This window comes from Peromyscus leucopus, chromosome 20 (assembly GCF_004664715.2).
Source record: "Peromyscus leucopus breed LL Stock chromosome 20, UCI_PerLeu_2.1, whole genome shotgun sequence".
NCBI classification, from domain to species: Eukaryota; Metazoa; Chordata; class Mammalia; order Rodentia; family Cricetidae; genus Peromyscus; species Peromyscus leucopus.
The window spans coordinates 37,048,782-37,120,113 of record NC_051080.1 but is presented as its reverse complement, the minus strand read 5'-3'; the positions used below and the strand labels follow the sequence as shown (position 1 = coordinate 37,120,113).

Here is a 71,332-nt window from a genome sequence, read left to right as displayed (position 1 = left end):
AGACACCCTCAAGTTCAGTGGCTGACAAAACAGCCTTTCCTTCCCAGGGGGCTCTGAAGTCTAGAAAACAAGAGGAACTTTCTTCAAATACAAACATTTCTGCCATGGGACAGCAGTTCTTTCAGCCTGCTTGTTCCAGAGGAAAAAGAGTAGCTAACAGGAAGCAAACCATTATTGTTCTCTGTCCCTCTACTGTGCCACTGTGCATGGTGAGCACAGGAGCGTGTACTCACACATGCACATGCCTCTCCTCTCTTTCTCTCTCTCCTTAAGTAACCTGGACTGTCCTTTGCCCTATTGGCCTCAAGCTCTCAGGGATCCTCCTACGTCAGGAGAGTGTCTACCTTAGGCTTGCCTGAGAGCAGGGCTCTTCGAGCCTCTTTAGGGAGAAGCCCAGAGGAAAGGTAGATGTCAACATGCAAGGTTACTAACCATTCAACTTCCAGACCCTGGGAACAGGTCCTCCAAGGGAGAATGACTAGCCCTGGGCAGTCCCGCCACCAGAGCTCAGTCCCACCAAGGAGAACACACCTGAATGGATGGATCTCCTCCATTACTGAATTTGTTCAAAGATTGGCCATCTCCTAGAAAGTTCTAGAACTTTCTTATCTATGAAAGAAGACGACAAATCCTTTCTTCCTGCCTCTTCATTCTGCATTATTTCCTAGGTTTGTTTGGTTTTATTGATCTTCCTAGGGATCTGTGATCCAAATGTTTGTATATTCTCTACCTATTTAGAGTTTTGGTGAAGAAGGAATGGCATAGTTTTTTTGTTTGTTTGTTTGTTTTTTTAATAGCCTTTTTTTCTTTTCTTTTTTTTTTTCTGTTTGGAGAATGATTTAATTTGTTCAATATTATTTCCAGTTGCACTCATTTTCCTGCAAATAACTTTATTCTTCTTTATTGATGAAAAACATTCCATTGTGTATATGTACCTTTTTTTTTTTTTCTTGATTTAATTTTTTTTTTCCATCACAGGCAATTTATTTTGTTCTATTCATTCACAGTTAAACAGAAAATATCTTGGAAACATTTCCATATAATGTTTGACACAGAAATCATCAAATAGAAGTATACAATGTTGACAGGAGGTAGTACATTTATAATTTATAACCCCAAATGTATTTATAAATTAGAAATGGAAAGATCTACAAATGAAATTATGAAGGTTCACCAAAATCATTTAATCTGTCAGTTTCTCATTCATTTTTATGTCTTAATAATATTCTATTGTATGAATAAGCCATATTTTATTTCTCTCCAGTATTTGATAGCTATTTGAGTTGTTTTAACTTTTTTACTATTAGCAACACACTGCTGTAAACCTTCATGTACATGTTTCATAGGTGCACATTTTCAGTAGTTTGAGGATATATTCCTAAGGGTAGAATTGTTGAGTAACAGAGTAACAATGTTTTGCATTTTGACCAACCACCAAACTGTTTTGCCAAAGTGGCACACCATTTTACAATCTCACCAAATCCTTGTTTTTAAGGCTCTGATTTTTGTACAAAAGCATTCAATCATTCTGTCAGACCAAACCAGGAAAAGTAAGCTATAGTTCAGAGCTGTTCTATTCAATTTACTATGCAAAGCCATTCTTGGTGTTTGCAACTCTCAGCCCTTTTGAGTATTCTTGCAGTGTTCACCTTTTTCTCCACTACTTTTTTTTTCTTCTTTTTTTCTGGTTTATTTCTATCTATTACGAATGTATAAAAAATCCTCCATCAACGCTGCTGATAGCAGCAGAACCTCGAGAAATATACCTTTGGTTTGCCTCAGAAAAGGAACACATATTGCACTGTAAAGTTTATAAAATTGGCACAAAACATTGTGATAATGTTACAATACCAGTTTTAAGAGTTCAGTGACTAATGGGGAGCCGATGGGATACATGCAGAACTGTGAAAGCGATCTCACTTAGCCAGCTGTACACATAGACTGTAAATCTACATTCAGATCATTTCTGAACTAAGACTATCAGCTCAGTTTATCTGTTGAGGTCAACCAGGAAACCCTATAATATACCTTGATTTTTGCAAAAAACAAAATAGGGGAGGGGTTTCTTCAGCATTTCAGTCCACGAATAACAGTATCCTAACAGGCAAAGTGTTCTCTCACTGTCAACATAGAATGAACTGCTGCTGGAGGTCAACTTGGGCTTTAATTTGCATTAGCACTTGCATGCATAGTAGTCCAAGTTGTTGACCTCATGACTTTAAAAAGTAACTCTAAAAAAGTAAAATGGCCCTTCTTGGAAGACTAAAGAAAGACATCCAGCCACAGTTGTAAAAAGTCTCATCAAAACAATATACCCTTTTATGAATTACGCCTCAATTAAAAAAAAAAAAGTAGCCCCAAATAAGAAGCAGCTCTGAAAAAGAAAATATAACTTAAGATATTTGAAGAAAAAAAAACAAGATGAATACAGGTTCAAAAATAATTAAGATACATTTTCTTAAGGCTACCTAGAATTAGGCTTTAAAGAATTCTACCATTTCAAGTTTACCACTAGTTACTAGATACCTATTTACAAACAAGATGTTCACTTTTTTTGTTCCTTTATCAAGAGAAAAATCTACCTTCAGACTATGAGGGTAGTGATGGGGTGGGACTAGAAAACAAGATTCAAACAATCCCATGCAAATATCACATTTTCAAATGGAAGAACTCCAAACTGCACTAGAAGTTCCAATCACTAAGACACTTTCCATTGAAATGACTTAAGTACAACTACATGGCACCAAGGTTTAGGCCTAATATAGGCCTGACAACCAAGTCCTTGTTTTCTGGAAGAAAGGCCTCAAAAGTCCCACTCAATTCCACATAACAATACTTCAAAGATCAATTAGGTTTTCATTTCCTTAATATTTTTGTTTTTGACTTCTAATCTTAAAGACTAGATTAAAACTTAGCTCATTTCCCAGAAGGCATTGCTTCCCTTTGCTCTATGAAAGAGTCCACCAAGACCTCTTCCTCAAAACCATCTAGCCCCCAGCCTTCAGCCTGTGCTTGTGATGCATCTTTCTCAACATCCTGAAAAGGTAATGTAGGTAAATAATTTACAAATTCTCATTCACACACACAAAACACACTATTATCTCACAACTTGTGTCTTGAGAGAATCTTCTGCTTTTTAAATCTTTGGCCTCCCAGTCAATCCCAAGTTCAACCATCTTTAACTAAAACTTCACTCAGAATTTCTATTGCTTGATTTTTCATGGATGTGTTTAGCTTCTTTGGGTTGAATTTTCCCTTCTAGTGCTTTCTGTAGGGCTGGGTTTGTGGACAGGTATTGATTAAATCTGGTTTTATCCTGGAATATTTTGTTTACTCCGCCTATGGTGATTGAGAGTTTTGCTGGGTATAATAGTCTGGGTTGGCATCCGTGGTCTCTTAGTGTCTGCATGAGATTTGTCCATGATCTTCTAGCTTTCATAGTCTCTATTGAGTAGTCTGGTGTTATTCTGATGGGTTTACCTTTATATGTTACTTGGTCTTTTTCCTTTGCGGCTCTTAATATTTTTTCTTTGTTCTGTGTGTTTAGTGTTTTGATTATTATGTGGCGAGGGGACTTTTTTTTTGGATCCAGCCTATTCGGTGTTCTGTAAGCTTCTTGTATCTTCATAGATATTTCTTTCTTTATGTTAGGAAAGTTTTCTTCTATGATTTTGTTGAATATATTTTCTGTGCCTTTAAGTTGGTATTCTTCTCCTTCTTCTATCCCTATTATTCTTAGGTTTGGTCTTTTCATGGTGTCCCAAATTTCCTGGACGTTTTGTGTTACAACTTTTTTGTCTTTAGTGTTTTCTTTGACTGACGAATCTATTTTCTCTATCGTGTCTTCAGTGTCAGAGATTCTCTGTTCCATCTCTTGCAATCGGTTGGTTATGCTTGTTTCTGTTCCTGTTCGTTTAGTCAGGATTTCAATTTCCAGCATTCCCTCAGCATGTGTTTTCTTTATTGTCTTAAATTCATTTTTCAGATCTTGGAATGTTTCTTTCATCTGTTTAATTGCTTTTTCTTGGCTTGATTTGATTTCTTCCCATTTTTTGTTCGTTTTTTCTTCCATTTCTTTAAGGGAGTTTTTTATTTCCTCTTTAATGGAGTTTTTCATTTCCTCTTTAAGGGAAGTTTTTATTTCCTCTTTAAGAGAGTTTTTCATTTCCTCTTTAAGGAAAGTTTTTATTTCCTCTTTAAGGTAGATTTTCATTTCCTCTTTAAGGAAAGTTTTTATTTCCTCATTGAGGGAATGTTTTATTTCTTCTTTAAGGTCCTCTATCATCTTCTTAAAGCCATTTTTAGGGTTGATTTCTTCTGTTTCTTCTGTCATGGTATGTTTAGGTCTTGCAGGTGTAGGATCACTAGGTTCTGATGTTGCCATATAGGTCTTTATGTTGTTGCCTGTATTTTTGCACTGGCGTCTACTCATCTTTTCGTCTGTGCGGTGCAGGTGGTGTCTGTGTCTGAGAGTGCCTCTCTTGTTCTAATTTTTAGTCTTGGTTTAGTAGGGGTTCTTGGTTAAATTGGTGCTATTGGGCTGTTTCTTCAGGGACAGCTGATTTCAGTCAGTGAATTATATACTTATGATTCTGGTGATCTGGTTTAGTGGCTGGGTAGCGCCTTCTTCTGTGTTCCCAGGTCACGTTTTGTTCATTTGTCAACTCCTCAGCAGATCTTGTTTCTTCAGACTTCAAACTGTAGGCATCTGAATCCTCTCCCAGATGGGTTTCAGCTGAGCAGGGTAGTCTCACCAACACCTCCAAATTGTTGGGTTTCACAGTATCAGCAGCTGGGCCCTGGGTTGTCCCCAGACAGAGTGCCCAGACTCGCCCTGGTTCCGACCCACGGAGATAGCCTCTTCCCCAGGTATTGGGGCTAGGGGTGTCCCCGTTCCAAGCTGCGTCCGCCCCTCTCTGTCCCCGGGCTTGTCCACTCCTGTGGCCCACCGCCACAGGCCCACCTGCGTCCACTTGTCTCCGCCGCTGGGCCTGAATGTCCCTGTCAGCTGCCGCTGGGTCTGTCTGCCTCTGCGGGCGGCCAACGGGCCTGTATGTCTCTGCCGGCTGCCACCGTGGGCCTACCTACCTCTGCTTGTTACCGCCGCCGGGCCCATCCACCTCTATGGGCCGCCACCGGGCCTGTATGTCTCTGCCAGCTACCGCTGGGCCTGTATGTCCCTGTCAGCCGCTGCCACCAGGCCGGTCCACCTCCGCGGGTCGCCGCTGCGGACCCACCTGCGTCCGCCTGTCTCCGCCGCGTGGCCTGTCTACTTCTGTGGGCTGCCGCCGCCGCCGGGCCTGAATGTCTCTGTCAGTCGCCGCTGCCCAGGCCCGTCCACCTCCGTCTGCTTATCTCCACCGCCGGGCCTGTCCACCTCTGTGGGCCACCGCTGGGCCTGAATGTCTCTGCCGGCTGCTGCCGGGCCTGAATGTCCCTGTGGGCCACGGGCCGCTGCCACAGGCCTACCTGCGTCTGCTTGTCTCCGCCATCTTGAATCGGCACTAGCCTTTTTTTCTTTTTCTTTTCTTTTCTTTTCTTTTTTTCTTTTGGTTTTTCAAGACAGGGTTTCCCTGTGTAGCTTTGCGCCTTTCCTGGAACTCACTAGGTAGACCAGGCTGGCCTCGAACTCACAGAGATCCACCTGCCTCTGCCTCCCGAGTGCTGGGATTAAAGGTGTGTGCCACCACTGTCCAGCTCCCACTGTTATTTATAAATTAAATTTCACATCAACTTTAATTCTTCATCAAATATAAACACCAATGAGCAAAAAGTTTGGAAGTACTAACAGTGATAGTTAGCAAATTATAAAAAATAAATTATATCTTAATTTCATTTACTTACATTCTTTTTTTCTGTTTTTTTTTCCATCAGTATCCAATTTGTATTTGAAAACCTAGGCTTAATTCTATTTCAGTTAAAGGAGGTGAAAAAAAATGATACATGTCAAAAAATGAATAATCTGGAGCCAGGCAGTGGTGGCGCCTGCTTTTAGTCCAGGCACTTGGGAGACAGAGTCAGGCGAACCTCTGTAAGTTCGAGGCCAACCTGGTCTACGGAGTGAGATCCAAGACAGGCACCTGAGAAACCCTGTCTCTAAAACAAACAAACAAACAAAAAACAATAAAATACACTTAAAAGGAGCTGGAGAGATGGCTCAGAGGTTAAGAGCACTGACTGTTCTTCCAGAGGACCTGTGTTCAATTCCCAGCATCCACATGGCAGCTAACTGTCTGTAACTCCAGTTCCAGAGCTTCTGACACCTCACACAGACAGACATGTAGGCAAAACACTAATGAACATAAAGATAAATTATATATAGCAGGGCATGGTGGTGGTGGTGGTGGTGGCGGCGGCGGCGGCGGCGGCGGCGGCGGCGGCAGCCATGGCTCAACCCCTTAATCCCAGCACTCGGGAGACGGAGGCAGAGGCAGGCAGATCTCTATGAGCTCGAGGCCAACCTGGGCTGCAGAGTGAGTTCCAGGAAAGGCTCCAAAGCTACACAGAGAAACCTTGTCTCGGAAAAAAAAAAATTGTACACAGACATACACGCAGGCAAAATACACATAAAAGAAAAAGAAAAATCTTTCTTTTAAATACCGCTAAATAGTCATAAGTGCTTCTATAAAGCCGTAAGGTGGTTACAACTGAGATGCTGGTATACCTATACACAATTTTATTTTGTTGCTATTTTATTGTATTGACTTGAGGCAGTTCCGAGTTTCCACTTACAGCCCAACCACAGAGTCACCTCTCTAGCCCTGTTTGTTTTATATTATGTTTATTTGTTTATTTATCGCATGTGGTTAAAGCACAACTTGCAAGAGTCAGTTCTCTCTATCCAGGGATGCAGGGATGCAGGGATGGAAATCAGGCTGTCCAGCTTGGCAGCAAACGTGTTTGCTCACTGAACTAGCTCATTGGCACTCTGGCTACATATATATTTGTATGAACCGCATCAAGTCCTGTCTGGCACAAAGAAGAAAGCAGGGAGACGGAGCTGGCAGAAGCAGATGTGCGGACTGAGGCCTCACTCTCCACCAGGGGGCAGTGCAGCACAGCCGGACGGGACCACAGTCGGGTTAGCGTGTCCTGTGTGTGCAAGGGCAAATGGAAAGAACCAGCTCCACCCTACTCGGTGCCCAGGATCCCTCAGAGTTAAGCTAGTTCATCTGTGCGAAGCACCTGGCAAACCGCTTCCTCTTTCTGGTTTGTTTTTGTTTTTTGGTTTCTTGAGACAGGGTCTCTCTAGGTAGCCCTGGCTGGCCTGGAACTCAACAGAGATTTACCTGTCTCTGCCTTCTGGGTGCTGGGATTGATGGCAGGCACCCACCACCACACCCTGCTGTTTGGTTTGGTTTGAGACAGGGACACACTCTGTAGGCAGCACTGGCCTTGAACTGGACCCTCCTGCCTCAGTTTCCCCCCTGCCTATACTGCTGGTTCCCTCTAGTCCAGTGGTTCTCAACCTTCCTAACGCTGGGACCCTTTAATACAGTTCTTCATGTTGTGCTGACCCCCAGCCATAAAATTATTTTCATTGCTACTTCATAACTGTAATCTTGCTACTATTATGAGTCGTCATGTAAATATCTGTGTCACGTAAATCTCTGATGGTCTTAGGCGACCCCAAGGGGGCACAACCCACAGGTTGAGAACCACTACTCTGGGACTTAATACTCTACCCCCACCCCAGCTCTCAACCGAACGGGATATATTGCAATGTCTCCAGAGAGTTGGTTGTCAGTTTGGGAGAGAATCCTGCATCTAGCAGTCCGAGGCTAGGACGTGGCTAATAACTTGCCGCCCGGGAGACAGCTCCGTGACAGAGTAAGGTCGGCCCATGATGACAGGCTGCCAAGGTGGAGAACCCATGCTCTGGGGTTGAGTCTAACCAGGTAGCTCCGGCTGGCCTCAGACTTGCAGAGGAAGGTCTTGGATTCCTGTCCCTTCAGCTTCCACCTCCTGAGTGCTGGGTTCACATGCATGCACATGCACCCTCATACCTGGTTTATGCATCACTGGGAGATCAAACCCAAAACTTCCTGCATGCTAGGCAAGTGCGCCACCAACTCTGCCTTCGCTCCAGCCCCATTTCCTTTCCTTTCCCTCTTCCTTCCTTCCGTGACAGAATCTCACTAAGTAGTCCAGGCTGGCGCTGTACTCAAGGTGATTCTCCTGCTTCAGACTCTTGGAGGCTGAGATTCCAAGTGTGAGCCACCATGCCCAGCTTTCAGGGCTGGTCTTACACTCAGCAGTCAGAACTCAACACAGGAAAGAGCTGAAAAACAAAAACAAAAAAAACAGGAGTAAAGGGGGTTAAGTGGAACCCATGGGTGTCAGACCAAAAGGACACACTACCTTGAGGTGAGGGTGGTATGCCCAACTGCACTGAGGTGAGGCCTTTCTAAGGGAGGTGCCCCGTGCACAAGAGGCCCTTTAAGAATGTCACAGAGTCCAGTGCCTACTTCGGTACCCACTGCATCAGCCCAGTTAGGAACTGGTCTCCACCAAACGCAGGCCTGGGGCCCTTCCTTCCGCCCTAACCTGCCAAGTGATGGCGAATCTAAAGATCCATTAACAGAAAGGTGCCTTAGTCAGAGTTCCTATTCCTGTGAGGAAATTCTGTGACCAACAGTTGGGGAGTGTGGAGGGCCCCAAAACAACTTGACCACACAGCAGCCATGACAGGCTTAGGGGCCTAGACACAGCTTCTGTGACAGGCTTACAGGCAGGCAACACCCAGATCCAGAAAAAGCCTTAAGCTGATACCACCCAGGGATCCACCCAGGGATGAGGAAGTACCTGACATCCCAAACATTCCAACCATTAGATAAGGTGGCCAGATGTCCTTGAGTCTAGCACACTCTTATTTTTGTTTTACAGATACCCATAGACAATTGTCAACCAATCAGGGTCCTGAACTCTGGAAATCCCCTCACCCCAATCTCTGCTATGATAAAAAAAAAAAAAAAAAAAAAAAAAAAAAAACCCACCCCACCTGAGCTCAGGGCTCCCTGCTCTCACCCCTGTGTCAGACAGACAGAGGGACCAAGCTCAGAGCTTGAAATTAAGGCTCTTTGCTTTTACATGTGGGATTCGGTCTCTGTGGTGGTCTTTTGAGGGTCCCTGTGATCTGGGCACAACAGGGAGGAAAGAGTTTATTTGGCTTACATTTCCTTATCTGATAGTCCATCCTTGAAGACAGTCAGGACAGGAACTCAAAAAAGGACAGGAACCTGGAGACAGGAGGTGATGCAGAGGCCGTGGAAGGGTGCTGATCACTGGCACTTGCTTTCTTTTAGAACCCAAAACCACCAGCCAGCCGCCAAAGGATGGCACTACCCACAATGGGCTGGGTCCTCCACATCAAAGCTACTTAAGAAAATTCCCCACAGGCTTGCCGACAGCCTGATTTATGAAGGTATTTTCTCAGTTAAGGCTTCTTCCTCTCTGACGACTCTAGCTTGTGTTAAGTATAGAAGGACACTTGATGGACTGGTCAAGGGGACCTGGTCCTGGTGGTTCAGCCTGCAATCCCAGACACTCAGGAATCTGAGGCAGGAGTCACAACTCTAGGGTCAGCCTGAGCTATATAAATAAGACCCTGTCTCAAAGAAGTGTGCTAGGCATGGTAGCACACATCTATAGTCCCAGAACTCAGGAGGCAGAGGCAGGTGGATCTCTGTGAGTTCCAGGTCAGTCAGGGATACATCATGAGACCCTGTCCCAAAATAAAATAAAGTAAGATAACCAAGTAATTAAATAATTAAATTAAGAACAAATAGCTGGGCGGTGGTGGTGCACGCCTTTAATCCCAGCACTTGGGAGGCAGAGGTAGGTGGATCTCTGAGTTCAAGGCCAGCTTGGTCTACAGAATAAATTCCAGGACAGCCAGGGCTACATAGAGAAACTCTGTCTCAAAAAAAAAAAAAGGAAAAAAAGTCGAAAAAGTCAAGGATGCGGTTCAGTGGTAGATCACTTGCTTACCATGTATGAGGCCCTGGGCTGGATCTTCAGTACTGAGAGAGAAGGAGAAGAGGGTGTGGGGAAGGTTAACCCAGGATGATGGTGATAATCATTACTGAATGTTTGACTGGTTGATGAACAGTTGTGTGGAGGAGGGTCGGCTGTGTCTCTTGTGACCTTCCAGAAAGCTAGGGTCCTGGGAGCATGCACAAGACATGCATGGTCTTCAGAAAGGCAGGTTACTAGGCAAGCCAGAAGTTACTGATGGGTAATGTTCAACATAAGTGCCAAGTCTAGGCCAGTGAGAACTGGGGACCACTGATGCTGTGGGAAAGACGTGGCCTACAGAAAAAGGACCCATTTCCCTCAGTGGACACATAAGCTATGCACAGCAGAACCTCAACCTCATGGCTGGTGGGTTAGAACATTCTGGAAACAGTATTAGGGAATTTGTCCCTGGACTACATTGGAGACAGATCTGTGTTGAAATCCCAGTCCCTCCCCATTTGCTTGGCAATTCACTCCACAAACAGCCATTGAATGTACCAGGATCTGGTTGTCCTCAAGTGTAGGAGACAAACACAAAAATAGGCAATTACTCGGCCAGTGGATATGATACTAGAGGTATCATGAAAGCCCAGAGCATCAGCCTACCCCATGGTCCCGAGGGTATAGCAAGTAACCTTGCAAAGGCCTGAAGAACCTGCCACTATGTGGAGGGAGCCTCAGGGAGGCAGAAGTACATGTAAAATGGAGACAGAAAGTTCTGGGCCATGAGAAGAGCATGCAGGAATTTACCATGGAAAGTTCTCATTAGATGACTTGAAACGCTCTGGGTGGTATCCAGGGGAAAATGCAATATAAAAGATTATAGCAGGGGCTGGAGAGATGGCTCAGAGGTTAAGAGCACCGACTGCTCTTCCAGAGGTCCTGAGTTCAATTCCCAGCAACCACATGGTGGCTCACAACCATCTGTAATGAGATCTGGTGCCCTCTTCTGACCTGTAGTCATACATGCTGCATACAAAATAAATAAATGAATCTTTAAAAAAAAAAAAAAAAAAAAAAGATTAAAGCAAAAGAATGGAAAGTTCCAGGGGTGCCAAGGTTATGGGGTGTCACATGGACATGTGTGTGTGTGTGTGTGTGTGTGTGTGTGTGTGTGTGTGTGTGTGTGGTGTTCATGCATGTGGAGGTTAGAGGTTCATTTAAGGTAGTTCCAACTGTGTATCTTGAGGCAGGCGCTTTCACTGGTGAGATTCCCCACCTTGTCCGGCTGGCTTGCTCTGGGGTATCCCTGTCCATGCCCCCCTGGCATTTACATGGGTGCTGGGGATCTGAACTCTGGTCCTCCCGCTTGCACAGCAAGGACTCTACCCACCACGTCATCTCCCCAGGTCCACCAGTGAGCTTTGTGCCCCACTCCCACTCCTGTCCCTAGTTAAACGAAGGAACGCTCCATAATTTTTGTAAATTTCATTTAAATATTTTTGAGCCGCTGGGTGGTGGTGGCAAACATCCTTAATACCAGCACTCAACAGGCAGAAGCAGATGGATCTCTGAGTTCTAGGAGAGCCGGGTGGTCTACAGAGCGAGTTCCAGGACTGTGTAGCTAGGGTTACACAGAGAAACCCTGTCTCAAAAAAAAAAAAGTAAAAGTAAATAAATAAAATTTTTTGAGCCAAGCACACAGCGATATGTGTGTGTGTGTGTGTGTGTGTGTGTGTGTGTGTGTGTGTGTGTGTTGTCATCATCGTCTTACTATGTAGCCCTGGTTATTTTGGAACTCCATGTGTAGAACAGACTGGCCTTGAACTCACTGAATTTCTCCCTCTGCCTACTGAGCTCCGGGATTAAAGGAGTGTACCACCATGCCTGGGTGTTTCTCTCTTCTTTGACTACGGGTTTCTGTTTGCTTGCTTTGTTTTGTTTTTGTTTTTTGTTTTTTTCCGACAGGGTCACAGGAAGTCTAAGCTAGCCTCATACTCTTGGGTTTTCAAGTCGTATCTGTCCCAGGCACTAAGCCATTCCAAGAGTAGCTGCTGTTGGGAAGGGGCACCCCAGGACACCGCCCGATTTCCAGCTGATGCCACTGGATGGATACCGGGTCAAGAGCAGGATGGAGAGTCCAGGAAAAGAATCTCAGAAGGAGGAGAAGTTCCGCATTGGCCCTGTGGCATCTGAGGAGACCTTGACGCCTTGGGGCCCTTCCAACAGGCAGCTGGACAGTGAGCTGGTGCTCAGTAAAGAGAACACTCTGGAGAGGTGCAACCAGCTCCACCTTGTTGGGTTTTGAGAGTCACAGGCAGAGCACACAGATTCCTGGGGAGAAAAATGAGGCCAGGAGGACGGTGAGGAAGAAGGAAGAGGCAGGACAGAAGGATGAGACTGATGAGTCACGGAGGTGGAGGGAAGAAGCCACAGGAAGAGATGCATGACCCATGTGTCCTGTATCCCACATCAAAGGAGGAGGAGGGGGCAGACAGGGTCATGGTTAAGGTGTTTACAAACTTCCACCAAGCTCTGACTCTGCTGCAAGCGCCACATACCCGCCCACCACCCCTGGAGGGTTCCGCCCATCACTGCTGGAGGGTTCCGCCCACCACCCCTGGAGGGTTCCGCCCATCACTGCTGGAGGGTTCCGCCCACCACCGCTGGAAGGTTGCAATACAAAAAAACCATTTGACAGATGAGGATCCGGGAGAGGGGTTTGAGCAAGGGCTGGTGAGTGCTGAGAGGCTGGACAAGGACACCTGAGGTGCCAAGGGTGACATCTTGTCCTGATTTCCTTCAGGAAACTAGCCTTTCCTTGCTGGTATAGACTGAACGCTGTCGGACCTAAGTGTCTAAACTGATCTGAGATTCTGCCCAAATCCCCCAGATCTGTTCAAGGATGTTCATCACACCCAGTGGAAGCCAATGAGATCCAGGCTCAAGGCCTTGTTTATTCTTTTTTGTTTTTGTTTTTGTTTTTCAAGACAGGGTTTCTCTGGGTAGCCATGGCTGTCCTGGAACTTGTTCTATAGACCAGGCTGGCCTTGAACTCAGTGATCCACCTTCCTCTGTCTCCTGAATGCTAAGATTAAAGGCATTCACCACCACCCCTGGCTCTATATAACTAAAAAATTTTAAAGATTTTTAAAAATAATCTTATGTGTATCAGTGTTTTGCCTGCATATAAGTGAGGACAAAGCACACTTGTAGTGTGCCCACAGAGGCCAAAGAGCACTAGGTCCCCTGAAATTGGAGTTATAGGCAGCTGTGGTAATTTATGGGTGCTAGGTATCAAACCCAGGTCCTCTGGAAGAGCAGCCAGTGCTCTAATCCCCCCCCCCCAGCCTTTATTTTGAGAAGGATCTAATAAGGTAGTCTTGGCTAGCCTAGAACTCAGTATGTAGATCAAGACAGTCTCGAACTTATGACAGTTTTTCTACCTCTGCCTCCCAAATGCTCGGGATTATGGGAATGCACCACCATGTCCAGCTCAAGCCCAAGACTATGTGTGTGCATGCTAGTATGTGTGCTCACAAGTAAATTCATAACCGAGCTGTAGTGGTGCACGCCTTTAATTCCAGCACTGCAGAGGCAGGCAATCTCTGTGAATTCAAGGCCAGCCTGGTCTACAGAGTGAGTTCCAGAATAAGCAGGACTGTTTCATAGAAAAACTTTGTTTCAAAACAAAACAAGTAATTCATTCACCTGTGTGTATGGGCTAAGGTTGACATCCAGTGTCTTCCTCAGTCACTCTTTTTTTTTTTTTTGAGACAAGGTCTCTCTTTGTAGCTTTATGCCTTTCCTGGAACTCACTCTGTAACCTAGGCTGGCCTCGAACTCACAGAGATCCGCCTGGCTTTGCCTCCCGGTGCTGGGATTAAAGGCGTGGGCCTCCAGGTTCTACCCTATGTTTTGAGACAGGGTCCCTCACTGAACCTGGACCTCACCCATGAGCTAGACTACTTGGCCAGCCAGCTCCAGGGACCTTGCTGTCTCTGCCTTCCCAGTGCTGGGATTCTAAGAATATGCTACTGTGCCCATTTTTTTTTTTTTTAACATGAATGCTGGGGATCTGAACTCGGGTCCCCATCCCTGTGTTTCAAGTACCTTACAACTAAACTGTCTCCAAGTCCCCAGGCTCAGGACTCTAAAGGAAAGGCCTGTTTCTTCTGTGCTAAGTCTGAAGAAAAGAGATTGTGAAGATTGGAGCCACTTGTGACCAACTCAAAAGTCCGAGGACAACCTCTATAGGGACCCAGAAGCTGGAAAGTAGAGTTCAGCCAGCTCTAGAGCGAGAGGACACTGTGACAATGACCTGTGCCTCAAGCCACATGGAAGCAGACATCACCTGGATCTTAACTGTCAACGAGGCAGCAAATTCCTTCTCTGCCTTTGTAGTTTGGGTTGGCTTTTCTGTCGTTTATTAAAAACAAAGTGTATCTGTCACTTACAAGTCTAATTGAACCTAGTCTAATTAAGGTACCTCATAGCTCAGTGGCTTAATGTAAGTGAGCTCAGGAGGCTGGATCAGGGTGCAGCTTGGGTGCAGTATTGTTTTTTGTTTGGTTGGTTGGTTTTGGTTTTGTTGACAGGGAGGATTGACATGCTTTACTTTGGACACCAGGCTAGCATCATGCTCATAGGTACCCACCTGCTTTGGCCTCTCAAATGCTGAGATTAAAGGTGTGTGGTACCACAGCCAGCCCCTACATTTTATAATAAAAAGGAATTAACTTCTCGCTGTACATGAATCTCTTGGATTTTTTTTTTTTTTCGAGACAGGGTTTCTCTGTGTAGTTTTGGTGCCTGTCCTGGATCTCGCTCTGTAGACCAGGCTGGCCTTGAACTCACCTGGCTCTGTCTCCCTAGTGCTGGGACTAAAGACGTGCACCACCACCACCTGGCAAATCTCTTGGAATTTATCAGAGTAACTGAGGCTAAAGATGCTGGCGAGCAGAACCTTTTACTGATGTGTGCTTTGAGTATACATTTGTAGGTACAGGGGAGGGGCTTCCAAAGAGCTCTGGGGGTGGCAGGCTTTCGGGATCTCAGGTTTCTGCTGCCCTGTACTCAGACCTGGCTAGAAGTGGTTTGTTTTTGTTGTTGTTGTTTTAAATCCCGGTATGGTGGTGGACATATTTAATTCCAGCACTTGGGAGGCAAAGGCAGGTGGACCTCTGTGAGTTCAAGGCCAACCTGTTCTACAAAGAGAGTTCTAGGACAGCCAGGACTACAAACGTAAGATCCTGTGGGAAAAAAAAAAAATCCTTATTTTTATTTATGTATATGTAGGGGTGTGTTTATGTATATCCACATTTCAGAGAGGATATCAGGTCCCCTGAGCTGGAGTTACAAGTGTTTGTAAGTTGCCTAATGTGGGTGCTAGGAACCAAACTGGTCCATTATCAAGAGCAGTAAGAATTCTTAATCGCTGAAAACCATCGCTCCAGCCCCAGAATCTATTGTTTTTATGCTTAATTATGTATATGTGGCCGGGTGGTGGCGGCGGCGGCAGCAGCAGCAGCGCAAGCCTTTAATCCTAGCACTCAGGAGGCAGAGGCAGGCGGATCTCTGTGAGTTTGAGGCCAGCCTGGGCTACAGAGTGAGTTCCAGGAAAGGTGCAAAGCTACACAGGGAAACTCTGTCTCGGGAAAAAAAAAAATTATGTATATGTGTGTAAAGGTTTGTGCACGGCACAAATGCCTTAGGAAGCCAGTAGACTTGGATCCCACAGAGCTTGTCACAACCACTGGATGTGTGTGCTGGGAATCAAACTTAGGTCCCCAGCCACCTCTCAGTCCCTTGGCAGTGGCGTTTTAATGGTGAATCTGGCAGCTGTATCCATGTGGCTCTCAGCTGTCCCCTCTGGATGAAGGTTTACAGATGTCATTAGTCCTCTTTATGCACTCAAGCACTGTATGCCTCATGTTTAGAGGCTGGAGACAGTCAAAGAATACCCTGACCTGGGGTCATGGAGCCTGCTGGTACCCACACCTACCCAGACAGCCATCGAGGAAGACACAATACAGCGTACTTGCTGGGGTGTGATACCTGTGCCCCAGCCCTCACCTCACCATCCAGGGTTTGCACTCCCCTGGCTGTGTCCCCCCATAACTGCCAGCATCTGAACAGCAGAGACTGTCCTGTGCACCCCGACCTGGGCCCACGCCTGGCTTGGCGAGCAGCTTTAGCTACGTCACAGTGCCTATCCTCTCCTCTGTCTCTTCCTGTCTCCCTCCTCAGCCTGCCAATGCGCAGGAAGTGCAGTCCCACAGTGCCATCAGCCGCTGACCACAGGTGAACTCGAACTTGCCATGTGCTGCACCGATGTCTGAGGCAGGTGTGGGGTGTCTAGGCTTCACTTTCCACATTTGTCAAATGGGCACGATGGAGCAGATTTTTCAGTCTAGAATTTGGCTGAAGATGCTTAATATTTAATAACCAATGCCTGCAAATATACGTATTTTTTTTGTAAATACTGATGATGAGGATCCACCCCCAACACAAACTAGATTTGTAAAACCTGATGGTGAGTGGGTCGCTGTCGCCCTCTTCTGGCCAGGCTGGGGTGTCTTCATCTTCACTTCTTGGCTTCTACAGAATTCACTCTCCACCCTACCCCAAGCCCCTAACTACTCAGCTCCTTTTGGACTTTGGGAGTGTGTCCAGAGACCTGGGCAGCTCTGGTCTCAGGTCAGGCCACTAACACTGCTGTCACCCTCTGGCTTCTGGACCTTCGGTCCAATGTGGAGGTGACACAGTTGCCCTACAAAGGTCTGATCCGCCATCTCTGGGACTGCCCATAGGACCCAGCTAGGGACAAGAGGCTCTGTGCTCCAAGACCTCAGGGACCAAGGGCAGAGATGGTCATTCCAAGACAAGAGGTCACTTGTCATCCCCCAGGTCCAGGTTTAAGCAGTTGTGTGATCATGGCTGAGGCATTTCGAGAACCTTTGACAGACACTGGTTGTGAGGGGTACCCAAAGCAGAACTGTGGGAGTAACCACCAATGCCTTACCTGGATCCCTAGAGGGTCCTCTTGGTCCCAGAAGAGGTGTCACCAGCTTTAGAATACAAGCTTCCTTCTTCTTCCCACTGAACAGGGGCCTAGTATCTGTAATACCATCCACAGGTAGGAAACAAGCCAAGTTGGGGGTGACCACACCCCTAAGTGAAGGGACTGGGTAGTTTCCTTCTCCCCACGCATCCAGTCCTTGTGAGAGCCTCACGCCCCACAGGTCCTGACTGGGCAGCAAGACCATTGCGTTCTGCTCACACCCATCTCTGCCCCAGAGTACCCACAAACTGGCCACACACACACACACCCTCCAGACTTCGCAGCTGTTTTTATTATTAATATTATCTTCTCCTTTAAGCATCCCTTTAAGGGTGAAATGAAATTCAACCATTTACAGAGAAAATGATTTCAGAATGTACATATTGATTTTCCTTTACAAAAAAAATAATACTATTATTATTGTTGGTGTCCTTAAATTACACATTTCCCAGGGCCCTGCCTTCTGCCTGGGTGGGTCCTGTCTTCCCACCCTGAATCTCACCTGCGCCCACAAAGCTTCATCATGCCTGCCTCCTATGACTGCTGTGACCCCTGGGTGAACGAGGTCAGCTGGATGCCTGGAACGAACAGGCCTCCTTGGGTTTAGAGGTCACAGGCCAGTGGTTCCTGGAGAATGCGCCCACATTCACATTCAAAAGAGTTTCCCTTCATATTGAGGGTATGGTCCTGGGTCCCCTGCCCCTCAAATTCCCAGTGTATGCTGTAGTTAGATGTGAAACTTTTTAGCCCTCACCTCTCACAGGGTGGTCTCTCAGCCCACGACCAGGCCTCTTCCTGCCTGGTTGAAATGGTTATTTTCCTCCTACTGGTCTGAGAGAGAAGGCCAGCCCATTAGATCTGTGCTTTCCCAGTATCCCTGAACTGGTCACCTGTGCACAGGAGCCCTGAAATGCCTGAAATGGGGTATCTATGAAGCAGCTGAGGTTACCAAGAGTGTGGAGTGAGGATTTCATTTGAGGGGGAGGCATCCCACAGGAGCACCCACAGGCATCTCAGAGGAGTGCCCTGGCACAGATGGACCCATAAGCCTCTGGGACATCCTGACTTCTGGGGCCACCTCTCAGTCCCAAGAGGAACCAGAGAGGGAAGTTCTTTGAAGGGAGGTTTCATGGGTTCCCCCCCTCAATGGGAGGAGTGGAGCCAGAGAGCCCCTCAGCCTGCTTCGTGCCTGTTCGCCAGAGTCGCCCCCACACCACGCCCACCGCACCGCCTGGTAAACGGCTCCAGACAGAGCTGAATCAGAAGAAACCCCTCAGGAAGCCTCCAATATGAGATCATCCAGGAGGTGCTGGGGTATCAGTGGGCGAAGAGAGGCTGAGGGGGTGGTGGGCTCCCAGCTGCATAGTCCTCTAGCTAGCAAGATTCCATTCCTCAGTCTGAAAAACAGACAGACAGACAGACAGACCCTGTACTCCCTTTAGCCCTGCTTTCAAGGTCCCCCAAGGACTTCCTGCCTCAGGCATCTTGAGGAGCCACAGGAGACAAGACTATATAGGCTCCAGGTCCTAGGGAAGAGGACAGCCAAGCCTATACTCCTACACACACACGTGAGCATCATCTTAGTACAGGGACACATGGATACAGACATGTACAATACACACCAAGCATGCACCCATGCCCATAAATATACACACACGCACAAACACGGACCATTCCACAGATAGCCCTGCAAATTGGCATCAAGGGAATGTCAGGGGCCTCAGGGAGAGGCCACCCACTCTTCCCATACACCTGCAAGTCCCGACTGTGCCTCAACCGTGGGGCAGGCGGGAGAGAGCAGGGTCCCGTGATGAGCAACCATTTGCACCCCTCCCACAAAGGTGCTGCTGGTAAGACAGAACTCTCAAACGGAGGCAGGCACATAGCAGCCCTGCTCAAAACTACATTTCCCAGTTCCCCTTGCAACTACCTGTGGCCATGCAGCTAAGTCCGGACCAGTAAGATGCTATCAGAAACAACAGACATATCTGCCTCCGGCCCTTCACAGGAAAGAGTTCACACTTCCTTGTCTTTTCATGTGAGCGGAAGCAGCCACTCTATCCCAGACCTGGAAGTTGTGTATGAAGCTAAGCTGTCCATCTTACAGGCTCTGGACCATCACCCCCTAGACTACTGAATTAAAAACAAGCTGGTCTTACTTGACCGCTGTTTACCGAGGAGGGGCTTCTACATGATCTCAGAATCTTCTCCAACAAATACATCCTGGGCCCCCACAAGGCAAATCATGAGGAATGGGCTGACATATCACTGACCTTAAGGCCCTTTCTTGGGCCCCAGAAAACAGTGTGGCCCCTTCCTTGGCCCCTAGCCTACTCTGGGGGTGGGTGGGGGCGGGGCACAGGAATGTCTGCACCTGGGATGGTGGTAGAATGGGACTGGATGCCAGCAGAGTGATGGGGGGGGGAGAGGGAGGGAAGGAGGGAGGGAGGGAGAGGGGGGGGCCTCTGTCAGTCTCCCTTTCTTGTCCCACCTCCTCTACTGGCTGTCCATACAGTCTCCAGCTCCTGTCCCACCCTGAGAACTGGACTCCTGGAGTCCTTTGCAAGCCGCTGAGCTGGCATCCCATGAAACAGCAATAGGAAAAGCGAAAGAGCCATCAAGGCTAGATTTGGAACTGAGAGGAAGGTTCCTCAGGCCCCCAGCAGGTCTGCTTACAGAGGCAGGGGCACCCACAGCCACTGGCTCCATCCTCCCAGCCAGCAGTGACCTCACTCCTTGGGTCCAGCACTTTTGAGGAAGCTGCAAAGAGCTCTCTCTCCTGGGTGCCATTTTCCATTGCTCTCCTGGCTCTCCTGGCTTCTTGGCCGAGACCAAGAGCAGATACACTTTTCAGTCCCTCCCTGCAAAGTGGCTCTTCTTGCTCCTGGACCCAAAGGCATTTATTTACAGTGTCCTGGGAACTCCTGGCATGGCATACCCCCCTTTCCACGGCAGCCCCAGAAAACCACCTTATGCTCTCCAGGGACACTTCTTGCCCACAGCACTCTTGGGGACAAAATGCTGCATAGATGTGTGGGCTTGCTCTTCTCTACTGGAAAAGATTTTTTTCTTTTCTGTTTTGGGCTAAAAGGCCTGACCCTTAATTCCAGGGGACTTGAGCAGAGAGAACCACCTACCATGACTCCTGGCTCTCTCAAGAGCCCCCAGGGATATGAGGAGGCCAAAGATAAAACTGGGGTAGCCATCACCCCAGCCTTCCCAGCCCTAACCCTCCACTGCATCCAACTTGCCCCTGGCAGCAGGTGACCTTCCCTCGGAGCCCGGGTTCCGGCGCCCACCCTCCACAGTGCTTTTTGGCTCCCGGTATGGGTTGTCCAGCAGGTAGCGGAACTGGTCATAGTTCTTGAGCAGGTATTTGGGAGCATACATGTGCTCACTGGGGTCTGCGGGAGGGTACTCCTGCTGTGTGCCGTCGAACCAGCCCCCGGTGCGAATCAAGCTGCGGATGTAATTGAGGTCCCTCTTGTCCTCATAGTCCCCCCAGCGTGGGAAGTCGCCATTCTGAGCCGACACAAGCTTGAAATAGATGCCCTCAGGCGTGAAGCACCAGGAGCAATGCCAGCCCGCAAAGTGCAGGGGACTGCCAAGGGACCACTGCACTAGGATGTGGCCCGTGCGGTTCTCATACTGTCGGAAGTTGGGCATAGTGTAGTATTGGCGGCGGCGCAGGCGGATGCCATCCAGTCCATACACGGCCTGCAACATGTCCACAGTGCAGCCCGACACCACCTCCAGCGTGCCCGGTTGCTTCCAGAAGAAGCCGTACAGGGACTTGCGCATATGGAAGGCAAAGGGCTCGGTCCAGCCGTCGTAGAGTTTGAGAAATAGCACACCATCACGCGCTGGGATCTCGTCTGCGTCGTTGATGATGAAGACATCATCAGGCCGCAGGTTGCGCAAGCGGGAGACACCATCCTGGGTGAGGAAGGTGCGCAGGTAGTCGTCTGCGATCCAGCCGTCCTGCCGGCCACCGGGTGGGAAGTGGTCCAGAAAGACGTAGAGCACCTTGTGGCGGATGTACTCGAAGGTGCCATTGGTCAGCATCTCTCGGAACTTGAGCGGCCGCGGCTCCCCGTAGGCGGTGAAGTTGGACTCGCACACCACGAAGGCGTCCACCACATCGCCCAGCTCGTGGAAACGCACATCCAGCAGGTCAAACTCGTGGTTGATGTTGATGGCATTGATAACCCGCCTCGGCACCTCCCTGGGTACCAGGCGCTCCTTGGTGGGCAGGTTGGAATACTGCACCACCGTGGGCACCCCGCAGCTGGGCCCGTGCCAGCCTGGCAGGCACACACACTCAACCCACTTGCGCCTAGTGCCCCGGCTACCCGGCCGCTCTCGCGCATTCAACACGTGCCGCATGGGCCTCCGAGCAGGGCCGCGGGCCGAGGACCCCTCAGCCGCCTCGGGCTTCTCCTCCGTGCGCCCTGAAGAAGGTTTCTCCAGCATCTTGGTGCCTGGTTTGAAGCAGACGCCACCGGCTTTGGTGCGCACAAAATATTCAGTGGTGTCCTCCGACAAGAAGAAGTCCACTCGGTGCAGTTCCTCGGTGGCCTTGCTGGGGGACAGTGGCTGGAGCAAGGGGGAGTGGGAGTAGAGTGGGGTCCGCAACAGGTCGGCGCCACCCGGCTCCGGACTGGCCTGGGGAGTGACAGGGGCATTGTTCCAGAAGAAGCTGGATACGAGGTTAGGGCTGAGGGAGGCCAGTTCTCTGGGGAAGGTGACATAGGATAAGGTCTTGAAGAAGTGGAGGAAGGAGATGAGGCACAGGCCGGCCATACAGAACATGAGAAAGAGCTTGTAGCGTCTCATCTTCGTCCTGCAGGAAACGGGAAGAGCAAGAAGTCAGGGCAGCCTGAGGCTCCTGTCCTAGGAAGGGGACTTGAGGGGAGTCCTAGCTGCAGTCACCTGGGAAAATGTCCTCCACTTGCACTGTCACCTCAGCTTCTGTCCTCAAAAGGCCACTGTCCCAGGCGTGGTGACACACCTTTAATCCCAACACTTGGGAGGCAGAGACAGGTCGATAGATCTTCATGAGCTGGGGGCCAGCCTGGTCTACATAGGAGTTTCAGGACAGCCAGGGCTATGTACAGAAACACACTCTCTTTCAGGCACACACACACACACACACACACACACACACACACACACACGACTTTACCAAGGCCCCTACCCCTTGCTCCGACACCCAAGACCTCATCACATCTCTCTGTAGACTGCTCCTCCACCGGAAGCCACACGCTGCTCATCAAGGCTAGGCTTGGCTCCTGGAGGAAAATGCAGCCAGGGCAAATGCTGTCCTCGAGGGTGGCAGGCTCCACAGGTAGAGCATGGGGTGTGCAGCGGCTGCCAAGCTGCTCAGCGGCTCACTGACGCATTACCCTAGGTCACTCTTCCTCTTATATTGCTCCCCCTTTTTATTATTTTGGTGTGTAGGTGTGAAGGAACGAACAAACCTCTTTCAGTACATTTTCACAGAAAAATGCTGAGAGACTAGGTGGAGGACTTCCTCTTGGGATGTGAGGACTACCTCATCAAGGTAAGAAATCAGGCCAAACCATAAAAGGCTAGGAAGGTGTGTTCATTACCTGCAGACACCTTTCCCCCATCCTGGGATGGGCTCATGATTTTATATTCTTCTCTCTAACAAGGAAAGTCCCCCTCAGACCTACCTCTAATGTCTATGCATTCTACGAAGTCAGTTAAACGAGTGACCAGAGACCTGTGCATATGGGCTGGAGAGATGGCTTAGTGGTTAAGAGCACTGCTCTTCCAAAGGACCCAGGTTCGATTCCCAGCATCCACATGGCAACTCACAGTAACTTCAGTTCCAGGGAATCTGGCACCCTCACACAGACACACAGGCAGGCAAAACACCAATGCACATAAAAAAACAAACAAACAAAAAAACCCACCAGGCAGTGGTGGCAGAGGCAGGCGGATCTCTGTGAGTTCAAGGCCAGCCTGGACTATAGAGTGAGTTCCAGGACAAGCTACAAAACTACACAGAGAAACCCTGTCTCAAAAAACCAAAAACCAAAAAAAAAAAAAAAACAGCAAAGCAATCATGAGGTTGGCTGCCATTTGGCTGATGACATCATCATTGGTCATGTGAACTGGCCACTCTCGTAGTTAATGTAACCACAAGGCAAACTGAGGGTATCCACAGAACTAAGTTCTTAGTCCTGTTGTGCCTTCTGGTTACCAATCTCTCTCTCCCTCCTCTTTATTAGACTAAGGAGGCAACACCAGGTCGCTAAGATGTTTTATTTTCCTTAACGTCCTGCTTTGATTTAGCTTTGAGCTTTCCAGTCATGGTAACAGAGGTTAACAAAAAGAAATAACCCAACTCAATCACCTGCTGAGTTCTTTTAAATATTCTTCCTCTCGTTCTTTTGTTTCCTGGCCTAGATTGCAGGGACTTAACCCCCAACTTACAGATGATAAATATGAGACAGCTCCCCTAATTTAGATAGTACTGCTTAAATAAGAGTTTCTCAACCTGTGGGTCATGACCACCTTCACTAGGGTCACCTAAGACCATTGGAAAACACACATACTTATATTACAATTCATAACAGTATTAAATTTACAGTTAGGAAGTAGCAACAAAAATCACTTTATGGTTGTGGGGGGGGGAAGGTCACCACAACATAAGGAACTGTATTAAAGGGTCCCAGCATTCATTATGAAGGCTGAAAACCACTGGTTTAAATAAAAAGAAAATCATTGAGTGCTTATCATGATTGCTTCCTATCTGGATTAAAAAAATAATACAGGCCTGGTGGTGGTGGTGGTGGTGGTGGTGGCACACTCGCCTTTAATCCCAGAAGAGGCGGGCGGATCTCTGTGAGTTCGAGGCCAGCCTGGTCTAGAGAGCGAGTTCCAGGACAGCCAGAGCTGTTACACAGAGAAACCCTGATTCAAAACAAACAAACAAAAATACAGATTTACAGCTTCAAAACAACAAAACCAGACAGGAGATCACAGAGACCCTAAGGCAGAGCAACTGATGCTTAGGCTACTGCTATTTGAGATATTCTGAGGTCCTACTCTACTCTGCGGGAGCTAGAGGTTACTTAAGTTTACACCACAAAAAAAACAGGCCTTATTTACATGGGGGTGGGAGAACCCCCCCCACACACACACACACTAGCTACCTTCTCAGAATGCATGCTGTCCTAACCTTCATCTGTTCGGATATCAGAAGGGAACCAGGGTGCTTTCCAACTCAGCTGATCCTGTGGAGGAGACCCTGTGGAGGAGGCCCTGTGGAGGAGGCCCTGTGGAGGAGGCCCTGTGGAGGAGGCCCTGTGGAGGAGGCCCTGTGGAGGAGGCCCTGTGGAGGAGGCCCTGTGGAGGAGGCCCTGTGGAGGAGGCCCTGTGGAGGAGGCCCTGTGGAGGAGGCCCTGTGGAGGAGGAGGCCCTGTGGAGGAGGCCCTGTGGAGGAGGCCCTGTGGAGGAGGCCCTGTGGAGGAGGCTTGGAAAGTTCTCTGCTGCTATCAGTTGAACTTATTTTCCCTGCTTTTTCATTCTTTAGCCTGCAGAGAAAACAAACCCAACCTAAACTCCTAGACTGTATCAATGCCACAGATCTCAAAGGGACAGACATATTTTATTTGGTTCTGAAATAGGGTCTCACATTGTAGCCCCAATTTGGCCTTGAATTTGAGGCAATCCTCCTGCCTCAGCCTCCTCTAGTACTGAGATTCTGTACAGGAATGAGCCACCAGATCTCAGCAATCTTATTTTTTAAATGAAGTCATGCTCAGTGTGGTAGTGCATGCCTTTAAACCCAGTACAGGAGAGCCAGGGCTACTGCCCTGACTCAAACACAAAACATTAGCCAGGTATGGTGGCTCATGCCTTTAATTCCATCACTCAGGAGGCAGAGACAGGTAGATCTCCATAAATTTGAGGCCAGCCTGGTCTACATTGTGAGTGCAGGACAGGCAGGGATACACAGTGAGACCCTGTCTCAAACAAACAAGCAAGCAGCCAGGCCTGCACTCAGGAAGCAGAAGTGGGCAGATGTCTTTGAGTTCAAGGCCAGCCTAGTTTACATAGCAGTTCCAGGCCGATCAGTTTTGAGACTGTCTCAAAGACAAAACAAAGCAAAGATTGAAACTAAATAAAACACACAACATCATTCACAACAATAAAACCAAAAATAAGCAGACTGGTTTCTAGGCATGAACAATTAGAGTAGATTTCTTTGTTTTAGGTTTAGTATCGCTCACAAATCTTACCGTGGTAGACACTAAGTCCAAACTAGTTTTTTGATGTTTGGTTTGGTTTCGGTTTGCTTTTTTAGAGACAGTTTCTCTGTGTAGCTTTGGTGCCTGTCCAGGATCTCGCTCTATAGACCAGGCTGGCCAGCCTTGAACTCACAGAGATCCGCCTGGCTCTGCTTCCCAGGTGCTGGGATTAAAGGCGTCGTGCACCATTACCCAGCAAGAGATCTATTTCTGTCAACATGAAAATCTTTTAAATTTGTGATTGACTAAAGGAAACAACTGAGCTGGGCGGTGGTGGCACAGCACTCAGGAGGCAGAGCCAGGCGGATCTCTGAGTTTGAGGCCAACCTGGTCTACAGAACAGGCTCCATGACTACACAGAGAAACCCTGTCTCAAAGAAAAAGAAAAGAAATACATTTCCCATTTCCTTTTAAATTCCATAAAACAAGCCTGGCTTTCTTGTTTCCACTGTTTTGCTAAATGAATCACTCTACTCACAAATGATATGGGACCTAACCACTTGCTATTCATTGGTACCACTTAATTTCTCAATTAGCTTCTGGCTGTGGATAGAGATGTTTGTCCATCACTCTCCTAAAATACAGATATTACTGGAAGGAGAAATAGGATAAATAAAGACAGGAGAAATAGCCCCTTACCCAGTCTCTCTGCTACTTGTTTTTGGTTTTTTGGGTTTTTGTTGTTGTTTTTGAGACAAAGTTTCTCTGTGTAACCACCCTGACTGCCCTGCAGCTAGCTCTGTAGACCAGTGTAGTGTGAATCCTAATTGGTCTTAATAATAAAAACCCAGAGCCAGATATTGGTGTAAATGCTGAAAGATCAGAGAGACAAAGGAGTAAGCCACAGCCACTTCTTACCTCGCCAACTCCTCAGCCTCAAAGCAGGGGTGGGGGATGGGAGGATGAGCTCCTGTCTCTGCCTGCCTTATATTCCCCTCTCCACCCAGCCATATGCTTCCTACCTCCACCTCCCGAGTGCTGGGATTGAAGGTGTGTGCCACCGCGGCCTGGCCTCTATGGTTAACTAGTGGCTAGCTCTGCACTCTGATCTCCAGGCAAGCTGTATTTGTTAGAGCACAAACAAAATCACCACAGACCAGGCTGGCCTTGAACTCAGAGATCTGCCTGCCTCTGCTTCCCAAGTGTTGGGATTAAAGGTCTGTTATTCTACAGTATGTGATGGTAGATTTGTCACAAGAGGAGACAGACACCAGCATGCCACTATTAACTGAACTCCACATTTTATTTGGATTTTATGCTGTTATTTTGGTGGGTTTTGGTGCTGGGAGTGCATCCCAGGGCCTCCAGCATGTTAAGCCTGCATGCTTTCCACACCCTTAGCAGAGAATATATTCCTTCCAGAGCATTAGACTGCGGACAAGCTTGCACAGGGAGGGGCTGGGACAGAAACCTGGCCTTTGGCATCTTGGGCCTTTCCCTAACAATGTCCCTGTCGGGGCAGAGGAGGTAGCTCAGTGCTTGAGCATGCAAGGCCTGTGATCAAGCACAGGATCTCAGGAAAAGCAAAGCCTTCCTTTCTGCAGCTTGCTTTCACCGTTTGGGTTCTTTTCCCGGTCACCTGCCCCCACTCTACTGTCCTCTCGCTTCCCGAGGCAGCAGGGTAGAACAGCAAAGCTCCCCGCCATTCCGAACCTGTCTTCACATCTGAGACCCGGGCATGGAGTTTCTGGTGCACAGTGGGTGTGCAGTAAGCTTTCAAATGTTCAAATGCTCCAGGTTGGAAGCCTCCAGCAGGATCTTCTCTTAGCTCTGTGGTGGTAAGGCACAGAGAGCAAGCTCAATCTAGAGTCCAAGAGGCATCTCTTCCGCCCAGGGACCTGCTCGGTGATACATGGTTGGTGGGAGCTGGCCTCAGAGGCATCACTCTAGGAGGGTCCCTGAGCAAGCAAGCAAGGAATAGGCCAACTGCTAGTCCTGAGAGGCAGGCCAAGGCCTGTACTGGAGACACAAGGTATACTTCTATCTCCAGTTTAAATGCCTGCACCCTCAGGAGCCGAAGTGGGGCCTGCACAGCTGACTGTAGGCAGGAAAGACAATCCGGGTGGGGGCCTAACCTCAGCTAAACATCAGCTATGCCTCAGCAGAGATGGGGTCATCCCCACTGGTTTGATGGAGGGGATGGACATCTCAAAGGCGGGGAGGTTCATTTCTGCACAGCGCTTTTCAGTCCCAGTCTGGAGAAACAAGACCGGTAGTTACACAGGGCTAGCAAGCAGAGCAGAAGGGACCAGGCCTGATGAACGCAGGAAGACAGAGCTCCAACCTGGGCTAGACTGAGTGTAAGTGTTACAGCTCTGAAGGGAAAAGGTTTCCCCAATGCACATATTACAGTCCTTAGGGGAAAGGGTTTCCCCAACGCACACGGTACAGTTCTGAGGGGAAGCATTTCCCCAATGCACACGGTACAGTCCTGAGGGGAAAGGGTTCCCCAGTGCACACAGTACAGATCTGAGGGGAAAGGTTTCCCCAGTGCACATGGTACAGTCTTGAGGGGAAAGGGTTCCCCAGTGCACATGGTACAGATCTGAGGGGAAAGGGTTCCCTAGTGGAAATGTTACCACTCTGAGGGGAAAGGTATCCTGGCAATTGGGAGCCTAGGAATACCACAAAGTCACACCACACAACAAACCTCACAGAAAAGACTTTCTGGGAGAAGCACAAGAGCAGCCTGACCTGGGAGCCCCGGAGCAGCTGGGTCGGTTTGACCTAAGTCCACTTGATAAAAGTCAAGTTTGCTGCTGGGAATTATGGGACTAAACATTGAGTCCCTTCCACATACCAAGTGGAACCCAGGTGGGATGACAGTCCACCCAGAGGACATCCAAGGCTGGATTTTTTTCACCTTTCACATTCACAGCTTCGTGTGTTTCAGGGTCCAACTCTATTTTTTTTAGTCTTGACTTTGATCGCTGCCTCAAATACACTTTTTGGGATAAAGCAGCGTATGGATGAAATGGAATAAGCCAGCATTCGCCCTCAGTTAAGTCTCTCAGCCTTCCAAGAGGTCACCATGACCACAGCTTTTACAGATGGGGAAACAGACTGGGGAGGATGACAGGACTTTCCCCAAAGCACCGTGACAGTAAGTCACGGCTAGAAAATGACTGCAGATCCCTAGGTCACCTTGTCTCTCTCAAGAGTACAGGAGGACCAGGTACAGTTAACACTCTTGGGTACACTGCGCCCTGCTGGATGTTTCTGCCTCTGTTACCAAGTTTCACGGAGGCGTGATGCCGCACACCAGCTACTGTCCTGAGCATGCTGTGTGCAGAGCCCCACACAATCTCAACACAAGCAGGTACCCGTGTCTCCCCCACGGTAGAGAGGAGGGCACTGTAGCCTGAGGGACAAACTAACTTGTCCACCGTCAAAACACAACTGATCGGCAGCACACTCGATTCTAAAGGGCCAACAATGGCATTTCAGGCAGTAGGAAAGCTCTCTTGAGCCCTTTCCAGGGCTTAGAGCAACAGCTTCCTAAGTTCCTCATCTTTTGGCTTCAGACTGAGACTCACACTACTGGCTTTGTGCTTCCGTGGCTCAGGCTTAGACCAAACCACCCAGATGCCTCCCTGGGGCCCGTGAACCGAGGGGAAAAGGAAAGTAGGACCTAGCCAGAGCATGCGGGGCTCAAGGCCATGGTCAGGGGTACAGATCAGGATGGCAAGATGGTTCAGAAGGTAAAGGAGCTTGCCACCAAGCCTGATGACCTGAGTTCGATCACTGGGATCCATATGGTGGGAGAGAACCAACTCCTGCAAGCAGCCCTCTGAACTTCATATGTGCTACGCCACCTCCCCCTCCCACCCCCACACCCCATAAACTGGCTTCTAAGGTGGTACAGGGAGGGCTATGGACAGATGGGTGGCTCTGACGAGGGTAGCGAGGAACGGTCAACTCTGGGAGATAGGCAGATTAACTGGATGGGAAATTGGACTGGCTTTGGGTCGCAGCCACTCTGCATCACCATCTACACGAGGCTGGGAAGTGACCTGGGCGGGGGCTCCCAGAAGCGTGTCTGAAAGCTTCTTACCCTCATTCTCCTCAGATAAGAGCGCCAGAAACGGGGAGTGCAGGCCACTGTCACACAACTGCCAGAAAGGGAGGCTCTGGAGGAGTTGGGGGACACTCCCCTACTCCTGCCTTACTTCTCAGGATGCACCCGGCTTGAGCCCCTTTGGGAATCTGGGATCCCCGGAACTGCATGAGACCCAGTTTCTACTGCTCAAATACTTGACCTCCAGAGAGCTGGGCCACTGTCCTTGAGACCCAAGCAGGCAGCTCTCAGAGAACAAAGTCCTTGGGCCCTTCTTCTGCCAAGGCTGACCCCACAGCTCAGAGGCTATACTTAAGTCGTACTCAAGCCAGGAAAATTCACCAACAGTTCTCCAGGGGCTCCGGGGAACACTCTCGAGGTGTTCACTGTCACTCACTCAGGTGCAGATGGCCCCATCCAAACCCAGCTCCGCTGTTTGATCATGGGAATGGCCTTGGGCGTGTCCATCTGCTTCTCTGCAGCTTCACTGTCTCGCTGGAGCCAGAGAGAAATCCACACAAAGAGCCTAGCGCCACGCAAGTGCTCCATCCACCCTGGCTCTTCTTAACCTGTGATTTGTCCCCATCCTGGCAGATAGACCGCCTCTTGGGGGGGGGGGATGGCAGAAACAGGGCTCTTGCCCAGGCAGGTGCTGTCCTATCTCAAAGCTACGAGAAGCAGAGTTTGGGGCTCTGCTGTGGAAGCCCCACAAAGCCTTAGCCTGCCGAGACAGGCGTGAGCTGGCGAACGGCTCTATGCTCCAAGAGAACCATTCTACCGGCTGCATCCTGCCCCTGGGGACTGGTCCTCCGGGCTGGGTGGGTAAAGGGTGGAGATGAGCTATTTCCTGGGCATGGGAGGCTGAGGCCAAGCCAAGGTGTCAGTGGGAAGTCTTTCTCTCCCTCTCCCACTACCCCCTTTTCCTTGGCTCTGATGGGAAGGCGACAAGAAAAGGAAATCGGATGAGCCAGAGTCCCATGTCTGTAAGTCGAGGTTCTACAGACAGATGGATGGATCAACAAGAGGAGGAGAGACGGGGGATTATTGGGAGAATTGGCTCACGTGATTTTGGAGGTTCATCGGTGCAATGGCGGGCCTCTGCCAGATAGAGAGAGACCCTTACTAGGCAGCTGTGCGGTCCAGTCCAAGCCTAAAGGCCTCAGAACCAGGGAAACCTGGTGTGATTCCCAGTCCAAGGCTGAAAGCTGGAGAGTTCAAGGGCGGCTGGAGTGAGCGCTGGAGTCCCAAAGCCAGAGAGTCTAGGGTTCTGGTGTCCAAGGGCAGTCCTGGGAGAGAGGAATTCGCTCTCTGGCTTTTTGCTTGCTCCAGGACCCCATTCCATGGAACACTATCTGCCATGCTGATGGCAGACCTTTCTACGTCACCTCTCTCCTCCAGAGACAGCCTCTAGGCACTCGGAAGTCATGCATGGCCAAGTGTTTCTTCATCCTATTAGGCTAACACCCAAAATTAGCCATCATAATGACCCTGCCATGACCTCAGAGTCAGGCTCAGCTTGAGTCTGGCTAGTACCCTCTGCAGGATGTAACCAAGTTCATGCTCAAGAGCCCAGCCAAACACTTGACAGGTGTCACTGGGATGACAGACGTTCCTATGGAACTCTCCATGGTCCTGAGCTGGCCTGAGCTAATCAGGGTCCTAGTTGGGAACTGGGATGCCCCCCGCCCCAGCTGGCCTTGTCCTGGCTCCTGTTAACCAGTCTCTGCTATAGTTCAAATTGCTCATGACCTAGCAGTCATTCCCCTGTGTGGCTCTGTCTCCCTCTCTTCCTTGATGCCTGATCTCTGGTGTCTCCAGCTCTGGGCTAGTACTGAGGTCTCCAGTTCTTCCAATTAGGAGAAAGGGCCAGATTCCACCATAGTAGAGAGATGAGCAGGTCAACAGCTGTAGGCAGTATTGGGGTGTGCATGAAGTGGAATATGGAGGTATCCCAGGTTACCTCAGACTCCATCTGCAAAACCCAGCTCAGAAGCACGTCAGGAATGAACCCCCAACACCTCCACCTGCTTGGTCCATCTGCTCTAAAGAGCATCTTGACTTTGAGCTGAGGTGCTTACCTTCTATCCTAGTCTAGGCTTGCACAAGGTCCCCTAGCACTCTGCCCATTTTCGGGAGCAGAACAGGGGGTGCCTGCAACCAGTCTTCATGTCCAGCCATTCCTGAGACATAAGTCACAAAGACTGACACACCGCCTGTGACCTCAAGGAGTTTCTCCACTTCCTTGTGCCTTGGTTTCTCCTTTCATTGGTCTATGGAAAATGCTAGGAAGCCTGCCTAGGCACACAGTAGGTGCTCATGAGTACTGGGTTTCACAGTTACTGTTAAGTCTGGAAGTTTGGTGCTGTGACTTGGCTGTGTGCTCTCAGGCAAGTTTTCTTTGCTTTTCTGAGCCTGTCTTCTCGGATGGAAAGAAGAGGCTATCCTCTTTGCAGTCCTGGTGGCGATCTGAAGAAGCTATGGTATTGAAGCATTCTCCAAGGAGCCTGGAGCTGGAGGCTGCTCTATAAATGCTCACTTCATCGTGTCTCCTGCCAGACAATGGGACACAGATGTCCCACTGAACATGCCTTGTTCTGGCAGCCTTTGGCAAATGACTGGGCCAAAGAGAGGCTGCTTACCACTGGAGACTGACACCCATCACCCTGCAGGATCATTTGAGTGACTCGTAAGCTTTCAGGACCTGGGGCTAGACCTTGAGGCATCTCTAGTCTCCCCTCTCAGCTCCAAAAGGCCCTCAAGAGGGAATGCAGCCCAGTGTGTGGGGAGATGGCTCAATGGATAGTGTTTGCTGCATGAGCTTAAGGACCTAAGTTTGATCCCCAGCATCTATGGAAAAAGATAGACTCGGCTATACGTGCCCATAACTCCAGAACTCTTAGAGTGGAGTCAGGCAGTTCTCAGAACAAGCTCAACAGCCAGCAGAGCCAATCAGAAAACTCCAGGTTTAATGAGAGACCCTAACTCAAAAGATAAGGTAGAGAGTGACTGCATATGTGACGTGTGGCCTCTATAGGCACACATACATATGCACATGCACACATACTCAGGCATATATACTATATATATATAATAGGCATATATATATATATAACACATACACACCCCACATATAATAATATAAATAAACAATAAATAAATAAGGAAGCTGCCCAAGCCTTCATCCCAGGTCAATATCCTGCCTTCAATGTGCCTTGGTCTCCACTCATCCAGTTGGCAGCATATCCCTTGTAAACCCTTTGGGTTCCTGGAAATTCTTCGTGATTCATGGAAATCAGGCTCCCTGGAGCTTCCATGACTAATTCCTGTTCCTATCTTGGGATTAAAGTAGAGAAACTCAGTGTCTCAGGGCTCAGAAGAAAGTGAATACCTTGCCTAGTCTCTGAGGATACACAGGGTTCCTCCTGACTTGAAGCTTAATGATTTTGTGTAACAGCAGGCAGAGCCAGTAGTGATAGAACACAGTAGACTCCTGAAGTTCATGGGACTTGAGGAAAAGCTGACATTGGGTTAGTCCTTTCACATCTCACCCTTACTTAACCACTCCCTTGAAGAGTATGTATTGGGCTGGGCTCCCCAGAAATCACAGCTCTATATAGTTATTCAGTGTTGAGAGATATTCAATCACACTGTGAACTCTGAGTCTGCACAGGCGTTAACTAAATAAAATTAACCTTGGGTCAGGAGGCTGTGTTAGCAACTAGTTGACAGAAAGTATATCATAGAGCATCGAGGGCATGCAGGAGAGATAGAGACACCGGAAATAATGTGAGGTTTGGAGTGGTGCAGCCACTGCGCCTAAATTAAAACAACATTTTGCACCCAATGTGGGGCACAACAACATGGATGTGGAGTCACGCCAGCCAGCTCTGCCACAGTTGCCATCTGGGCCTCTTCACGTGAGTACTCACAGCAGGTGACTCCAAAAATCAGGCTCATGCTTAGAAATTGTGGGAGGGGCTTGAGTTCACCACTGACACCACAGACAAACTACTGAGAAGTCAGAGGATTGGGTGAGACACCTGGGAAGTCCTTTAATAGAGAGTTAAATAATATTAAAAAGAAAAATCTGCCAGGCGGTACTGCACACCTTTAATCCCAGCACTCGGGAGACAGAGGCAGGCAGATCTCTTGTGAGTTCAAGGCTAGCCTGGTCTACAAAGTGAGTTCCAGGACAGCCCGGGCTGTTACACAGAGAATCTTTGTCTTGAAAAACAAACAAACAAACAAACAAACAAACAAACAAACAAACAAACAAAACAAGAAAAATATTTCCCACATTAAGAAGGGGGAACATCGGATTGGGAATTTAGCTCAGTGGTAGAGCACTTGCCTAGCAAGCGCAAGGCCCTGGGTTCGGTCCTCAGCTCCAGAAAAGGAAAAAAAAAAAAAAAAAAAAAGAAGGGGGAACATCACAATGCAGGATGTGCTAGGACCCCATATAGTGTTATTATGGATGGTTTGAAACTGAAAATTTAAGTGAGGAAATAAATGACTTAGCTGGAATTGACATAATATCACTGTACTTAGTGTCAGTTTGGTAATTAATATTTAATCCTTAGAAAGTGGTTTGATAACTGTGCCAAATATGATAATTTGACTGATAAGATACAAGCTTTAGAAAGACTTACTACTGATAAGACATAAGCTTTAGAAAGACCTACTAATGAAAATAAGAAAAATACTCAGACACAGACAGAGAAATTTAGAGCAGAATCTACTTCACCATTGCATTATAAAACTGAAGAGGAATAGCCTAAGGTTATTAGAACGCCAACCTTAATTTATCCCGTTACCATACAAGAATGATCACCAGATGATAAGCACCCTCAAGGCTATGCAGAAGTTAACTGGGATTCTGTTATGTTAGATCCAGAAATGTTAGATCTGAAGAGATTTAAGGAAGCAGTCGTTTCATATGGTATGCATTCACCCTTTGTGAAACAGATGTTAAATTCATGGGCCACGAGGAACAGAATTATTCCACAAGACTGGAAAGATTTAGTTACAGCAGTATTGGAGGCTGGTCCTCAGTTACAATGACGATAGATAATAGTTTTTCTGAATTTGCCAAATACAAATGGACTAGACATTGTGAACGTAATCCTTACTTGATAATTGTTTTTATTTTTTTTAAAGATTTATTTATTTATTATGTATACAGAGGAGGGCGCCAGATCTCATTACAGATGGTTGTGAGCCACCATGTGGGTACTGGGAATTGAACTCAGGACCTCTGGAAGAGCAGTCGGTGCTCTTAACCTGTAAGCCATCTCTCCAGCCCCAATTGTTTTTATTTTTACTTTTTTATTTCGAGACAGGGTTTCTTTGTGTTGTTTTGGAGCCTGTCCTGGATCTCGCTCTATAGACCTGGCTGGCCTCAAAGTCACAGAGATCCACCTGGCTCTGCCTCCTGAGTGCTAGGATTAAAGGTGTGCGTCACCGCAGCCCAGTGATAATTGTTTCTTATTGTATATAGTTTTATCGTGTTAAAACCTTGTGTCTCAATAAACCAAAAAAAAAAAAAAACAAAAAAACAAAAAAACAAAAAAAAAAAAACCTCACATTTTCATTTAGATAATACCTGATAATTGTTCCTCTTGTATATAATTTTACTGTTAGAGTTAAAACCCTTCTTTTCTATTTAGACAAAGGGGGGAAATGTTGGAAGATATTCAACCACACTGTGGGCCCTGAGTTTGCATTTGCATTAATTAAATAAAATTAACCTTGGGTCAGGAGGCTGTGTTAGCAACTATTTGACAGAAAGTAATCATAGAGCATCAGAGGGCATCCGGGAGAGATAGACAGAGGAAGTAGTAGGGTGGGGCACAGCCACTGTGCTGAAATTAAAACAATACAGTGGTTGCTGGCCCATACATCATCCAGGTTCCCAAGCCTTTGTAGTGCCAGGGCCAAGCCACATGTCATGCAAGAGAATGAAGCCAATGGAAGCAAAGACTAGCCAGGCATCCTTCAATAGCTCACAGGCAAATCTGGGCACCCATTAGTGGATGTGTAGGCTGGGGTCCTGCCCCAGGATAAACACAAATATCCTGGCTGAGGAAAGCCATGGCAACCAGGTCTAACTCGCGGAAATTACTCCCTGGCTTACTCAGAGGGAGAGTCTGCTCCAAGGGAAAGGTAAAGTCAAGGGTATCAAGGATACCAGCCTCCTTGGATGGTCTTTGCAAATCCTGCTCACCGTGGGGCAGCTGCCACTGTGCCCCTATGTGGGTAAAGACATCAAAGTCTAGGGAGGCTACAGGGAGGGCAGTGTTTGTTCCAACCAGCGCTCTGCGGAGATGGTACCCAGACCACCCAGATCCCACAGAGGTACCCAGCTTCCTTGGCTGCCTAGTTCCAGGATGGAAGCCTCACTGATAGCTCTCAATCCAACACCTACCCTCAGGCAAGCCCCATCCAGGCTTGATACCCCAAAACCATCTGTACCATCTCCTTCCTCCAAACTCTCCACACTCAGCCTCACCTCGGCGTCCCGCAGGATGTCTCAGGACTCTGGCAAGTACTTGGGAGAGCTATTCTGCCAGGACTCTGCCCCTTCCTAATACTCCCTATCCAGCACATCAGCTTCTGGTCCTGCAGAAGCCCATGGGCAGCGGAGATACAGGACAAGTCTCCCAGTGCTGGAGGCCACACAACTTAGTCATATTCATAGGCTGGTGGCTGCTCAGCAGCTTTTATAGCTCCCACTGTGAGCAATAAAGCAGCGACTGTTGAGAGCCTGGACTTTCCATGACCTACCCATGCTAAAAGTGACAGTTACCACTCACCACAGCCTTAAAACATACACCAGGCATCAGCTAGGGACTTTCCACACGCTTCTCCCTCACTACTGTCATCAGAGATAGAGCCTACCTTCCCATTTTACACATGGGGAGACTGAGGCTCCGAGGAGGGAAGCAGCTGGACTCACCTGTGCAGACCCACTGCCCTCCAGGGCTTGAGACCCACAGAGCTCCCACCTAAGTGTTTGGAAAGTGGCAGGCCTTGGCCGTGGGCTCCAGGAGGCTGTGAACAGGGTGAACCTACCCAACTTGTCCCTGAGGATGACCCACCTGGCCAGGCTTAGTGCTGTTCAACAGCACACCCTGTGACATTGGCAATGTGCCTGGCCTACACTGTCCAATACGATACCTACTCACCACTTGTGGCTACTTGAACCTGACTGGGGAAACTGAGGAACAAACTTTAATTCTTGCAGCTACATGTACTAGGGGCTACTGTATTGAAGCTTGCAATAGATTGGGAGAATGGCGTCAGGGGAGGTCGACTGAACCAGCCCTACTGGAGTGATGGGGGCAGATGAGGGGACAGCCAGCCAGGATGAAGAGAAAGATCTGAGTGTGAGATGGGTGTGGGCTAATAAGGTCGTAGCAGAGTGGCGTCCTATACATTCTAGGTACCTATAGCAGGCAAGGATACAGCTTGGCATGATGGAGTATTAGGTAAGAGTCTGGAAGTGGTGCTCCCCACCCTGGGAGAGCTCTAGAGCTGCAGGCAGGAGTTGGGGAACATCTGGGAGGGCAAAAGAGGGAAGCAGAGACATGGGGAGGTGGATGTGGGGTGCTAAGAAGTACCCAATATACAGCATGGGAGAATAACGAGTGACCTGGAGCTAGGGTGAGATCCTGGGCACAGGATAGAAGAGGGTGGATGTGGGGAGGGAAGTGACCGTGGGCCCTTGCTCCGCACAGAGGCAGCCAGGGGCTGTACTCAGACCCTGCAGCCAGACTGCCAGGGTTCTCCACAGCTCAGGGCCTCAGCAATTCCTCAGTCATCATATAAGGACATAACAAGATCCATGTCACAGGAGAAACTTCAGGAGATTTTTATTTTCACAGCCGTGGAAATCAAACCTAACTCAAGCTTGCTAGTCAAGTGCTCTGCCACTGAGCCATCTCCTCCGCCCCAAACATTTATTAAGGGGCCTGGAACTGCCCGGCAGATCCAGCACCAGCTGAGCGTGTGAAGCCTGACATGGCTAAATGTGCCTGAATGTCTGGTACAGGAGAGAAACCAACACTTCAGAGGAAGAGAAGAGACACAGGACAGAAAACTCCCACAAGTGGACTGGGGAGATGGCGGTGGTGGCGCATGCCTTTAATCCCAGCACCTGGGAGGTAGAAGCAGGCAGATCTCTGTGAGTTCGAGGCAGCCTGGTCTACAGAGTGAGTTCTAGGAAAGGCAGAGCTACAAGAAAGAAACCCTGTCTCAAAAAGAAAAAAAAAAAATCAGGACTTGATGCTCTTGCAGAGGACCTGGGCTCTCTTCTAACTTTTTCAGGAACCAGGCACGCACATGTTACACAGGCATGCAGACAAAACATGCACGCGCGCGCGCGCGCGCACACACACACACACACACAATGAATTGTCTTAAAAAAAAAAAAAAAAGTCTGGCTAGCCTTTTTGTGCTCTATCAACAAAAGGATGAAGCCCAGAGAACGGCAGTGAACCGGCCAAGGCCACACAGGAGGTGAAACCCATGTCTCCTATCACCGTCAGAGAAGCCTGGGGTGAGGGGATGAAACTTCAGCCACCAGCTGTCTGAGGAACATCTGAGGGCAAATGACGGACAGATGGGTGCCCCATATGGGCCAGTAATGAATGGGCCTTTGCCACTCTACACACACACACAGCCCTGGCTGACTACGCAGATGGCCAGAGGGAACAACATTCCAGGCAGAACAGGCCAGGCATGGGGAAGGGTCCCCGTTCAAACCTCTTTGCAGGCCAAAGGTGGACAGGAGGTGGCCCAGCCCAGAGCAGATGTGGATAAACCAGAAGAACAAGTCATGAGTTACTTTAGGCCCCGGGCCTTAGATCTCTCAGAAATACGGCCTTCCTTCATGAGGATAGTCCCCTGAAGCAGAGCCAGGTTGTACTGTGGAGGTGTCCAATGCAGAGCCAAGTCCACTGGGCCTGGCTGGGGTACGGGGAAGGTAATCGATGGCAGCAAGAGGTCAGGGGGACATGAGGACTGCAGTCCCGGACACTGGTACTCTGCCTGGCTTGGGATGGATGAACAGGGTAGGATGGCACTGGGTTTGGGAGCAGCGGCCACAGGGGTCAGACAGAAGGTCAAAGCCCTCGAAGTACAGTTGAGGAGGCTGATAGACTTATGGGGTGAAGGAGCATCTTCTGAGGAGGACACATGCAGTCAACCAGGCAGGGGTGTGCAGACCGCGGGAGTGGGCAAACAGGAGGCTGCACCTTCATCCTCCTCCCGTCACGACCGCTGACTCTAGGAATACTGTCTACTGTCCGACACCGTGTGCCGTCCTCCTTCCTTCTGGAGGACAGAAGATCTGGCACACAGCCGGCTGAGGGCAGCCCAGCGCCCAACTGCAGTTCTCAAGTCATGGACCTCTCTGCCTCCAACAGGGGACCAGACCACCACGTGGGTCCCACCGCACCAGCCTACCCTGCCAAATATCACCTTCCCTGCCTGGGCTGCCTCAGTAGCTTGGACCAGTGTGAGCGCCCATGGTACATCGACTAGGCTGGGTTATAAGGATTGTAAAACCACAGTTCACAGAGCCCTAAGTTCTCTGGAGGTCTGAAGGGACAGTCAGCAGCTCCTCACTTCTACCCAGCATCCGCAGGAACTTGTCATCCTGGTCAGTACCACATGTCAAGTTGCCCACAGTTTGACATGGAGTAGGGGTGTCACTGGGACTCTAGGAAGTTAGACCTGGGCTTCAGGAGACTGACAGGGCCCTTCCACACAGTGAGACTCCTACCCTGACTGTCCCTAACAGGCCCTGTCCGTGCCTCTCTCTGGGAACCTCCTTACTCACATCCTCACCCTCCCTCTGTGTTTCACCCCAGCCCTGATCACTGGGAACTCAGGCCAGTGAGGGAGGGCCCCAAGGCTGATGAACTGGTCACTCAGGGGTTACTGTTTGCTTGCCTGACCCAAGCCTGTGTCCACAGCTCTCCAATGACCTGCAACTGTGGGGGGTATGGGAACCTTTCCTGAGACCACCCAGAGATACCCACTGCAGGTCTGCTCAGAGTATTTCAGTTTGCTCCCTACTACATCCTGACCCCAGCCACTCACCGCTACTTACAGGTGAGAGCCTGAAGCACAGAATCAAAGGATAAGCCTTGGCCCTCACCTTGGCTAGCTGACCTCACCCTAATAAGGCCTATGTGCTCCACCACTCCACCTGTATGGGGCCACGGCCTGGCTCCCTACTAGCCATCAATGCCCACCCTTCCACCACATGGTACCTGTCTAGAGGGCCCCATTCCAGTCCTAGTTTCTGGCTTCTATAGCAGTCGATTCCTTCCTTGGCATCCCAGGCCAAACCGGATGTCAGTCACGTGACTATGAGCCGATCTCAGCCAGGCCCAATGACAGCACAACTGTTTACCTGGACTGGCGTCCTAACTCCAGCTCTTCCCAGATGGGCACCTCGCTTCCCAGGCCTCAGGCCTCCTCATTTGTTGTTTGTTTGTTGTTTTTTTTTAAAAGATTTATTTATTTATTATGTATACAGTATTCTGCTTACACACCAGAAGAGGGCACCAGATCTCATTACGGATAGTTGTGAGCCACCATGTGGTTGCTGGGAATTGAACTCAGGACCTCCGGAAGAGCAGCCAGTGCTCTTAACCTCTGGGCCATCTCTCCAGCCCCAGGTCTCCTCATTTGTACAATAGGTAACCAGGCAGCTAGAGAGGCAGCCCTACTCCCCCAGAGGAGCCAGGTGCTGGGCAGGGCAGGGAGCATCTACAATTTCCCTTACTGGAGCTGTCAAGGGCCAGGTGCAGGTAACCAACCACAGACCTACCACCTCTGAACGTCCATCTATTCTCAGGGCAGAGCACCCAGAACCAAAGATAAAAACTGGAGGATGAGCCTGGCGGTGGTGGCGCACGCCTTTAATCCCAGCACTCGGGAGGGAGAGGCAGGCGGATCTCTGTGAGTTTGAGGTCAGCCTGGGCTACCAAGTGAGTTCCAGGAAAGGCGCAAAAGCTACACAGAGAAACCCTGTCTCAAAAAACAAAAAAACAAAAAAAACAAAAAAAAAAAAAAAAAAAAAACTAGAGGATGCGTATAGCATGAAAGCAAGCTCTCTGTCTTTCTGTCTGTCTGTCTGTGCACATGCATGTTGAGATGGGGTCTCATGTAGCCCAGGCTGGTCTCACACCTGTTATAGTCAAGGATGACCTTGAACTCTTTTATCTTCCAGCCTTGAACTTGCAAGTGCTAGGTTGGAGCAAAGTCTCCATGCAGAGGGACCCAGGACGACAAACCTGGGTCAAGAACCCATTCTGCCTCCTTTAGAAGCAACCCAGTGTCCACAGCCCCACGGTGGAGTGTGGACTAGGACCCCTCCTTCCACGGGAGAACTGAGATCTGTGGTTGGCCATAGATGAGACTTTAGAAGCTGAGAGGAGATCCCCAAGCAGCTGCTACACAGCCTAGGAGTCCCACTTTGGCCCAACACTCATCCCTCATCCTCTGTGGTGGACACGAGTCAGACCTGGGCTTAGCAGGCAGCTGGGCAGGGCTCCGAGCATTCACATTGCAGGAGAAGGGGCCACCATGCTTTATGCAGGCTTTGCACACGACACTCCACTCATGGAGGTTTCTCTCTCCGCTTCTACCCCTCTGTAAACCTCTGCCTCTCTCTGAGGCCGTCCCTAAGCCCAGCCCACTCAAAAGCCCCAGACTTTCAGTTAGATGGCTTGGTGGCCTCACCCTTGACCCTCCCAGAAGACTGTAACCACCAAGTCCTGCACCCCCACTTCCTAGAAAACCAGCTGACATACGGTAAATATCAGTGCAATAAACATCCTGCATATCAATGAACAAACAGGACACCCACAGGCAGGCTGCCCTGCCTCTCTGGATGTCAGCATCTCCATCTGCCAGATGACATGGCATGTCCTGGCCCAGCTGCCCACAGCCCCTCAGTGGGAAGGGGACATGGAGCCAAGAAGTGCCCAGTAGATGAGAGGCTGGACGGAGTTGAGGAGAGGGACAGTGTTGGGCATTCAGAACAGAAGAGGTCTGAGAGGGACCGGGCATTGGTGAGAGCGAGCAATTACTGACTAAGAGCTTCAATTAGAGCAAGGTGAAGCTGGCTCCTTTGAGCTTCTGCGGAAGCTGGGAAACCTCCAACACTCACCCAGCCTCATCCCACTCTACCTAATCACAGGCATCTTCAGGAACCCAGAGGCCAGTGGGGGATAAATCTGATAGGGCTCCTGCCCCTCAACTCCTTGCTACCCACCAGCCACGTAGCCTCCCACACCCAAAAAGGTGGCCCTGTCTCATCAGCAGTAGGAAATGAGAGAGAACAGGCTAATTTAAGAGTCATGCCAAGGCCAGCTCTGCCAGGAACTGGTTTCCACGGCTGTGGAATGAACAGCGGGGTGCTCCCTGCCCTAGAAATGCCGCAGCATACCATGGGGGGGGCCCTTGAGGTTGGGTAGCGGTTTAAGAATGGGTGTCTCAAGCCAGGTGGTGGTGGCGCCCACCTTTAATCCCAGCACTCAGGAGGCAGAGGCAGGCTGATCTCTGTGAGTTTGAGGCCAGCATGGTCTACAGAAAAGAGTTCCAGGATAGTCAGGACTGTTACACAGAGAAACCCTGTCATGAAAAAAAAAAAAGTGGGTGCTTCTCAGTTTACTGAGGCCAAGGTCAAAGGGGATGGAGCTGAAAAGAACATTCTGGACCCCTGCAGTGGTATTGGGGGGAAAGCTCAGCTCTCTGAGGCATCCTGGAGTCTGAACTCAAAGTTCAAAGCCTGGCCCTTCTCCACCCCCACCACCAAGTGACCTAGACAGGCCACGGAATACATTGAGCCTGAGAGTTCCTGTCAGCCACCCTCCCACTTCACAAGGACTAAACGGGATGACATCTAGAGAGCCTTGACAAAGACGCGCCTTACTAGTTCCTGAGATGGACTCAGTACTCCCTCTACATGTAGCCTCACACACCCTGTGCCTTACAGGATAAGATCCCTCTTCTTCTGAAACCCCAAAGCCCTGCTCACTGGCTTCCCTCTGCCTCTCTAGCAGCCCAGGGTCACCGCCATGTCCCTATCTGGCCACCTTCCACTCTCTCCCCATGGCTCATGGCACGTCACACCCAGAATGAAACCTAGCCTGCTCTGGCTGTCCACAGACAAGCTGGCTCCCAGGTCTTCTCTAGGTTCACCTTCCTCTTCCCTACCCTGCCTCCCCGGGACAAGCCCCAGCCCGGAGTCCTCACACTGGCTGTCTCTACCACCTGGAACACCCTTCTCTCAGCCTCTCAGCACCCTTCTCTGAGGGCTGGCAGCCTCTTTCTGTTGCCACTGACCCAAGGCCTTTCTGACTCCTGACCCCAACCTCCCTCCCTCCCTCCCTCCCTCCCTCCCTCCCTCTCTCTCTCTCTCTCTCTCTCTCTCTCTCTCTCTCCAGGTCTCAACCCCACAGTTCATCCTCGAGGGAGGTGCTAGGCCTTGTTTATGTCTCCCTGCCTTCAGGAATGTCAACCACAAGAGAGAAGGGTCATTTCTGCTCCCCACCCCCCATGACACAGCTTGGCTGAGCAGTAAACAGCCGCTCAGGACTAGAACTGAACAGTCCAGAGACCCAAGGAACCCTGGAGAAAGGGTTCACATATAGAGACAAGTGCTGTCTGGCTCCGGGGACGGGCCCAGACACTAAGTGCTCACACCTGAGGGAACACCCTCCCCGACTTCAGGGCCAAGAAAATCCCATTCCCTTCCCCCTCCCCCCTCCCCCTCCCTGGAAAGTCCCCTCAACCCCCACTGCTGAGATGAGCAGCCTTGCCCCAGCAGTGCCAGCCCCTCCCACGAGGCTCCAGACCTCCAAGAACAATGTACAAAGGGCCACTTTAGCTCCATCTCTAGCCCAGAGGGCTGGAGGAGGGAGGGGGGGTTTCCCTCCCCCTCCACTGTCCTCTCAGGACCTCTCTGCTAATGGAGTCAGGCCCCTGGCAAGGCAGCTTTGTTCCGGACATTGTCCTTGTGATGGAGAGGTGGGGCGAGGCACAGGGTGTGGCCCAGGCCCATCTGTACGGCAGGTGGTGGGAGCCTGACTGGCAGCTGGGCTATGGGGGAGCAAAGTTCAGAGCTGATAGAGGGATCTGGGCCCAGCAGCAAGAGGGGTGTGAGCATGGCTGTGGGGCGCTCAGCCTGGCTCCAGGAGGCAGGCTTAACCTCTCTCTGCAAGCAAGCTGCAAAGTGATCTAGGCGGGTTATTCCGACAAACAAGCTGATAACCTATGACCCATGCCTGGTACGGATGGTGGCTTTGGCAACTTCTTTATGCCTGTTATCTTTCCTTCTGGGGCCACTCAGTGATATGACTAACCAGGCAGCCACACACGCCAGGTCCCAGGAGGCCCCCTCAGTCCGTCCACTCCACAACCAACCTCCTTGACTATCACCCCTCCTGTGTCCCATGGCCTGCAGGGAATTAAAAAACAAACAAACAAACAAACAACAAACAAACCCCACAAAACCTTCTGCCTAATGCTGGCTGCTAAATTCTCCCAGTATCTCTCAATTCCTACCTACAAGGTCCCTCCTGGCTGGCAGACCCTGCCCCCTCCCCTAAACTTCTCCAGCCCAGGGGCTCAGTTGCCCTCCCCCAGAGACTCTTTCCTATTAACCCAGCCATTTTGGTTACAAGCCCTTTTTGGCTCATTTTGGCCACGGCTCCCGTTCCTCTCTCTTCTCCGATTCCCGCTTCTCCTCACGTGGCGCAGCTCAGTCTTGCTGGTCACGTTCGGTCAGGACCTTCCCAGATGCCTCCGGCTATGGTCTTCCTCATACCCACGATTAACCTTCTCCGCCATGCCTAGGAGCAGCCACGTCCTCCTTGTATTTCTTTTTTCCATTCAAGCACTCACCAACATGGTGGCAGGGCCTCTCTGAGGGACTTCGAACCAGGTCTCCAGGAACCAGGCAGGCTGGCATTCATCTTGGAGCCCAATGATCCGCAATCAGGCGACGCCAGGATGACAGTGGTGCAGCTTCTCTGAGGGAGTCCCAGTCCCAGGAACTTGCCTGCTCTTCTTCTTGTACCCAATGTCCTTTGGGGCGCCACCCCGCCCAGCCACACCTGAAGTCTTTGATAGCACTGTGGCATGCTCAGGTCTGATTGGCAGCTCAGAAAAAGTAGCAAAGGTCTTAGAGTTGCCTCCCATGTCACCTCAGGCTCTGAGCCCCTGGAGAAGTGGCTTCCCTATGGTTCCCTTCCAGAAAGAGGGACCGTGGACAGTGCCTCCAGTGTACAGCACAGAGTGAGCCACACAGGGCTGGGAGGAGCCATGGGGAACACAAAGGTCGTGGCCTTCAGGTAAGCACTAAATAAAATGGGAAGTTTTATTTTATTTAAAGATTTATTTATTTATTATTATGTATACAGTGTTCTGCCTGCATATGTCCCTGCCGGCCAGAAGAGGGCACCAGATCTCATTACAGATGGTTGTGAGCCACCATGTGGTTGCTGGGAATTGAACTCAGGACCTCTGGAAAAGCAGCCAGTGCTCTTAACCCCTGAGCCATCTCTCCAGCCCAAAATGGGAATTTTTAATGGGAAAGATATATGATCTGCCTTTCCATCTAGAAGGCTGGGAATGGAGGTGACTAAGACCTGGTGGTTTATAGCGTCTGTAGGGCCAGGCCATGCCCAACTCCCACAAGCAGGACTGGAGAGGGCTAATAGTCTAGGTGACCTGTGTATTATCTGTATGGCAAGAGGCTCCCCCAAGCCCTCCCAGGATGGGAGGTGACTAATAGTCCAAGAGACCCCTACACGATCTGTACGGCCAAGACCACACCAGAGCCCTCCCTAGGCCCTTAAGCTAATACATGTAGCCTGGCTCTAGAACCCATCTTCTTGGAAGAAGTGACATGCACTTCAAGTTTTAAGGTAATTGTGCCTCCTTGAGAACTATCACACCAGGGAACGTTTATTCAAATTGTGCTGCACTTAAATATGTCCACAATAAACTGCCCAGTGTCAGACTCTGGAAGTTTGAAGCAGCCCAGCTGAGTCACGTTGAGCTGAATTCCCTTCTCTCGTGGATTGCTACTCTGCCCTCTGTAGCGCTTTCAGGGACCCTCACACGTGGGGATGAAGAATGTGGGAAATCAGAAGGAATGGCTGGAAGAAGCAGTTTAAAATCCTCCTCATTGTGTCCACACTGTTGTTCCCAACTGTGTGAAAAAAATGGTCCCTAACTGGGAGGATGAAGCAGGGGACAGGCCTGTGGTGCTCCCCCGTGTCCAGGCACCTGAGCATCACCATGAACATGGTCCTTACAGAGCAAGTGAGAGCTGCTGGCTCTAGGCCTCACTATGTTCTGAGTTTCCTCCTTCCCAAATACTCTGGGCCACTCTTCGGCTCTGCTCTCTGCCTGAGGCTCTCCTGAGATGCTGGCCTGTCTGGCAGCCAGCTGTGTAGACCCAAACAGGGGGTGTTCTTGCAGGGATGCTGCCAGTTCCATATACACTTTCTAGCCCAATGAGTGAAAACTGTAGCTAAGTACTTCCCCACGCTATCAGAGCCTCTAAGGATGACCGGGCAGGACCCAGGGCACAAGGGAAGCTCAATATCATGGGAGGGTATTTCTGAGTGTTGGCAAGGACTAAGGGGCAGTCACTCCAGCAGCTTCTGCAACAGGAGCCTTGGGTCAGGATCTAACTGTCTCCTCCGGGGACACAGGAGGCCGTCCATCACCAAAGGGCATGGATGGAGCTGGAGCGATATCTCAACAGTTGAGAACACACACTGACCTTGTAGAGGAGCCGAGTTTGCTGCCCAGAATCCATGCTGGGCAACTCACAATAACCTGTAACTCCCTCTCCTGGCCTCACCTACACACACATAATTTAAAATAAATAAACTTTTTTTTTTTTTTTTTGGTTTTTCGAGACAGGGTTTCTCTGTGTAGCTTTGCGCCTTTCCTGGAACTCACTTGGTAGACCAGGCTGGCCTCGAACTCACAGAGATCCGCCTGCCTCTGCCTCCCGAGTGCTGGGATTAAAGGCGTGCACCGCCGCCCGGCCACATTTTTATTTATTTATTTATACAAAAATCAGGGCTACCATGCAAGGGCTTTAGGGGCCAAGCCCACTACTCATGACCTCCATGAGACTACCACTCAGTTAATTCTCGCCCCATCAATTACTTAACTTTCTCACCTGGAAGGCGCAGTAAATGCTAAAAGGTAGGCATCTAAGTGCTTACATACCCGAGTAACTCTGAGAGGTAGAGGCAGGAGGATCAGGAGTCCAAAGTCACATATCAAGTTCAAGGCCAGCCTGGGCTACATATGACCCTGTCTCCAAAATAAAAACAAAAAAAAAATGGAAAGGAAGAAAGAAAGAAAAGAAAGAAAGAAAGAAAGAAAGAAAGAAAGAAAGAAAGAAAGAAAGAAAGAAAGAAAGAAAGAAAGAAGGAAGGAAAGAAAGAAAGAAAGAAAGAAAGAAAATTGTTTCCTTGCACTGGCACACACTGGAGCCAGAAATGTCCTATTAAGGGTTCCCACAGCCAGCCACAGGGCAGCTGCCCACAGCTGTAGAAGGTACCAGAACCAGACGGAGGCGGTAGCTGTAATGGGGGAATTTTTCTTCCCTCTTGCCTTTAGAAGACGAAACTTCATTTTTCTGTTATGACGGTTACTTATACACTTTAGAAAATCAAAAAACAGCCAAAGAAAGAGGGCAACATGACCACTCTCCTGCCTGAGTTCTTACAGGCTCCCCCCACCCCACACACATTTTTTTTTTTCCTGGAATAAAACATCCCCATAGATTTCCTGCCAGCTTTGAGCAACATGCATTTTTCTCTATCAGACTTTGTCCTTCTGCACAGGAGAGGGCGGGAACTCAGGGCCCTGGAACTCCATCTGACTCGCTCCTCATCCACCCCAGACCTGACCCGGACCCTGTGGAGAAACTCCCTGGCTTGGGGACAGGGACAGTATAAGGAATATAATGGTACAGAAAGCTCTGGGCTCTCACACATCACCAGGACCTTTAGCCTCTTCTTGTGGAATGCTGAATAAGTCCTGAGTGCCACAGACCTCAGTGTTCCTCCTGTACAAGGGGCAGTTTTATGTGGCCATGAAGCCTGGAGATTGCCAGCTCAGCCTCTTCTCTTGGCTGAGGTGACAATCACCTGGGCTCAGCTTCACTTTTCCTATACGCTAGTCTGTCCCATCGCCCTCTCCCCTTGCTGTGGAGACACAAGGAATCACAGGTAAGCCTTGTTGCTGGCCCTCCACCCTGCAGTTCTGGCCAATCCTCTTGTTTTGCTCCAACAATACTTCCACCAGGCTCCCTCCTCACTGCACAATGCCGTTGGCACACGTACCCTACCTTCCCCCCTTGCTGGCCCTGGGGAGTAGACTAGCTTTCTGCAGGAGCCTCAATGATACATCAATGGACAAAGGATACGGAAAAGAGGTGGGACAGGGCTCTGGACAAAGGGACAAAAGCCAGCAATGAAAACAAGGTCCTGGGTTCTTTTTCTTCCCCCCAGACAGGGTTTCTCTGTCTGTGTAATAGCCCTGGCTGTCCTGGAATTTTCTAGGTAGACCAGGCTGGCCTTGAACTCAAAAATCCACCTGCCTCAACCTCCTAAGTGCTGAGACTAAGGGCATGTGCCACGACTGCCTGTCCTCAGCTCCTGCATTTCTAAGGTGAAGGTGCTGGTGCACTCACCCCAAGAACTTGAGGCACACCATTCGTCCACAATGCACGTGCCTGGGGACCGTGGTTTCTGTCACATTCCCCCCAGCAGTGGGTACTGTAAGGATTCTGTCCTTAATTACATCATCAGCCTGCCAAGGCGTCCCAGCCTAAAAAGCGGGTGGACCCTCTGTGTGTCCCTCTCTTTCCTTTCCGCTCCTTCCATCCATCTGCCCCCACCTCTCCCAATAAAGCTCTAAAAAAGGTAACCATGGCTGTGATTCTTCCAATCAGCACTCTCCTCCGCCGGCATGGCCACAGTGGGCGGCGGCCAGCCTCAAGCAGCGCCCTGTTTAACCAACAGGTACAAGTCACCAGTCTGTGCTACAGTACCGTGGTGACCTGTGAGGCCCTAGTCAGCCCTCGGATGCCTGGTCGCTAGAATCCCCTGCATGGAAATGTGCCAGGTGGCCTTTGGAGTGCATTTTCCGCCCAAGGCTGGACCCAATCGCAGAGGCCTTTGGTCATTCTACCAGACCATTCTACAAAACTGTAACCTCCTGTTCAGCTCCTATGACCTCTTCCAAGTTAGCCACACTCCAGCTCACACTCTGGGAGCACGCAGTACGACAGCGGACTGCCTTTAAATGGTTTCTGAACCCAGGCTATGACAAGTCGGGAAGCAGAGCTGTCTCTCCTACCCACTATGGAATGCTTTGAAAGCAGCAAAAAGAATACCATGGGCATGGCCACTATGCAGACTCTTTCTACAGCACCTCTCCCTGCTCCTGTGACGGCTCCAGCTTGAGACTCAGTTTCCACACAGTGAAAGGAGAATTATCCTGGTACCATTGCCCGGGACTCAAGAGATACGAGAATGACAGCACTCAAGAAAGACATGCACTGGGCCCGAGACATGGCTCTGCAGTTGAGAGCCCATGCTGTCCTTGTAGAGACTAGCTGTTCCCAGCACCCACATCAAACAGCTCATATGTACCCATAACTCAGCTCCCAGGAATCCAACACCCTTTTCTGGTCTCCTCACATACTTGCACTCACGTACACAGACATCCTTGCACACAAATAATTAAAAAAATAAGCCAGGTGTGGTGATGCATGCCTTTAGTCCTTTAATCCCAGCACCCAGGAGACAGAGGCAGGCAGATCTCTGAGTTTGAGACCAGCCTAGTCTACAGAGAGAGTTCTAGGACAGCCAGGGCTACACAGAGAAACCCTGTCTGGAAACAAACCAACAAAAAGACTTGGGGGCTTGAGCCTGGTCACTGTCAGGCTCATCACAGGATATATAATATATATAATAAAAGAAGGGCTGGAGAGTTGGCTCAAAGGGTAAGAACACTTGTTCTTTCAGAGGACCTGGGTTAGACTCCCAGCACCCACATAGCAGCTCACAAACATCTATAACTCCAGTTCCAGGAGATCCAGTGTCCTCTTCCGACCTCCATGGGCACCAGGCACACACAAGCTGCACATACACACATGGAAAAAAAAACACTCATACATATAAAATAAAGAAATCTGGGGCTGGAGAGATGGCTCAGGGGTTAAGAGTGCTGACTCTTCTTCCAGAGGATCTGAGTTCAATTCCCAGCACCCACATGGCAGCTCACACCTGTCTATAACTCCAGTTTCAGGGGATCCCCACACCCATGGCAAAAACACAAATGCACATAAAAATAAAATAAAATATATTTTAAAATAAAATATATTTAAAAAAAAAATCTGAAAAAGCGGGGAAAACTTTCAAAAATAAATCTTAAAAAAAAAATGAATAATAAAAACAAAGAAATATAGCTCTGATACAAAGCGCTTGCCTCACACAAACAAGGCGTGAGTTCCACACCCAGTACTACAAAAGAAAGAGAAAGAAAGCCCAGGATGGACATGATAGCCAGCCCACACCTGTAAATTCCAGAACGAGGGAGTTGAGGCAGGAGGATTAGAATCTGTTTGAAGCCAACCTGGGCTACATAGTAATTTCCAGACCAGCCTGGCTACAGTGTATGCCTGTATAAATAAATTAATTAGTAAGTAACAAATAAAACTCTAGTATGTTGGTCCTGTGAACACTATAAATATGAGTTATAACCATTCAGGTTCACAGTACTTTGTGTTAATGGTAGGTCCGTATCCCACTCAGAGTTCTGTGATGAGCCTGACCGTGACCAGGCTCATCACAGAAATCTTTTGTTTTTGGTTTTTTGAGACAGGGTTTCTCTATGTAGCCCTGGCTGTCCTGGATCTCACTCTGTAGACCAGGCTGGCCTCAAACTCAGAGATCCACCTGCCTCTACCTCCCCAGGGCTAGGATTAAAGGCAAGCGTGAGCACCACCTGGCTAAGCCCGGAAATCTTAATGCTGGTAACTTAGTGAGCAACCCACCAGCAGCAACCACAGGAACCCTTGGGGAACCTGACCAAAGCCGCAGCTCACCTGCAAACAGCACAGGAACCAATGGAAACATTGTAACAAGTTACTTGTCAACTTTTAACTACTTTTGGTAGGCTCATTGTCTTAGGCCTCTCCACCAAGTTTAATTGCCCCTCCCTGATTGGTCCTATTTTTCAGCCTATTCCCATGCCACACACTCAGCCAATGGAACCCAGATAGTGACCTATAAGTTTGGGCTTCCTGAAGGATGCATTAGCATTCCACAGAAAGGAAGAGACAATAGTGTTTAAACCTCGGGCAGGGAGGTTGCTCCAGTCCTCCTCCAGATTCAACCTGAGGCTACTTCAGACTGAAAGACTGTATTATCTTGAAGGCCTTCGGTCACTCTTCTATGGCTGTGAAGAAGCACCATGACCAAGCCAACTCTTAAAAAGAAAGTATTAAAGCGGGGCATGCTGGTGCACGCCTTTAATCCCAGCACTCGAGAGGCAGAGGCAGGCGGATCTCTGAGTTCAAGGCCAGCCTGGTCTACAGAGCAAGTTCCAGGAACGCCAGGGCTACACAGAGAAACCCTGCCTCAAACTCCTCCCACAAAAAAAAAAAAAGAAGAAAAAAGAAAAGCATTTAATTGGAGATTTGCTTATAGTTTCAGAGGCTTAGTCCATTATCATCACGGCAGGGAGAATGGCGGCAGGCAGGCAGACAAGGCGCTGGAGAAACAGCTGAGAGTCCTACATCCTGATCCACAGGCAGCGGGAAGACAGGGAGCAGGACTGGGCCTGGCACAGGCTTTTGTCCCCTCGGTGACACACTGCTTTCAACAAGACCACACCTCTTAATCTTTCTCAAACAGTGCCACTCCCTGATGATCAAGCATTCAAATCTATACGCCTAAGTGGGCCATTCTCATTCAAAACACCACAGCCTCTGAGACTCCAGCTGTCGGTTGCCAACAAGAGGCAGTTTCCAGCTTCCAGGTGTCAAGACTACCCATCACCTCAAAGACCTGCTCTTCTGGTCGTCTTCCAAAGCTGTAACACCTCTCAGAGCTAGTTCTCGGTGGTTGGCATCCTGAGGCCTCTGAGAGCTTTGAGCTGTATCCTCTCAGAGCTGTCTCCACTTGGCTGGCATCCCACTGAGAATAAAACCTGATTCATTTCAGTCCCGTGTTGTATTGTTATCGTCTGCCCACTGTATTCTTTGAGGAGGGTGGGACTAGGTCCTAGTTTGGAGACAGGAGACAACTCTACAGACCTCCTCACCGGCTTGTGGTCAGGAACACCTTCTAGATCTTTTACCCATGCCGGTCATGTTGTGTCCTTTCCAGGAATGGCCCTCACTTGCTGTCCTTGCAATCACATTCAGTAAATGTTTAAGGAATACTTACTGAATGCCTTCCACCCGTGAGGCCCGGTGCCAGCCCCTCCCATCACCTGCAGCTCTCCCTGTCCTCCTGTTCCTTGTGGCCATCTCCAGTCAGTTGCCGCAATACCCCGACCACCAGGAGCTACCCACAATACAGGCAAGCTCGGAGATCGGCCCAGACCAGAATCAGCCTCCAGAAGAGGCAAAAGAACGTCCAGAAATAGCGTGGTGAATGAAGGTGATTGGAAACTGAGGCCAAGAACAAGCAAGAGGGCCAGAGACATCGTGAGGCAGCCTGGACTTCACGGGGCCAAGCAGTGGTTCTTGGGAGTCCTCGGACCCTGCAATCTTCAGCATAACATTTTTAAAGCTGCATGGACCAGGAAGGTAGCTTGATGGTAGGGCACTTGCCTAGCAAGCCCAGGGCCCTGATTTCTATCCCTAGAAACAGAAATCTTACATAGGGCCAGGCCAGCTAGATAGCTCCGTAGACAAAGGCACCTGCCACTGAGTCTGAGTTCAGTCCTGAGTTCAGTCCCCAGAATTCACATAGCAGCAGGTGAGAGCTGACCCCAAGCTGTCCTCTGTCACACACACACACACACACACACACACACACACACACACACACACACACAGAGAGAGAGAGACAGACAGACAGACAGACAGACAGACATCAAACTTTTATTTTGCTTGCTTTTGAGAGAGGCTCTTACTATCCAACCTTGGCTAGCCTGAAACTTGCTATGTAGACCAGGTTAGCCTGGAGCTCACTGAGATCCCCCTGTCTCTGCCTTCCGAGTGCTGGAATTAAACACCCTCACCACCATGCCACACCACTACATTCTTTTGTGGGTTCCCAGCTCTGCCACTGAGGGGCTCTACCAAACAGCCAGGTAGAGCCTGGTTAGTATGTATCCCACCCTGGCAGGGGAGGCCAGAGATAGACATGGGACCAGCTATAAGAGAAGCATGCACCAAAGGGAGACTAGCCTGGAGGCTCTGCAGCTCGCTGCTTGGGAAAGGTTCATGCAGGCCCTTGGGAACCCACAGAGAGAGAAGGGACAGGTCTGAAAGATCAAGAGGACTCAGACAGAGAGTTGGACAAACGGTCCCTACAAACGGAGTGCAAGCCCAATCCTACGACTTCCTGGCTGTGCGCCTCCCTTCCAGGCATCCCATACTGGCCCACGGGAAGAACGCTCATGGCTGCGCCCAGGCGTTTTGCCCGCTGTCACGGTGAACACACACAGAAAGCATCTGGCCCTTAGGCAGTGGGAAGTATCCCAAGAACAGGAGGAAGTCATTCACTGGGAGGTGCGGCTGCAAGGACACCTAGGTGGCCGCTCATCCTGATACCCTGAGTCCACAATGCCCATTTAGACCCCTCAGTTCCAGGCTGTCACTTCTGGAAAGTTCCAAGCTGGGAGGGGACAGGACAGCACACAGGCTGTCCAGGCCTTCTTCTCACAGAGGACTCCACTTCAGTGGGAGCCAAACTTTTATGACATATAACCTCTAAGTTCATAAAACAACGGAGTAATTACGTATGTGAATGGTCTCCATTGCTTCAATTTTATGTTTCTAGAAAAAATGAAAACAAGTAAGCCAACAGAAGCATTTCCACTTGAGGCAACATAAGCAAAATTACTTTAGGATCCTACAGGAAAGTTTACAAACTTTCTAGATATGAGAAAGGCGGAGGGGCCCCAGGTCTGCCTCATGCTAGACCACAGGAGAGGTCATGGACAAGTAAGCCCTACTCTTGTCTCCTTCTGAGAGGTGGGGACAGAAACTCCTCTGAAACAGGGTCCCTGTGACCATCTCTCTGTATTTTTGTTGTTGTTTGTTGTTTTTGTTCTTCGAGACAGGGTTTCTCTGTGCAGTTTTTTTGGTGCCTGTCCTGGATCTCATTCTGTAGACCAGGCTGGCCTTGAACTCACAGAGATCTGCTTGGCTCTGCCTCCTGAGTGCTGGGATTAAAGGTGTGCGCCACCACTGCCCGGCTATCTCTCTGTATTGTGAAGCTGCCCTTGGGGGCAGTGTGTGTGTGTCAGGTTTCTTCATCAGGGATGCAGAAGGGAGAGAAAAGGTCAGAACACTGAACACTTGGCTGGGAATCATTTGTTTATGTATCCATTTGTGCATTCACATTTACCACATTTGCCAAAGGCTCCTCAGTATAGCCATTGTTCACTGACTATTTGAAAACACATAACAACGAACATCCCAGGGCTGGAGAGATGGCTCAGTGGTTAGGAGCACAGGCTGCTCTTCCAGAGACCCAAGTTTAGCTCCCAGCACCCACATCAAGCAGCTCACAAATGCCTGTAACTCCAGCTTCAGGGGCTCTGACACCTTCTTCTGGCCTCCTTGGACAGACACCTGCACACACAGGCACACATTCACACAGATACAGACACATACACAGAAGTAACACTGAAAAGAATCCATACACAGACAGGAGCACACAAACATGCCACGGCAGGAGGCATCTGCTCCGTGGCTCTACAGAAAGAGCCAGGACTCACGTGGGTTTCCCTGACACTGTGAGGCCCAAGCTATGAGAACAAGGATGAACTAAGAGTTGTACCTCAAATGTCCCCCTCTGCAGGGGGACTTTTGTGGTACTCCTGGTATGGGTTACTGTTAAGTACACCGTATACACCTATTCACATTTCCACAGCCAGGGGCTGAGCCATGCAAGTATGAAGACCAATTCAATCCCTAGTATCCATACTTAAAAAAAAAAAAAAAAGAAAGGCAACACACACAGTGCCTGCACACTGCCTATAATCCTAGTGCTGGAGAGGCAGGGATGGCGGATCCCTAGGGCTCGCTGGCCAGCCAAGCCAAGTCCGTAGCTCAGAGTTCAAGGAGAGACTTCATCTCAAAGTAAGTAAATAAATAAATAAATAAATAAGGTGGCTGGGGTTGGACTAATGGTTCAGCAGTTAAGAGCACTGACTGCAGTTTGGTTCCCAGAAGTCACATGACAACTCACAACCATCTGTAACTCCAGTTCCAGGAGATCCAGTGCCTTCTTCTGGCCTCCGGGAGCACCAGGCACCCGCATGGCGCGCAGATATACATGTAGGCAGAACACCCAGTCACATAAAATAAAAGTTTTAAAAGTTAAAATGAAGTGGGGTTGTTGAGGAAGACACACAATGTCAACCTCTTGTCTTTACATGTAGGCATATATGCGTGCACACCACCATGACTATACTTATACAAATTTCCACGGGAAGGCGTGCACACCCGAGGAGCTGTGTGGACACAGATGTCAGCAGCACAGAGGGCGTTGGTCTGACCTGAGGTTAAAAGCTGGCATTGTGGAAGGGGCATACGAGGAAGCTGCTGATGGGCAGGAAGGGGGTGCTAGGGGATGAAAACTGAGCTGTCTGGAGCTCATCTCCAACGCTCTTAGGCTAGAGTGTGGGGGTTCAGATGGACCCGTCTGTAAAACAAAACCAAACCAAACAAGAGTATGGCCAGGCCAAGATTGAAGAGAACCCTCATGAGCAAAGGTAGACCAGAAGAGAGATGTGCCAGCGTGGGGGTGTCTCCGGAAAGGGTTCCTAATCTCCTGGTCCTGCCCCTACTTTCCATTGCAGATCAGGTCCTGTAGGGTGGACTTCTGCCCCTAGCCCAGAGGCCTGCCCAGTCCCTTCCGGTAAAGCTATCACCTCTGGCTCTGCCCGGCAGCTCCCCAGATTCATCTCATCAACAGCTCCTGAGTCCTTTTCTCTTTCATCAACCACCATTACTAGGCACCTCCTGAATGTCTGTCTAGGTGTGGAAGATGGTGTGTACCGCCTCCCTTTAAGAGCTCCTGTTAACCAGGGCTGGGATGATTTGCACCAACACTCATCACCAGGGGTTTTATTTTACCAGACAGCCAGAGATGTCAGCATGCCCATCTCCCCTGCCTGAGTTTATGACACAGAACGGCAGACTCCTGACCACAGGAACATTCACAACCCATGGAACAGACTGCAAAGCTTCCAAGGCTCACTCTAAGAGGGCGCAGTGAATGCCCAGCAGAAATCATACTAAGCCGCTCAAATGGTAACATAGGCATTGTCCCCATTTTAGAGACAGGGAAGCTGAGGTCGGCGATATAGTCACAAAATAAGAAGTGCAGAGCTGGAATCTTAACCCGGCTGCTGGATCAAGAGTCTGCTTTAAGTAGTTAGGCCTGGGTTCCAGGCAGCCAGCACAGGACAGGGACTGATGGGACCTCCTGCCCAGTTAGATATTAATCTAAGAAGGTCTGTCTCTTCCCAATCTCTACACCTCAGCTGAACGAAACGTGTTCCTTGGCCTGGATGTCTGAAGAAACTTCTAGGAGAAAGCCAGGGTCTCCATGTGGAGAGTTAAGACTTGGCTTCAGGAAGAGGGAAAGGATCATACAGTATGGGGAACAAAAATCATTTGCACTCAAGGGACAGCGTGGCACACCTCAAGTCTCTTGCTGGGAGAGGACATACATTGTGGTGGGGACCAGAGGGGCCAGAAGACTATCTGCAGACCATCCTCCTGCCAGCCATTCCTGGCCACTCACCTCCCAGAATCCCAGAAGAAATTCCTGCGCAGTTCCCTAGCAAGCCCTCGGCTCTCCCTTCCACTGGTCCTCCCATGATCCTCAGCACAGCCTGCCCTCCCCATGAAACTGGCCTCACAGCCAGCTGGCATCAGATGGCCTCATTTTACAGGTAATAATACCAACGCAGCAGCCAGCAATTTCCCAACACGGTTCAGGTGCCAGGCATCCTCCGTGCCTCATCATTTTCAATCCTCTCCAAAATCCTGGGGGGTGGGATTCTCTCCACTCGACGGAGGTGGAAACTGAGGCTCAGAACACCGACTTCCTGGAGTGAGACAGCTACTACAGCAGCCGGGCTAACGGATGGGCAATGAGGAGTCCTGACCACAGGACACACAGACAGATTCTCCAAGGAGGCAGCTGAGGCAGTTTGCTCAATCCCTGCCGAGGACAGCTCCCCGCTGTCCTCAGGAGTTAGTACCAGCTTCCTGGTGTGACCTTCCACCTCTTCTCCATCTGGCCCTCCTGTCCTGAAGCCTTGGCTTCCCTCTCCAGCCCCTTCTACTCCCCAGCTCATTTCTCATGATGGTCCAGTGCCCCACTACCCTGCACCCCATCTCTCATCACACCAGGGATTCACACCTCTAGGCCTTTGCTCTTGCCATTTCTTCAGTCCTGGGAACTCTTCCAGCTTCCTGTCATCTAGTCCAGTAGGTTCTTTCTCCCTAGGGCAGAGAGCCCCTCTTTCCAACTTTCCCAGGACCCCTGCCTATCTCCTTAGCATTGGGCAGCACTAACCCTAGAGTTGCCAGCTCCTGGAGGGAGAGAGCATTTTCTTGCTCTCCCTACCATCTTCACGCTTGGCTCAGTGCCTGGACCTTTAATAACTGTGTCCCTCCAGGTGACAGGCCAATCCCCTATGAAGTCATATCTGGACCCATGTCCCAGGGATGCTAGGGGGCCATAGAAGAATCCCAGTAGGGAAATGTTCCTGCCTTCATCCCCCTTCTAGGGTGTTCTGTAGGGCAGGGAGCATCATCAGATCTCAGGCCATCAGAGCAGACTGGGGCACAGCACCTCTGCTTCCTGCGCCCCAGCTCAGGCACCCCCCTACACACACACACACACACACACACACACACACACACACACACACACACACCAGCACAACCAAGCAAGCTCCCCTCCCCACCCCCGGTTCCAGAACTATTTGCAGATATTTATAGCGCCCTCCCCCAGCCAGGAGCTCTCCTCCGCCCTGGACAGTGCAGTGCAAAGAGAGGGAGCCCCCCCCACTCCCCAGTAAAAGACGGGGAGGGGGCCCCTCTCACCGTTCGCTTTTGCCTGCTCCCCGCTAAGGCAGCTGTAGTTACAGCTCCAGCCACAGCCCCCGCACCCGCCCAGCACCCCGACCGACCGCGCCTGGGCCTCGGCCAGCCACCGCAGCAGCCGGGGTCGGGGGTGGGGAAGGCAAGAGCTGAGGCCTTGCGCCCCCCAGCCCCAAGCCGCGCAGGAGGTGGAAGGGAAAAGGCGCCGCACAAAGCACGGCTGGAGCCCCGCGCCTTGGGACGCCCCCACCCCACCTCCAGTCCAGTCAGAGGAGGGGGTCGCCGCGCCAGGCTCTGCCCTGCGGCCAGGGAGAGCTGCAGAGAGCAGGCGGGTGGGGGCGGGGGGCGCCGGCTAAGCAGCCCCCCACATCTCGCCCCTCCTTGGCTCCAGGCCCCCGGTCCCCGGGCTGCGGGACCCTCGCGGGGGGCGGTGGTAGGGACCCGGAGGCGAGGCCTGGGGCGCGGGGAATGCAGGGCTGCGGCGCGGGTCCCTGGCTCCAGGGTCAACTCACCCATCGCCCGCTGGGTCTTAGCAGCGGCGGCAGCAGCAGCGGCGGCGGCGGCTCCGCGGCCCCCGGGGCCCCCGGCGGGGAGATGCTGGCGTCCGCCGCAGCCTCTCCTCGCCCCATCCCGGGCTCCGGCGGCGGCGGCTGCAGCGGGCGCCCGGCATCGCAGGCAGCACGGCTCCGGCCCGGCCCGATCCCCGCCCCCACCCCACTTCCACCCCGTCCCGCGGGCCCCGCGCGGCCGCTTGACTGCACCCTGGGGCGGCGGCGGGGCGCGGCGGCGAGGCCGAGCGCTGCGCTGGAGGTGCCCGCTCCCGCCGGCCCCCGCCCCGCCCCCGCGCGGCCGCGTCCCCTCCCCCTCCAGCCGGGCTCGGCGCGCTCCGGGCCGGGGGCGCCTGGACCGCGGGCTCCCGCCGCCTCCCCGCGCCTCGCGTGTGTGCAGCGATCGGATGCGCGAGTGTGCGCGTGCCCTGCCTGTGACCGTGCGTGCGCCGGCCCACGACCCTGGCGTCCTGTGCGGGTGTGTGTGTGTGTGTGTGTGTGTGTGTGTGTGTGTGCTGTGTAAGGTGGGGCTGGCCAGAGTCCGTGTCCGGCTCTGCGTGTGCGTGGACCTGTGTGTCTGTGTTCTGCAGCGTGTGGCAGGTCAGCCCCTGTGTGCGCAATGGACGTGTAGATAGATCCGTGCTGTGGTGTGATTGTGAGCACATTGTGGCTGGGGGCACAGGCCTCCTGTGGTGTGCACATGGTTCCAACCACTGTGACTAAGTGTACATAGAGCTGTGGCCCCATGCAGAGGCCTGGTGGTGGGCAAGTGTACAAGACACAGGGTCGCCGAGGTGTCCTGGCTGGTTTGTGTCTCTCTGGCCTCTCTGTACATGGGCCTCCATCCTTCTGTCCTTGCTTCATTAATGGGTGTGCACAAAACCACCCATGATACCCTCTCCAGGTGAGACCCAGAGGGTCACGGTGAAGGTAGTGGCAATGTGTTGGATCTGGAATTCACCCCCAGGCTTGGAGGGTTTTACACTTCTTCCCTGCCTTTCCCAGGATGTTCATGATTGGCAATCTCTAGCACTCGTGTCACCCGAGGTAGAAGACTATTATCTACTTACTTATTCAGGTTTTTCAAGACAGGGTTTCTCTGTGTAGTTCTAACTGTCCTGGACTTTCCCCTATAGATCAAGTTAGCCTTGAACTCAGATGTCCACCTGCCTCTGCTACCCACTCCACAAGTGCTGGGACAAAATGCATGGTTTACCACACCTGGCTTGTGGTAAACTCTTCCCAAGACAAGACCTGCTCCCCAAGACTAGGTGCTCTACAAGTCTAGAATAACAATGTACCTTTTTTTAACTATTTATTTAAAGTTAGTTTATTTTGACAGCTCTCACTGTGTAGCCAAAGTTGGCCTCTAATTTGTGATCATCCTGCCTCAGTCTCCCAAGTTGCTAAATTTGCAGGATCATGCCACCAAACTGACTTACGACGTCTTTTCTTTTTCTTTTCTTTTTTATGTCTTTGCATTTTTAACAATTATGTTATGTGTGGGTGTTTTGCCTGCATGTATATGCACTACCTGCATGTAGTGCCCACTGGATTCCTTAGAACTGTAGTTACAGACCGTTGTGAGTGGTCATGTGGGTTCTGAGTTCAAATCCAGGTCCTCTGGAACAATAGTGTTCTTAACTGCTGAGCCATCTCAGTATAGCCTCTAATTAGTTGTCTTACTCACAACTTTTTAAAAGATTTATTTATTTTATATGAGTGTTATGTCTGCATATATGACTGGTGCCCATGGAGTTCCCAAGAGGTTGTAAGATAACCTGGTACTGAAGTTATACGTGGTTGTAAGCTGTCATTCGGGGGTGGGAACTGAACCTGAGTGGGTCCTCTACAAGAGCAACAAGTGCTCTTAACTGCTAAGTCATCTCTTCACCCTCATTTTTCTTCTTCTTATCATGTAAAGTGATTTTTTTTTTCAAGACCAAGTTTTCTCAGTGTAGCCTAGGCTGTCCTGGAACTCACTCTGTAAACCAGGCTGGCCTTGAACTCACAGAGATCCACCTGCTTCTGCCTCCCAAGTGCTGGGATTAAAGGCATGTGCCACCACTGCCCAGCTGTGATTTTATTTTTCAAGAATCCGGAGACAAATCATGCTACTAGGGCAAACTCATTTCCAAATGGGAAGGAGGACCCTTTTTGTCTTATAGTGATAAAACAGTCTTTAAAATTTTTTGTTATGGCAAAGGCAACACAGAGAAACTTTATCTCAAAAAACAAACAAACAAATAAAACAAAACAAAACCTGGTATGTGCATACTGGCTCAAGAGACCATGTTTATTATGCCTTGTCTTCATGCACAGGTCAGAGGGCACCTTTTGGGAGTTGGTGCTTCCCTTCCACAGTGGGATCTGGGCATCAAACTCAGGTTGTCAGGTTTTCATGACAAGTGCCCACTGGCTGAGCTACTCTCAAATGTTCCCCAGGTTTTTGTCATTTTGTTTTTCTGAGATAAGGTCTCTTGTATCCCTGGCTGGTCTGGAAGTTAGTGTATACCCAAGGGTGAACTGGAACTCCTGCTCCTCTGGATCGCTGTGATGAACAAATATTCGGCCAGATGTGGTTTTCTGTGGTGCTAGAGATCCAAGTCAGAGCTTCACACATGGCAGACAAGTGTTCTACCCAGAGTTACATCCCTAGTTCCAAGTCCCTTCATTTCTGGATGACTTTAATGGAATAGACTATTGCAGCTACAGTGTAAACCGGAAAATTATCAAAAGGTTGTTTCCAGATGATTATTTTCACTGAACAGGAAGCCCACCTATGGCTCCCACTTCTAGGGTCCCTGAAAGTATCAACTTTATGATACAATGTTTTCTTTTAGGGGTGGAGTCCTCTCAGAGGTCAGAAAAGGACATTGGGTCCCTGGAACTCGAGTCGAGTTAGGGATGGTTGCAGGCTACCATGTGGGTAATAGGAACCAAACCCAGGTCTTCTGCAAGAGTAATAAATGCTCCTAACTGCTAAGCCATCTCTCCAATCCCACTTCTTTTATTTTTAAATATTTATTTTTATTTTTGTTTATGTGTTTGTGCATGCTGTGTGTGTATGCATCTGCCCTCAGGACCAGAAGAGGGCGTCAGACCCTCGGAACTGGAATTACTGGCAGTTAGGAGCTGCCAGAAATGGGTACCGGGAATTGAACTCAGATCTTCTGGAAGAGCAGCACCTGCTCTTTAACCACTAGCCCTTGTGACTCTTGGTATGAAGCATTTTGCTGTGACCTAGAAACCAGTACACCACCCCTACAGCTTGACACCCTCTGGATTATCTATTTTTGTTTTTTGAGACAGGGTCTGTCTGTGTAGCCCTGGCTGTCCTGGAACTCTCTCTGTAGACAAGACTGGCCTCAAATTTAGAGAGTGGCCTGCCTCTGCCTCCCCAGTGCTGGGAATAAAGGCTTGTGCCACCACTGCTTGGCTGGATTATCTACTTGTCTGTCTGTCTACTTGTCTATTTATTGTGGTATGGTAGATGATACCCAGGACCTCCCATATGCCAGGAAGTCACCCTACCACTGAACTATATTCCACACACAACTCCCATGGCCTTTGATTTCAATACAATGCAAAACACTCACATTTGCCTGTCCAGAGCCTTCCGCGTCAGCTCCCAGAATGCAGTGAGAAGTATGCTCTCCTCCCAGCACCACCCCAGGCCGTTATATGGATGACAAGAGTGAGATAGCTCTGCCTTGCCCTGCCCAGAGCTGGCCACTTCTGGAAGCTTCTGGGGACCTGCTGTTTGCTCTTTGTCCCCCACCACCACCCTGGAGTCTTTGTTTTCCTGCCTTTTCCAGATTCCCAAGCTTCTTGGGAGGCCTCTGGGAGGGAGGGGGAGCTGCCTTGGTTAGGGTCATACCAAAGTCCACCTCCGTTTCCCAGTGTTTCTCTCACAGTCTGTTGGAACAGTGGGTGAGTACGGATTTTCCCAGTCCTTCAGAGACGGCAAGTGACTGCCCGGGCCACATTCAACCAGGCCCTGGTAAAGCCCAGGACAGCACACGCCCCTCCCCCTCTCAGCCTAGGCCCAGTGGGAAGAGGAGGCCACGTCCCCTCCCCTCGGAGCTGGCAGGGAAAAGAGGGTCAGCCTCTGGCTCCCCTTCCCCAGTCACCTTTCCGTTCCTTCCCTCTGGCAAGGGATGCCCACTCGGCAGCTGGAGGCAGGGAATATGGGCTTTATTAAAGCTTGGGTTCTAGTCCTGCCCCACTGTGCACCCTTGGCCTACACACACGCGTTTCTTCCTGTGCAGAGTAGGATATTTACATCCATCATCCCACTGACATCAGCAGCATCTGGCTCCCCCCTCCAGTCACTTCCTGTGTGTAGGCAGGGAGGGGCTTGGTAGGTGGTCCTCCTTCCTGCCCCCTCCTCTAGAGGGTAGGTTTGGAGGCTGTGGGAGCTGGAGTTAGGAGACGCCCAGATACAAGATTAGCCTGCCCCCAGCATGTTACGCGGTGTCACCTTACAGCGTGGGCCGCCTCTTTGTTTCTGGGGCTGATTTGGCTCTGGGAACAATTGCAGGGTCTGTTAGCCCAGCATTGGCTCTTCCTGCTGGGCAGCTGCCTTCGCCTCCCTGGGTCACCTCACCTGGCCTCCAGGTCTCCAGGTGAGGGTTTCCTACTCATTCTTCTCCAGGCCCCAAAGGCTTTCTGCCTTCCAGAGAGCTAGCCCATGTTTCATTTAGAAAGTTCCCACCTGGGTGACCTTGAATAAGTCTCCTCCCTGCCAGCCTCAGTTTCCACTCTGGTCAAGCCAGGGCAATGGATAAACAGGGATCCATTATTGCAAGGTATGCAGGAATATTCCAGAATTCTCAGAAGCATGTGTGCTTGTAAGCATATGTGGGCATGTGCATGAGCATGTGGGTGTGACTTAGGCCTGTGATGTACACACACACACACACACACACACACACACACACACACACGTGAGCAAATGTGGGGTGTGTGTGTGTGTGTGTGTGTGTGTGTGTGTGTGGAAATGGGCATGCTCAGTGTATGTGTTCCTGGGGAAGGACTCAAGACTATTGTCAACTTCTTAGGAGTCAGGAACCAGATTTAGGAATCCTAGGCTCTGCAGCATGTCAGGAACCATCCTAGGTCCAGGCTCCCTCTGGCTCCTAGGGCTCCTATTCAGCCTCTGCTCATACACCGGGTTTCCATCATTCTGCCAAGCATAGCCTCCCCGGGGCCCCTGGTCTGCCCTCTCCTTCTTATCTCCCTCTGCCTCCTCCCCTCCCACTTCTCCTCCCCATCCATGGACTTTTCACCTGCAAGCGTAGCAGATAATTCACTGTGTTCGCTGCCGTGGCCTCGCTCATCTCCCGCTGGGAGGGCAGGGAGCTTTGCTGACTTTGCTTGTGCCCAGCACAGCCTGGCACATACGCAGCAGGAGCTCCACAAACATTGCCAAATGGCCAGGAGCCCCAGGCACCCTCCCTGGCTTCTGTTGTCTATTTTTTGAGGCAACAGAAGGGTCTGCAGGGAGCTAGAAGCAGGTCAGAACACAGACGAAAGTGTCAGCCTCTTGGTGAAGGAGGCCTCTGTACTGGAAAGCACACACACACACACACACACACACTCCCGCCATGGGGGCCAAGGTTGCTATGTGCTGACAGCATGTTACCTAGGATGACAGTATCCTTCTTACCCTGCAAAACTCGGGCCCCTGCTCTATCTCCAATCGCAACCAGGGTACCCTATCCCTGTGCCCTCCTGGGCAGCCCAAGACCCCCATTAGGAGACAAGCAAGGCAAGAAGAGACTGGCGAGGTGTCTGAGCAGCAGAGCCGGGACCCCAGCCCAGGTTCCAGATCCAGAGTCAGGGCTCCAGTCACCAGGTCAGCTCCAGAGAGAACACTATAGCCTAGCCTTGGACTCCAGGCTACCAGGCAACAGAATGAGTGTGCCTCTTGTCAACGGGAAAACCTGGGCCCCTGACAGCAGAAAAGCAAGGGATGCTGGGCAGCAGCTTAGCCTGGCCTCGGAGGTCAGGGCAGATGTGGAAACATAGTATTGGAAGCGAACGGCATCCGGGCCGAGGACTATCCTAAGCAAAGGCAGGAGGTTCACAATCCACAGTCTGGAGATGGGGAGGGGGGAGGGGGGAGGAAAGGAAACTCAGGTTGAGGACCAATGGAGCTCTGAGAAAGCCCCGGATGCTAGAGTGTCTTCGGGAAATTGCTGAGCAGTGTGACATCTCTTACCGGCCCCTGAGGATAGCTTTATCAGAAGGAGGCCAGGTGACTATGGGGAGTGGACTGAGTCACACCAGTGTCCCCAACACCCTTGAAGAGAAGCAGGCACACCCGCCGCTGTGTGCATACCTCTGCAGACACCCAGAGACCAAGCCCCGACCTGTCCCAGGCTGCACCCACTGGGTATCTCCTCGCTAGTGCCACACACTCATTATGTCTCGTAGTCACACAGCCTTGTATACACAAATACCACCTGTGCACACCCAGGACAAGCCCCAGAGTCCACAAACCCTTGCTGGGCACTCCCCAAAAACCCATACCACAGCATTCCACAGGGGCACCACAGGGAAGGAAATGCTGGGGACCAAGCCTGAGGCCCTGGCAGGGGTGGCATAGAGTTACCTAGAATTCTTCTTCTGCCTCTGGTCCCTCTTGTATGCACAGCAGTGCCGCCTTCAGGGCAGGGGCCCCATGACTCAGAGTCGGGACACAGGCCCAGGGTGCTGACCAGGGGCCCAGCCACCTGCTCTCAGCCTCATCAGCTGGGCTGGCCAGTGACGTTCAATGTCTATCCATTTGATCACTATGCTGAACTTCACCCAGAATCCTGGTGTCTCCAGGGGGATGACTGGGCTGGGTCTGAAGGCAACCTCAGAAATATTCACTCTGCCTTTGCTTATCTGAGCCCGAAAACTAGGGATGGGCCCAGAGGTGGCTTGCGTGGCTCAGACACTTCGACTGCCCTTTTGATGAGCAGAAATAGAATATGGCCAGGTGCTGCTTTAGTCCTGGTCAAGGGTCTAGGCTGTGTATCTGGAGTCAGGATAGAAGGTAGAGCTAGAAAAGCAGCAGAATTCATCCATGAAATCCAAGATTGGCTACAAAAAGGCCACGGGACCTGCTGTCTACTTGGATTGACCTATAACACACACACAGTCTGGCTGTAGACTGACCTCACACCTGTGAACCTGGTGAGGACCTTGGGGTCACCTCCGTGGGTCCCAGCCTATGTAGCTTTGCTTGCCACATCTTTCTTGCCACAAGACAGCTCTAGTTACCTCAATGGGTGTGAAGCAGTTCACTGAAATTTCTAGAACCAGTTGCCTGGGGCTGGTCAAAGCAGGTCTGGTTTTTCCCTTGGTAGTTTGGCAAAGTCCTTCCCTCCTCTCCGAGGTTCTCCAGCACCCTCTGATAAAGTTTCTAGACCTTTCCACCCCAGCCACTCTACCAATGTAGCCTGATGGCACGGACACACAATTGGCCTGTCCCTGGTTAACACAGCCCTGCTGGGCATTTCTGGATAGCCACCTTCCGCTGTGGCGGCGTATGGCTTGGCACCTGGAGAGGCTTAAAGGCTCCCAAACAATTCCGCTTTTGCTCTGTTTTGTTTTGAGACAGGGTTTTTGTATCGCTCAGGCTGGCGTGGAACCCGATATGGAGTCCAGGATGACCTTGGAGTTTCAATTCTCCTGGGATTACAGGCATGAACTGTCATGCCCAGCAACAATTGTGGTTAAAAAAAAAAAAAAAAAAAAAAACCTCAGCAAGAGGTTGAGGTGTAGTTCACCAGAAGAGTGCCTGGTAGGTGTGTACAGGTCCTAGGTCTCTTTCCCTTCACGAAACCCAGCTGTGCATGCCTGTAATTCCAACACTCTGAAGGCAGAGGCAAAATCTCAGGTTCCAGGCCAACCTCGGCTGCACAGTGAGAAAACATGTCTCCCATCAATAAACAGGAGGGGTGGTGCAACACCATAAAGTCCGCATTTGGGAGGTGGAGGCAGGAGGATCAGGAGTTCAAGGTCATCTTTAGCTACACAGGGATTTTGGGGCCAGCCTGGGATATATGCAAATTTATCTCAAACGAACAAACAAGAAATCAAAATAAATAACTATGTCATCTCAGTCACATCGTGGTCTGGAACTGAGTGGAGAAATGAATTGAGGGTGGGTAAGATGGCCTGCAGATAAAGGAGTATGTCAGTGTCTTAGAGTTTCTACTGCCATGAAGGGACACCATGACCATGTAACACAAATTGCTAAATCGTCTTATTAATAAAAAACCCAGAGCCAGGTATTGGGGTAAAGTTGAAAGATCAGAGAAACAAAATGAGCCACAGCTAACTTCACCTTGCCAATTCCTCAGCCTATACTGTTTCCACGAATCCTCAGACTTTAAGCCTCTGAGTCTTCACCCCTCAGTTGAACTGCTGCTAAAAGCTTCTAGTTCCTGGTCCTCGTATACCTTTCTGCTTCCTGCCATCACTTCCTGGAATTAAAGATGTATGTCCTTCCTAAGCAAAGACATGAGATCTCAAGTGCTGGGATTAAAGGTGTCTGCCACCATGCCCAGCTCTGTTCCCAGTGTGGCCTTGAACTCACAGAGATCCAGGTGGATCTCTGCCTCCTCGGTGATAAGATTTAAGACGTGTGTGCCACTACTCTATGTCTAATCTAGTGGCTGGCTCTGTCCTCTGATCCCCAGATAAGTTCTATTTGTTAGAGTACAAATAAAATATCACCACATGGCCACGGCAACTCTTACAAAGGAAAACATTTCATTGGGACTGGGTTACAGATTCAGAGGTTTAGTCCGTTATCATCATGCAGGCAGACATGGTGCTGGAGAAGGAGCTGAGAGTCATACATCTTGATCTGCACTGGGCGTAGCTTGAGCATAGGAGACCTCAAAGCGCACCCCCACAGTGACACACTCCAACAAGGTCATACCTACTCCAACAAAGTCATACATCCTAACAGTGCCACTCCTGGGGGCGGGCATTTTCTTTCAAACCACCACAGTCACCAAGCCTGAAGACCTGAGTTCAATCCCTGAGACCCACATGGAGAAAGGAGAAAACTGTCACACACACCCATTGCCATCTGATCTCAACCGTGTCAAGATTGGTGTGGCTGCTTATTTTTCTAAACTTTTTTTTTTTTTTTTAATTTTTCGAGACAGGGTTTCTCTGTGTAGCTTTGCACCTTTCCTGGGACTCACTTGGTAGCCCAGGCTGGCCTCAAACTCACAGAGATCCGCCTGCCTCTGCCTCCCGAGTGCTGGGATTAAAGGCGTGCGCCACCACCGCCTGGCTATTTTTCTAAATTTTTAATAATATGTACATCTTTGTATGAGTATGTGCAAGTGGGTACGGGTGTTCAAGGCCAGGTGGTTGGGAGCCATCTGAAGTAAGTTCTGGGAACCAAACCCAGGTCCTCTGAAAGAACAGTACTGCTCCCTAACTGCTGAGCCATCTCTCTAGCCCCTAATACACTTTACATTTCTATGTGTGTGGATGTTCTGCTTGTATGTATGGACATGCACTACACTCACACAGCGCTCACAGAGGCCAGAAGAAGTCACCAGATGTCCCGGAGCTGGAGTCACAGCTGACCGTGAGCTGCCATTTGAGTGGTGGGAACCAAACCTGGGTCCTTTGCAAGAGCAGCAAGTGCTCCCCGCACCCCCCTGCACCCCCAGAGAGTTCTTTTAATTCCATTTTATTAACTGTGATTGAGTGTGTGTAGGTCAGAAGGCAATTTACAGAAATCAGTTCTCTCCTTCAGCCATGTGGTTCTCAGGGATCAGAGTCACTGACCTTGGCAGCAGGTGCATTTACCTGCTGGGCCATCTCACTAACCTGAGAAATGTTACCAACAGGAGCAGGCCTGGCCTCATTCCTCACTGGGGCCCTTCTTCAAAGGCGACAGCAAGCAGGGTCGCTGGGATCACGGAGGAGGATGAAGCTTGAAGGGGTCCAGAGCCTTGGATTCGCCAGGGCCTAGCCCTGGCACTGCCTGCTCTCCTATCTGGTCCCTGGAAGCTGTCAGCCGCAGTGGGAAAGAGTCTGCCCGGCGAGCTGCCCATCGGTTCCTCCTGTGGCCACACCTCCCACAGCACCTCTCACAGTTCCTCCCAGAACTTGGGCTAGCTGTGACTTGATTTGATCACTAGTAAGGAAATGAGAGTGACCAGAACATTCCCAGGTCTGCGCCTCCAGGCCTCAGGGGACTTTTTCTCCAGGGAGAAATGGAGGCAGGTGGTCACTCTGCCACTGGGGAGAGATCACAGAGAAAGCAGCCTGGCACCCACCGGGCAGACAACTGAGGGTATTGAGGTGCCAGGGTGCTGAGCTGAGCTCAGGCTGGCCCAGGGTTGAGCTCTGGAGATAGGAGCCGTTTCTATCAGCCACTTGCTGTTCCATGGAGGGGAGGCAACAGTCCTATGCTACCAGTTGATGGTCCCTTCCTACCACGCTCTACTAGACATGACAGATACCGGCTACTTTCCCTTCCACTGACTGAGGATGATGCAGGTGCAGAGGGAAAAAGTCATTCTCCCTTGTCCCCAACCCACCGTCATCGAAGACACCGCTGCCGGGCGGTGGTGGCGCACGATTTAATCCCAGCACTCGGGAGGCAGAGCCAGGCAGATCTCTGTGAGTTCGAGGCCAGCCTGGGCTACAGAGCGAGATCCAGGACAGGCACCAAAACTACACAGAGAAACCCTGTCTCGAAAAACCAGAGAGAGAGAGAGAGAGAGAGAGAGAGAGAGAGAGAGAGAGAGAGAGAGAGAGAGAGCAGGCTCCTAGTTTGAGTGGTTTGAGTTTAAAAACATTTCTCCAGGGCTAGGCATGGTAGAATCCACCTGTGATCCCAGCACTTAGGAGGGTGAGGCAGGGGGATCAACAAGTGTTCTAGGCTAGCCTAGGCTACACAGTGTGATACTGTCTCAAAAAGAAAAAAGAAAAAACATCAAAACAAAAATCTGGACATGGTGGCAGGGGGCAGTGGTATGGAATCACAGCACTGGAAAGAGAAAAATCAGGAGTTTAAGACCAGCCTAGGCTACATAATGAATTCAAGGCCAACATGGACTACTTGAGATGGGGGAGGGAGGAGACAAAGACAAACACCCCACAAGGTGGCTCACACCTTTTCCAGCACTCAGGAGGCAGAGGCAGGCCCATCTCTGTGAGGTTGAGGCCAGCCTGGTCTACACACTAAGTTCCAGGCAAACCAATGAGAAACAATAAAGCCAGGTCTGGGGGTTTCACAGTTAGAGTCCCAGCTCTTGGGAGGTGCGAGGCAGGACTTACGCAACATATGGAGACTCTGTTTCAAGAAAACAAACAACACCTTTCCCTAGGAGTAAACCGGGTTTAGCCTGAGTTGCAACAAGGGCTACAGATGCAGGGACAGGATGCTACTGTGTGTCAAGTATGAACATAAACAGAGATGTCGTTGGAGAACCTTCCAAGGCTCTCCTCTCCTGAGTCTGTCCCCATCCCTGATGCCGCCTATCCACCTAGAGAACCAGTCCTAGAAGGCGACTATTAAGAGCTCAGCTCAGCAGGGAAGAATGACACCTTCCCTAGACACCAAGAGCCATGAGACCTTTCCAGGCCCTCATGGGAGAGCCTGGAGTCCACAGGGTCCTCGGAGGCCAGAGAATGGGCACTACACAGCAAGAGAGTGGCCCCACTCCTTTCCTGTCTTACACACACACACACACACACACACACACACACACACACACACACATCAGGCTGTTTGAAAAACCCTGAAACATCTGGGCTGAGGACTGTGAATTCAAATTTCTACAGAGGAGGGTCTCAATGAGGAAGGCGAACCCTCAGCAAGCATTTGATTTTGTTTGTTTTTCTAGACGGGGTTTCTCCGTAATAGTCCCGGCATTCCTGGAACTCATTTTGTAGACCAGGCTGGCCTCGGACGCACAGAGATCCACCTGCCTCTGCCTCCCGAGTGCTGGGATTAAAGGCATGCGCCACCACCGCCCGGCGAGCAAGCATGTTTTTTTTTTTTTTTTGGTTTTTCGAGACAGGGTTTCTCTGTGTAGCTTTGCGCCTTTCCTGGAACTCACTTGGTAGCCCAGGTTGGCCTCGAACTCACAGAGATCCGCCTGGCTCTGGCAAGCATGTTTTATTATTGGTTTTTGTGGCTATTAGGATTCTGTACATACGCAGCTCGGGTTCTTGTCTGGCACCTTACATTATTAACGGGCGACCCACCAGCTCCGTTCATCCTTTCAGTGGCACCTCGGATTGAACCCAGGGCTATGCACACCACAGTAGACAAATACTCTACCACGAAACTCTATCCCCCAGTTCCTTTATTTATTTATGCTTAATCTCTTTTGTGTGTTGGAGAGGCCTGTGGAGATCTGGGGACAACCTGTCCAGAGTTGGCTCCTTCCTTCACTGTATAGGTCCCAGGGATCAAACTTAGGTCATCAAACTTGGCAGCAGGCCGCTCTACCTGCTGAGCCATCTCATTGGCCCTATTTACTGAGTCTCTTAGAGGCCAGGCTGACCTTGTACTTGATGTACAGCCAAGGACAATCTTGACATTCTGATCTTCTTACCGCCACCTCCTTGGTGCTGTTATATGAGGTGCTGAGTGAGGTTTGAACCCGGGGCTTTGTGCATGCTAGGCGAGCACACTAGCAACTGAGCTGCGTCCCTAGCATTTTTTCTTCACTCAAGGTTTCACTAGGTCTTAGGCTGCTCTCAAACCTGGGATCCTTGTGCCTCGGCTAGATGCCTGGGATTCCAGGGGTGTATGGCCATGCCTCTATCTGGCCCTTAACTTGCCTCTAGAGATAGAATGGTGATCCATGAGGTTCATGGGAATTATCCAAGATCACCCAGCGGCATCTAGGTGAGGAAATCTTGAGCAACAAACCAAGATGGCAGACAGGGAGTCAGGCATGTGTTGACCCAGCCCCCTTATGCACCTGCAGGTGCTCACGGGTCTCACTGGCATCCAGAGTGTCCCCTCTGTGCTTGCTTTGTGGAGCTAAAGTAGAGCCAGGAAACCATATT

The 71,332-nt window shown here is 50.2% G+C and overlaps 1 protein-coding gene across 2 annotated transcripts; it reads right to left on the bottom strand.

Annotated features, from left to right (window-relative positions):
• Window positions 1-17,290: 17,290 nt before the first annotated feature.
• On the bottom strand, window positions 17,291-58,366 carry Mgat3 (beta-1,4-mannosyl-glycoprotein 4-beta-N-acetylglucosaminyltransferase). Of its 2 annotated transcripts, none has more exons than XM_028871177.2 (2): window positions 58,238-58,366; window positions 17,291-21,863 (listed from the first exon to the last, which is right to left on the bottom strand). In XM_028871177.2, exon 2 carries the CDS (start codon window positions 21,854-21,856, stop codon window positions 20,246-20,248), a length of 1,611 nt encoding a protein of 536 aa, XP_028727010.1. In that variant the 5' UTR covers window positions 21,857-21,863; window positions 58,238-58,366; the 3' UTR covers window positions 17,291-20,245. The 2 variants fall into 2 exon arrangements, with proteins under 2 accessions (XP_028727010.1, XP_037053575.1); XM_037197680.1 differs by lacking the exon at window positions 58,238-58,366 and adding an exon at window positions 30,422-31,465.
• Window positions 58,367-71,332: the final 12,966 nt, after the last annotated feature.

Excerpts from the sequence above, each read along its gene's own strand:
- Mgat3 (XM_028871177.2), bottom strand. The coding sequence starts at position 21,856 with ATGAGACGCTACAAGCTCTTTCTCATGTTCTGTATGGCCGGCCTGTGC.